The following is a 72,089-nucleotide window of genomic DNA, read 5'->3' as shown; positions in this document are numbered from 1 at the left end:
ACGTATTTAGCTTGAGTTATATGCGTTTTAGTGAGTATAGGTTAAGCTGTCTCGTTTCTCACGAACTGCTGTTAGTGTTAGATTTTTCCTGAATTTTGTACTTCGAATTTAGACTTGAAAATTTACATGGATTTACAAAACGTGTATAGGGAACCATGATAAAAATATTGGATGTTTCTGAGTGTATTTGAGGTATTTAAAAATTCGCCTAGGTTGTTGTACAGTTTATTACCGTTTTGAATAAAATGAGTCATTTTATGTGCAAATGTTGTATTCGAAAAAAAAAAATATGGTGCGCGCGCGTGGTGATGCGCAAGGCACGGTGGCTCGCGGCCATGGCGAGTGTTGCGCTCGAGGGAGGTGGCGCATGTAGGTAGTGGTGCGCGCGGTAGCGCGCACATGAGGGGGATGGTGCAGGGAGATGATGAGTTTTTGGGGAAAATTAGGAAGGATCCAGTTTTTGTATAATAGTTGCAGAACCTGTTATATAGGAATTATATTTAATTTACATCTGTTTAATAGTTCATTATATGATGTTATTTCTGAATTGATGTTATGTGTTAAGTTGTTAAGTTACTGTGATTGCAAGTTGTGTGATTGATAACATGTAAGTGTGTGTTTTGTGAAATTGGAGATGATTTGAATTGTTGAGCTGGTGATGAATATGCTAAAATAATTAAGACTTGGAGATGGTCTGAATATGCATATGTTAGTTGAGTTTTGCACAATACACTGCATAGTTTTCAAGAGACAATGTTTGCTAGTTCTCGTGGAGGCTAGTGACTTGTCCCAAAACTGGAGTGGTTTTAAAAGCCTAGAGAGAGGGCTTTATTGGTGGTTATTTGTCTGGAGTGGACGCAGTGATACCGCTAAGGATAACAACTTTGGTACCAATGGCATTTGCACGGGTCTCACTTGAGTCATATGTGTTAGGGAGTTGTTGATGCTAATTAATGATAATTGTGATATTTTTTGAGATTTGATGTTGTGGTAATTAGAGACAATAATATTTGCTTACTTGATGCTATGAATTATGGAGTATTGTCATAACTGTGAGATTGATTGATTATATTAAATTACATAATTTATTATTTGTTAGTGAAGTGTGAAGAATTTATGTGGAACATAGATAAGCTTTTACATTATTTATTATTATGCTTATCCATATGATATGAGTTCTCATCCTTCTGTTGGAATGATGTTCAATGCGACATCGCTCAGGTACTGAGGATAGTGGAGTTTCTCGCGAGTAGTCGGAGGAGCTAGTCTTTTAGATATGCTTTTAGTGATGGGAGTCATGCTCTATTATGTAATACCAGGGAAACGCTTAGTTTGTACCTTGATGTTAAGAGTTATTTTGTGAACTCTCTTATTTATTTTTGGATTATGTTTTATTTTGGAGTTGAAAAATAAATTCGCTGTGCTATGCATAAGATGTTATGACACTAAAGTTGAAAATTTATATATTTATTTTGAGCATGACAAGTGTTTTGATTTATGTTTCTGGAGAATAAGTGTGACACCCTCTGTGTTACGCATTTTACTCTGATTTAAGCTATAATATTTACGCGGGGTTTAGAGGGTGTTACAATTGGCCCTCAAGATCGATTTGGAAAAAGCTTATGACAAGCTGTCTTGGAAATTTATTGAGGCTACGCTTAAGGAGTTTGGATTCCCGGCTGCAACTATCAAATTGATTATGACGTGTGTCTCCTTTTTAAAGCATGCTGACCTTTGGAATGGTTCTCGCATGGATTGGTTTAGTCCAGGTCGTGGGCTTCGCCAAGGCGATCCCATGTCCCCATATTTATTTCTCTTATGCATGGAGAAATTGTCAGCTAGAATCCAACATGTTGTGAATAAGAATGTTTGGCTTCCCATACAGTTGTCTCGTGGGGGCCTCCGTTGTCCCATATTTTATTTGTTGACGATGTGCTCTTGTTCTGCAAGGCTAAGTGTTCGCAGGTTCAAGTGGTGTCAAATATTCTGGCAGAGTTTGGGAGGAGTTCTGGCATGATTGTGAATGCAGCTAAGTCGAAAGCTATTTGCTCTAAGGGTGTGTCGTTGGCTGAGCGGAGGAGTATTGCAACGGTGAGCCCTATTGCTATAGTAAGGGACCTCGGTAGATACTTAGGGTTCCCTTTTAAAGAAGGGAGGGTGGCCGAAGAGAAATTCAAGTATCTCCTTGATAAAATCCATAAGCGTTTGGCTACTTGGAAATCTAAGCTTCTGAATTCGGTGGGGCGTATTTGCTTAACTAAGGCTGTGCTCAATGCAATCCCAACCTACTCAATGCAGGCTATGTGGCTACCAAAGAAGGTTACGCAGCGTATTAACAAGTTGTCCATGGATTTCATCTGGGCTCCGCGGGGCGGAGGTCGTGGTTGGCACCGTGTCGGGTGGGAGAAACTTACCAGGAGCAAGAGCCAGGGTGGTTTAGGCGTTCGTGACGCAAGGATGGCTAATACAACATTAATGGGGAAGGTGGTGTGGAACCTAGCCCAAAATTCTCAGAAACTTTGGGCTCGAGTTCTCCGATCCCTGATTGCTTTGTGAAAGCCCTGCATTCTATTAGTCTCCGATTGGATGAGTGGCTGCAGGATTGCTGGACTTGGTTTTGTGAGCCTTCCGGGGTTTATTCTGTTGCAGCAGGCTATGCTTGGCTTCGTGATCATGGTGGTGGAAATCAGGTTGGAGGTGATTGGAAGTGGGTGTGAAAGTTATCAATTCCAAAGAAGGTGAGAGTGTTCCTCTGGTCTTTGTTGCAAAACGCGATCCAAACCAATGAGAGGAGGCACGCGTGCAACTCGGCTTCTTCTCCTGCGTGCCCTCGCTGCTCTCATCCAGTGGATAATATTCTACACTGCTTGAGGGATTGTCCGCATTCCCTGGAGATTTGGAGTCGTACCAATGTGTTGGCTTGGCCTAAGTTTGGTGTCCAGGATGTGCATGCATGGGTGCGCTCACAATCTAGAGGGATTCACTCGGTGCTTTTCTTGGATACCCTTTGGGGTTTGAGGCGTTGGCGTAATGACAAGGTGCTTGGGGATGGATCATAGACTGTGGATTTCGTGCTCAAGTGGATTTTAGGTGAAGAGCGTGATTACTTGAATCTATTGGGCGCTGCTGTCAGGACTAGCCATGACGAGTATTGTGATGTGCGGTGGAATCCTCCTCCTGATGGGTTTAGCTCCCTTTCTGTCGATGGAGCTTTTAGTCACACCCATAGTTGCATGGGCATGTGTGGCGTCGTGCGCGGGAGCGATGGAATTTGGAAGTTTGGGTTCTATGTCAGGGCGTTGGGAGGGGATCCTATGTTAGCAGAGATTAGAGCTATGAAGATGGGGCTACAATTAACTTGGAATAAGGGTATTCAGAAGCTTTATTGTGAGTCAGATTGCTTGGAGCTCGTTAAGGCTCTTCATCGACGGAACTGTTCTCATCATGTGTTTGCCACCGAGATCCAGGATATTCAACTTCTCTTGTGTCGTAGATGAGAGGTTCGTGTTCGCCACATCCCGAGAAAGGCTAATCATTTTGTGTCTTTAGTTTCTTTAGCCCTGTAGTCCTGTCTTTTAGTTTTCCCATGTACCAAAAAAATGATACTTCAAGTGGTAAGAGCTAGGGACATAAGGGTTGGGAGGGATGAAGGGTGAAGGGTTCAGGGTTCGAACCCTGAGGAGGACTAATTTACTAACATTACTAACAATTAACATTTGCCTATAAAAAAATATAAATGATAGTTCCCTTGGAAATAATTAATATTTTTGGAAAGTAGAGAAAGCTTTTAAATGCTATAAGAGAAAACATGGAAAAAGAAAATTAATGTTGCATAAATATTGTAAAGTGACTTATATTTTGAGGAAAAAAACAGCTTAGAAAAAATGACTTATAATAGGGGACGGAGGGAATAAAAAATTGAAAGTGAATTATTAGAAAAAACTACTTCAATAAACTTATTAAAAAAAGAAAATAAAGTGTTTTTAGTTAATGTAGTTAAACATAAATCAAATTATATTTTATTGAAAATCTTTAAAAGTAATCACTTTATTTAAACAACTAGACATTTTTTTATCTGAAATAAATGGACTCTTAATCAATTCCAGTCTGATTTAAAAATGAGTTAGTCCCATGTTGCTAAACTTCTAATCGGTTGGGCTACCTCATTAGCTGGACTTTTCTTAAAAAAAAAATATTGTTTTGTGTTATTGAATTGATTCAACCTGGTTAGTTGAATTCATCTGACCAAAAATAGTTATATGATGGATTCGAGCAAGTGCCATGGTTATTAAAAACGGATTGGCGGGCTTGACTAGTAGAACTAGGAATTGGATCCCTAGCTGGTCCGAAACAACCACAAAACCGTGTGTGGAGAAAATGAGAGATGAACCTATGAACCGATCTAAAACAGGTCAATCCAGGAAAACCAACCGATTGGCGATTTCAGGCAATTCAACGTCAAAAATGTTTTTTTGTGTTTTTTTACAAATTGGGCTCAAGAATGATGGGTTCAGCCCACAAACAAATTAAAGAAAAGTGTCCATACTAATTGTGATATTGATTGTTTATCATATGTGAGAGCGGATGACTAAACGTTAAGTCTTGCGGTACCTTACTATAATGGGTATGTTTTGGGGTAGCAACACAAGGTTTTCTGAGACACGGACCACGGTGCAGTAGTGGACGACTTTTGGACACCCACTTTTGTGGCGGAAATGGAGCAAAAGGCAATTTTACCATTTTTGTGGCGGTTTTAAACCGGCACAAAAAGGTTTTTCGAAAGTGGGCTGCACTATTTCGTTGGCTACAAATATTTATGGCTTAAATAACCTTTTGATCCTTGAAATTGTAAAGGGAATCAAATCTGGTCCCAGTAAAATTTTCACATCAAATCGGGTCCCTAAAATTATTCTTTTTATCTAATTAAGTCCTTTTGCTCAATTTTGACCGGTCAACGGTCCAGTGGCAAGCCTAGTCAGCTAAAGACGGCCACGTGAACTTTTTTACATCAATTTTAATCCCTTGAAAAATATTTTAATCAATTTTAGTCCCTATTCTTCCACCTTCATCTTCTTCCTCTTCCACTTTCTTCCTCTTCCTCCATAACTCAAATCTCATGAATTCAAAGGAAGAACAAGGTGAATATAATGAACACATAGTTTTTTTAGGGTTTTGAATTTCTGGGTTTAAAGATTTGAGTTATGGAGGAAGAGAAAGAAGGTGGAAGAACAGTGACTAAAATTGATTAAAATATTTTTCAAGGGACTAAAATTGATGTGAAGAAGTCCACGTGTCAGTCCTTAGCTGACTAGGTTTGCCACTGGACCATTGACTGGTCAAAATTGAGCAAAATGACTTAATTAGATTAAAAAAACAATTTTAGGGACCCAATTTGATGTGAAAATTTTACAGGGACCAGATTGGATTTCCTTTACAATTTCAAGGACCAAAAGAGTATTTAAGCCAATATTTATTGATGAAATATAGAGATGAGACTTTATTTAAAATCAATTAGTGTTTCGAAAGTTTATATTTTATGTAATTCAATAACTTTCCCCAAAATTTTGAAATTGAACAAAAATTTCTCAACAGTGTTTATTTCTTTTGTAAACAAGTCTCGATCCAAATAATTGAAATGCACACACTTTTACGAAATATAATAAATTGCATTTTCCTTATAACTTAAGCGTTTTTCTTTAAAAAGGATTATGTGAAGGTTTCTCAAAAAGGAAAGAGTTTCTATCTAACAAATCTAAGCTTGTTAGCTGAGGACTCGGGCTCGGTGGAAGCAAACGAAAGGGAATCAGCTGATGGTGTTACTGCCAGAGTTTTCAAAACCTTTTGGTGTAATGACTAGGGCAAGGAGTGCTCTTCTGAGTGGGAAGTATCTAGGGACGAGATATGATTGTGCCAATGAGACTGCTCTGCTCCAGCTAGCGGCCCAGATTCGTGCTCGTAGGGCGCTGTAGTAGTGATGATTTCTCTTTTTGCTGCTGATCCTGGTCCTTCCCGCAGAGGTTCTTTTGGGCTGCCACTTATTCTAGCTTTGGGTTGTTTGGTCGGTGTTCTTTGGGTTGTGTGACTGTTTTGTTTGTTGTGTTTGTTTTTATAGGCTAGGGCTATGGTTTTCTGGTGGTGGTTTTTTGGGCTTTTTATTGTGTTCTCTGTGGGTTTTGAGGGGTCGACTGTTGCTCTTTAGATTCGTGGCATTGTTTTGGGGTTTCTTTTTCCTTTAGAGGTGAATGATGTACTCTTATCTATTATTCATTCCATATATATAATTTCTTGTTTTCGAAAAAAAATGTTTATGAGCGAAGAGGTGGAACTCGTCATGGAGTGAGAGAGAGGGGTTGGAACTAAATATGACTATGTGAAGCAACAAAGCTATTTTTGTTTGTACTACTCACTGTGTATCAGCTATTTTTGGCAACCCGCCACAAGTTTCATGCTAAAGCTTAAAAATGATTGGAAGGCATTAAGTTCGCCAATTGCCTTCCAATAAGTTATTGTATATTGAGTAGTACCATGAGCAATCTTTCCAGCCTAGCGAGGTCATTTATCAACTCATCGACTTTCATATTTAAAAGCACGTTTTCATTTTGAAGATCAAAATGTTTCTAAAGTTGATAATGAGTTTCTGAGCTGCTACTTCAAAAGATTTTCCTATTTGATGAGTTGAATGAGTGTCATGAAGAAAATGTTTTGTCGGATATGATATGTTCCTTTATTTATTCATTTTTTTGAATAAAATTGAAGAATCAAAACTAATGGAGAATCAAACTAAATCTCTTTTCATGTCATGCAAAAGTAGTGGTTTCTGCTTTTTCTTAAGAGATGTTGAGTAATTTTTCATTCTTGTTTTTTGGTTGCTTTTTCATTCTAAATCAAAACTTATGTTTCTGCTTTTTCATAAATATTGTTTCATTGGTTGTGTGAAATTTTTAGTAACACTCTTCCCCTTGAGGAGGCCATATTCAGAAAACCCATTTTGGAAACATGCTATTCAGATCAACTCAAATAAAAGAAAAGTAGTTACCTGTGCATATTGTCAATAGCTTTTTCTAAATGTACTTTAATATTCTATTGTTATTGTCTTTTTTTTATTCTGGAATTTTTTCTAAATTTTTATTATGGATTTAAGTATCTAGTTTGCTTTTTATTTTTGTCCTCAACTTCTTAAATTAATCACAATAAAAAAGGGCTAAGACCCAACTTTTTAAATTGATCGCAATACTCATTGACTCGACTTTTGTAATATTTGGTACTCCATAATTTAGGCTTTTATCCCCTTATTGATTTAAAAAAAAAAACACATTAAATAATCTTTTAGATTTTAGTACCCAAAGTGTGAGAAAAGTGATGTGAATGCTTAGAGAGAGAAAGAATGACTGAATTTCGATCTTGTTATTTCATAAATGAGCTAAGAGTCCCTTACAATTGGTAACCGTTCCCTATTTATAGGTGTGGAGTTGGGCTTGACACCTTTTTTTTTTTGGTCAAAGCTTTAATGTACCTTAATGAGCCAATTGGGCCTCGGGGAGGGAGGCCCAAGTCTCTGGTGCGCTCCCCGCCTGAGGCCAGCGCTCCTGGGCTTGGCACCTCTAATGTACCTTAATGGGCCAATTGGGCCTCGGGGAGGGAGGCCCAAGTCTCTGGTGCGCTCCCCGCCTGAGGCCAGCGCTCCTGGGATAGGGACTCTGGGGTCTCGCCCAGTCCACAAGTCCACAAGACACCGAGCTCGAAGCATGAGCTAAGTGCGTCTTTAAGTAGAAAAACTAGGGCGAAAGCCATAAGAAACTATCCAACGCTAAAACCTAAAGTCTAAAAACGAAGATTAAAGGCCAACATGACTCGGTGAGTAAAGCTTTTAAAATCTACATCTCAAAATTTTGCTGTGCTCCTCTTCTCCAGGCGGTCTGAGTCCACAAGTGAGCTTGTGACAATGACATTTGGTCCGCTCGCCCCACCATAGCTATGCGCGTGCTCTGAATCGCGATATTTTGACATGCGTCGAGCCTTCGCCATGCGTCGTGCCCTGAAGTGGTGCTAGGGTCAGCGAATCCACCGAATCCCAACTGCTATCTTTGAAACGTCCTTTCGAATCACGGTAAAGCCTGACAATTTGAATTCAAACCAATCAGCTTCAACCGTTGTACTTTTTCATTTAATGCGTTGCCTTTGTTTCCTGAAATCCGCACCATGATTCCTTGAGTAATCATTCCACCTTTGTCGTGATAAGGCACGATTCCCCAACCGTTTCTTATATCAACTTTTAAATTCTCCTTCCTTCTCTCGATTACCACTTCTGGAATCCTAACACTTTGCTGAAGTTGACAACATTGCATCCCCTCCCCTCTCGTCCTTTCACTTTCTCTATTAGCGAAAAATGACTTCCCAACGCCGCACCAAAGGATCCTCCCGATCCTGTAGCACCGCTCAAGCGTCTCCTGCTCCGGTTAACCCTCCTCCCGCCGGGGGGCTTCCCCTCAGCGAAAATGAGAAGAACGCTTTCTGGCACTAAGTCTTCTCCACCCTTCCCAAGTCTACCACTCGGGAACCCACTCAGGAGGCCATCTGCCAACCTTCTGAGTTGTCCACCGACAAGTCCATCGCCGAGACGGCCAGCCAGGCCGGCGGGTTTTGCCACGAGAAGTCTCTTGAAGATGTCTTCATCACCGGCCGGGGTTTGGACATCTGTCGTCCCTGGAAGTGCCGCTCAATCGAGCAAGGCTCAGGACAACCCCACTTCTTTTATGTTTATGAGTACTTCTTCCTTGATCTGGGAATCAAACTATCCTTCTCTCCCTTCCTCTGTCAGGTTATGAGGGAGATCAACGTAGCCCCAAGCCAACTTCATTTGAACGCCTGGGCTTTCATTCGATGTTTCGAGATTCTCTGCAACATCGTCGCTCTTGAAGCGAAGACCTCCCATTTCTTCTATTTGTACGGCGTGGAGCCGAAATCCTTGAAGACCCCAACTCCTGGGTGGGTCTCTCTGAAATCCCGTATGAGCCGGCAGCGCCTCTACCCTTAGAAGAGCAACGTCAAGAAGTAGCCCGGGCGCCGATACTTCCGCATACTCGTGCATCCTACCTACCCTGAGGCTTTCACTCGCCGGGACGGGACTACTCTGTTCCCTTTTTACTGGACCGATAGCCCTCGCGACGTTCCACAACCGTCTGATGTGTCACTGAGCAACAAAGACAAAGCCATCCTTGGCTTTTTCGCTGGGTTCCCCATCCTTGAGTGCTCACAGTTGCTTGAAGCTGCTCGTGAAAACACCCTCCGCTCATTTTTAGAAGGGATAAACTTTACTGAAGTCGCGTTGCGGCGAGCCCTGGCCGCCGATTCTCCTGAGTTCCCTCTTGTTTTTAATACCACGGGAATTAAGAGGAAATGCGCCGTCGCCGATTCTGATGCCGAGGCTGCCGTTCCCCCTTCAAAGAAGGCCAAAGGATCTTCTTCGATTGACCCTGCCCTCTCTGACACGGTCGTGGCCTCCACAAATGCCGCTGGGTCTGGAGAGTCAATACCGGGCACCGCCCCATCGCCGGAAATTGACGATCTGGTCCCAAGGCCCAATGACGGTGCTGCTCAACCCTCCCAACCAAGAAAACCCCGGAAATCCAAAAGGGACAATTCTGGCGCAGATGGAAAATCTGGGGTCGAAGCTTCTTCGCCTCGGAAGTTGAAAAAGAAAAAGAAGAAAACCAAGAGATCCAAGGCTGGTGAAGCATCTGCCCCTCGCCAAGACCTAGGGGGCGAGAAAGAAACAGACTCCCTGGGCGGCGCGGGATCTTCGCCTCGCCCCGAGGGAGTTCCCGTTGATCAACAAGCTTCCGAAGGCATTCCTTCTAGTGTTCTCCGAGCAATCCCTTCTTTCGACTGCTCAAGTCATCAGGCCGAGGCGAACCCACCTGGGGTCTCCATCGTCCATCCAGTGAGTCCCAACGGCGGAGGTCCAACTCCCAGCTCCTACTCATCGCCACTCGTGGTTGTCTCGCCCTGATTAGCTGCCTGATTTGACCCTTTAGTGTGAAACAGTCAGTGGTGCTATGGCCTTCCAAGTTGTGGTACTCACACCACTTGGGTTGATCCTTCGCCGCGTACCCTGGATCCAGTCGGCACTCGCCTTCCCTGTCCATGTCCTCAATCCCTGCTTCCAAAAGTAATTTTGTCAACTCCTTACTTGAGCGCCCCTTCGGCCTCATTCGCCGGCTCGCTTCAGCTGTTCGCCGAGAACGCCGGTACCCTACGTTTTTTCTTCCCGAACTGGATAGCCCTCCCTTGTTTTTCTTAACAAATCGACCAGCTTCCTTGACCCTCTGCTCGTGACTCGCTTCCTCATCTTGTATCTGTTTCCTCGCCAGCGACACCTTCGCTGCCCTCTCGTGCTTCCTCTTGTGCGCCTCAATTTGCTCTTCTAGGATGTAGTCTTGTGCTCGGGCGCGGACTTCCGTCATTGAGCATGCTCGCTCCCTACCCAGTTCGCAGCTAAACTTTCCCCGGGACAGACCGCCTTTGAAAGCGCACACACACACACGTGGCTCCAATTATTCGAACCTCGAGGACGTGGCAATGTATCGCTTCATATACTTTTTCAAGGTTTCACGCTCCCCCTGCCGAATATCAAAGAGATCTTCGATCGCTCTCGCGGAGAAATGGTCGAGGAATTTTGATGAGAGGTCGCGGAACCTGACTAGGGATCCCTGAGGCAAAGCCATAAACCAAGCCATAGCTGCACCTCGGAATGTGGATGGAAGCATTCTACACTTTACCGCGTCGGAAACCGCGCCCATCGCCATCTTCGCATTGAAACGAAGCAGATGATCCTTCGGATCGGTTTTCCCGTCGTACGTTTTCAACACGAGGTTTGTCATACCGTCCGGTACGGTCACCTCTCGTACTGCCGCCAAGAAAGGTTTAACCTCGGCAGCAGCCTCAGCTTCCTCCTTCTCTTGATTCCACTGCCGAAGTTGATAGTACCTCAATTGCTCCTGCAGACACTCATTTTGCAATCTTAAGTCGCCACTCAGAGCACGGCGATGTCTATCTAACCTCGCGGTGCACGGGGAAGAAACGTAGCTTCATTCCGGTTCCTTGCTACGTCGTTGGCGAGGTGGCTCCATTAGGCTCCGTTGATGAACCGAGAATTCAACCAAAAGTCTTCGAATCGCGGAAAATATCACAGAAAATCGAACTTCTCGTAATCAAATTGCAACCACGCGGGAACTAAGTCACGATCCACAAAGAAAACTGAAGAAAAATCGCACAGAAAAACGAGCTTCACTCAACTGAATCACGATCCACGTAGTCCGGGAATCAAAAACTACCGATCCCCACAGACGGCGCCAAATGTTCTATCCAAGAACATAGAATAGGGGTATAGTACCCAAAGTGTGAGGAAAGTGATGTGAATGCTTAGAGAGAGAGATTCTAACCGCTAGAGAGAGAAAGAATGACTGAAATTTGATCTTGTTATTTCATAAATGAGCTAAGAGTCCCTTGCAATTGATAACTGTCCCCTATTTATAGGTGTGGAGTTGGGTTTGGCACCTTTAATGTACCTTAATGGGCCAATTGGGCCTCGGGGAGGGAAGCCCAAGTCTCTGGTGCGCTCCCCGCCTGAGGCCAGCGCTCCAGGGCGAGGGACCCTGGGGTCTCACCCAGTCCATTTTTCTTTAAAGGATATTTATCTACTATCTAAAGATCACGTACAAAGTACAAACAACTAGATAAAAACAAGATAAAGATGAGAAAAAAAATATTTAATTAATATTTGCACAAGTAGGTAAGCTATTTTTTTTAGACAAATGTTAGATGTTAGTAATGTTAATAAATTAGTTCATCTTGATTAGAAGAAGAGACGTTACAAAGGACTCGACATAAAGAAGAGACTTTAATGAGGCTTGTTTTGTTTAGTCTATATTTTCAAGGAGGTATTAGGTGGGATAGTTTCGCTTTCCTTAGGGCATTTGTTTTCTTGTACATGCCAGTTCTTAGCTCGTTTCTTTTCTATCATTCTTTCTCTTTGTATTGGATTGAAGTATCCCTTGTACTTTTATTCAATATAATTGTTATTCCCTATTGAAAAAAAAAAAGGACTCGACATAAAATCGGATAAATACCCACGTGATTCTCCTCTAAACAACCTTATTCTGATTAGAGTATGCTAACTTAGACATAAAATAACAATCACACCTCACGTGAGTCACAATACAATGAGAGAAAGATGTGGATAAGAACCTATTGCCGGTAAAGTTAAAATAATATACAATCTTATTTTATTGTTTATCTTTGCAACCTAATAAGTTAACTAATTAAGTAGTTAGCTAATAATAACTCATTTATTTTTTAATCTAGTTTATATTTGGACTCGTATGTTTTTTGTTCTTTTTTTTTTTTGTCAACATGTTTGTGCTTGTTGACATTTAATAATTCATCATATCATATTGCATGAAACAAACAAGGAGATCCTTTTCAAAAAAAAAAACAAGGAGATCTAGTAGGAGACATTCAAAGACCAACCTTAATAGGCTCAAAATGTGTTAAGCCCAACCCACATCATATAACTTTTCTATGATGGTCTCAACAAGAATATATCAAAATGGGTTCTAATTTTCATGGCCCAAAACTATAATCAGAAACTCTAAAAGATAGCCATTTATTGACCCAAAAACAAAGAGCCATTTATTTGTTTTAATTTTATAATGTCACAAAATCTAATGAAAGAAATTTACACCAACAGAGTCTATGGAGATACATTTTTTTTTAAATCGGAAAGATAAATTACACCCTCTAAGGATTGACCCCAGGACCTCCCTCACACGACCCATATGTCCCCTAACTCTTACGACTTGAGCTATCATTCAGAGACGTCTACGGAGACACATGACTCCGGAAAATTTTATTTCTTCTAAGTAGACCTAGAAGGTTCCTCCTACAATTTTTCTTTAAATGAACCTTCTAGGTCTGCTACAACATAAATTCAACATCCATTTGTTGAAGAGTAATATATTGTTGGTTAAAATATCCTTGTTGATACTCCCTCCGTTCCTATTTAACTTTTCACTTTGAAGAAATTTTTTTGTTCCTATTTAACTGTCCACTTAGTATTTCAAGAGAGCATTAAATGATGTTTTTACAACAAATGCCCTTGTCAGTACAATAAATGAGGAGAGATAACACATACTTTAAAAGGTAAAATAGAAAAATAATCCTCACATTTTCTAAAAATCAACAAAATTAGTTACACCCTTAATATGTGTGCCTCCAGTCAAAGTGGACAGTTAAATAGGAACAGAGGAAGTAGTATTTTTTTTTAAGTTAACATCCTTCATTAAAAAGAGAATGATTTGAATCTTAGTTACTTAGTTTTAATCTTGTGAGTTGTTCTATATAAACAAGCCTATGAGCCTATGACTATGTAGATGCATGAATGATTTGAATAATAGTCTTCTTTCTTTGATTTCTCACATTTCACCGTTTCTTCTTCAACTTCTCTCTATTTTCCTTTTCTTAACCTGTCAGTAAATATACAAAAGGAAGCAATAATGAGATTTTGTGAAATCTATGTTTTATCAGTGAATGTGTAATTAATTTTCTATCAAGAACAATCTCTTTAAAAAAGTACAATTTTCCTATCCGACAGCTATGGACCCCAAGAAAAGAAAACTAACTACATTAGGACAGAAATTTGTATATTGTCTTGTAATATCTGATTTGTTTCCTGGATCCTCCTAGGGGCCAAGTTTTGATCATCTAGTTTTCTGTTGTGCTTTTGCATATTTGTGTTCTGAAACCTGAATGGGTACTACAATTATTGGTGACCCAATGTGTCATGATTCATGACAGTCTACATTACACATTCATCTTTTAAATTCACTTAATCATAATGGCACAAACTATGGCACAAGCTGCCATAATTTTTGTTCCATTATATACAGCAAATGAATCCATTACACTTAACCAACCACACATTTGTCTCATACACACAAGGCTTTCCTTGAAGCCAAACCAATTGAAAGCTGCATTCACCACTTCTATACGACTTCTGGAGATGGGAAAACGCGTTTCGCTAGCCACTGGAATGGTCTCAACAGTTGAGCCCTTTTCTTGCGCCAGAACCAAATGGCGGCATTGTAATTTTCATTGCGAATCTTCTTCGTGGCGGCCCTCCAATCATACTTTTCCATCTCCAAACGCGCAGCTTCTCCCATGGTTTCTCTTAACTCCTTGTCTTGCAGCAGAGGCACTAACTTGCTCAAGCAGTCTTCAAGATCACCTGGAGTGTAGAGATAGCCGATTTTGCCATCTTGGTCTTCAGGGATGATGTCCGGGATTCCACCGGCGCGCGCTCCAACCACTGGAATTCCAGAAGACATGGCTTCCAAGACAACTAGCCCAAGTGTCTCTGACTCTGAAGGCATGACAAAGACATCTCCACTAGCATATGCCTGAGATAGCTCTTCACCTCCTAGCATTCCTGTGAATACTGCAGGCATGCCTTCAAACAATTTCTCCAGCTCCTCCCTGTGTCAGTTAATAAATTTTAATAAAAGGTGGCAGAAGGTAATCTGTGGATTAGGATCCTCTCATGTCATATAATGATATCATGTGAAACTCAGTCTATCTCTCTTTAAAAATATTCAGAGGATCCCACCTATTTAGTTGCTATTAAAAGAGAGATAGACACAGTTTCAACACAGCACTGTCATGTGAAATTTACACATGAGAGGATCCTGACCGCGGAGTAAGTCATTCTCACCTGTAGGGTCCATCTCCAATAAAAGCAATTCTTGCTTCAGGAAGCCTATCCATGAGACTGCCAAATCCAAATCATGTGTTTCAAATGTCAGGTTACAGACTTTCAAGTTTACATGCTAGATATACTATTATATGCTATGGTATGAAGCATTGAAGTAGTATCTGGAAGTTAGAGGTACTTCAAAATGAATTGCTAGAAACCATATCCCGAAAAAGTTTAACCATCTTTCAGCTATAATACATCAATATTCTCAACAAAGAACTTCTCAACACTCTTGCAGTTTATTTTCAAGATGGACTGTAAATCTTGCACGCAATACGTTCATGTTTTGAAAATTTTCAAGATGTTATCTACCTTTTGAGAAAATCTAAACTCTTCTCAACTCCAATCCGTCCAACATGAACTATCAATGGCTTCTCAGGTTCACCATTGCTGCATGACACAAGATCAAGAATAAGATAAAAAGACCTATGAAACTTGCAGACAATGAAATGACAGAACATCGGTATCCTTACCTCAATCTTGATCTCATTTCAGGAGACTTGAATCGGGGATGGAAACTTTCAGAATCAACCCCCTTGTTCCAAAGACGAATCTTGTTAGCTGGACATCATCAGGAAAAAACAAGTCAGACAAAAAATTGCTAGATTGACAAACAGGTATGTTTGGATACCGTTGACACCAGTGTAAAAGACGTTAGCATTTACTTCGAGACAAAAAGTGAACATAACTCTCTTTATGGATTGAGGAAAAACTACTTTGACTTTAGGTTTAACATGACAAAAAATGTGTTTATCGAAATGCTTATGTTAATCTGCTGTTATCAATTGAGCAAAGGTGAAAGGGCACTTGATAAGAGGAGTTTATGTTTACCCGCTGTAACTTTAGCAGCTTCAAGATCCCTTCCAATGGCAGCTGATGGCACCAGGGTTAGGTCAGCTGCTCTATGCAGAAACTCTATATAAAACAGCAAATTCATGTTATTTTCCCAAAAAAAAAATAGCATTCCAAGTTGGACAAAGACAGCTATATAGAGCATACATACTTATGACCAACCACATGGGTTGAACCAGCCAGCTAAAGGTGTATCTTGGGATGTATCTGAACCAAAAAAAAAAGAGATCAACCTTAAGCAATACTTGATTCAGTGCCCATTAGCGTTTGAGTGAACGCAAACAGGAAAAAACACATCGTAAAGTATCAGCAGAGAAGCAATATTTTGACACGTGATTGACTCAAAGGTGAATCAGTGATGGTTTCAATGGAGAAGCAATATTTTGACACGTTGAGTCAAACGTGAATCAGCGATGATTTCAACAGTAGTCCAAATATATACTTAATCTCAAGAAGCCCAGACATGACAGTTTTGCAAATGTGAAATACATTAAAAATTCTGGAATCTTAGTCAATAGTACTTACACTGGTACATGAGTATGGTAGGACATCACAATAGGAACAGACAGAAGCTTTGCAATGATAAGAGCACCAAAAACCTGAAATTTAGCCAGTGTTAGATATACAATCCAGGAGTTAATAGTATGGTTAGATTAACATTTCTTTCATCAGAATCAATTCTAGCCCCAGAAGCTACTGAAAGAAGGTTCTTCATAAAATTGATTTTGACTTTAAAATAAATTATAGAAAAATTTCTAAAGCATGCACTAAGAAGGAGATACAGGAATTGCAAACCAACCATTATGCCTGGCGATGATGCGTGTATTATGTCAGGCTTAAACTGGGCAACTGCTGAAATTATTCTTGGACTAAGTGCCAAAGAGAGGGGTACATTCTGATACCAGGGTAAAGGGAAGCTGCATTTTTCAATTTTTTTTTTGAAATGAAAATCATTAGTATGAAGCAATGACAGAGGCAGCAACTATAACTTTAAGGAACATATCAGCATCCAACTAGGACTGACTCTAACATCTAATTTGATATGAAGAAGTAAAAATTTATAAAATGATGAAAACCGAATATCATAAGTACCCTTTTGTTTGTGCTATTCTTAACAAAATGTGTTTCAAAACATATTTAAAAAATAATAAGATAATTAAGTAAGTTCTTTTAAGAAAGTTAAAAATCTTAAAAGGAGTTTTAGTACTCTTAAGTCTTAACAGAAGTAACTTATGATTTATGATCTCAAAAGTGTTTTTATTCTGAAGATGAAGTTCCAAGATGGCAAGTGTAAGGTTCACAAACAATTCCTTTAGAAAACAGCCAAGATGAAGAGAAAATGAGCGAACAAATTAAACAGAATACAGCTAGCAACCTGCGGGATCCAATTAATTTGGCTCCATAAAATTCTGCGGGCACTCCTTCATGTGTTGTCACAACCAATACCTATTACAAACACAAACAAAGCACAATGTTAAAGAGTAAACAAATATTTGTGTAATGAAGAACCTCACTGTTCCATCTTGCTTCTGAATTGATGGAGTTGATACCATATAAAAGCACCAAATATGTAGGAAAATAGACATGCATATAAATAGAAACAGAAGTATAAAAATGTTACCTCATCTCCCATTTCTCGAAGGTATTTAATGAAATTCTGAAAACGATTTTTGTATCCTGAGACATATCTGCAAAATAGATACAAACCAAATTGTCATTCTGTTTAAAATGAAGACACAATTTTTTTCCTTCCAGAGCTGAATAATGGCAAGTTTAATCACAGATAGAAAATAAAGAACATGGGATCTTAATTTCTCATCAATGTTTCCAAGAACACCCCACATATTCACTAGTCTAAGTCTGTAAAAAACAGCAGAACATAGCTGAGATACATGATATGAAACAGAAGAAGTAAAAGCTACCTCAATTACATTATAAATCAAGGGCAATAAAAAAAAAGACATGAATAACAAATTCAAAACCATCTGATCTATAAAATAGTATACTTCAAACTTCAAAGCCAAATTATGAGACACATAAAGTCAACGCTGAATCAGAACAAGTGAACAACCAACAAGGCAAGTCAACTGCAATCAAAATTGAAATTCAATGCTGTCCCATGTTTAAGCTTTGAAAAAAAATATAAAATTTGAAAAGAAAAAGGGTTTCAGTCTTCAAAACACTCTACTATATTTCATTGATCTGTGCACTCACGCAAAAGGAGAAGGCTCAACGAAGAGAGCGATTCTGCGAGGCTTGGAACAGTTCTCAAGGTCAAGCAAAACAGACTCTGGAGGATTCTCTTCATCCTCATTCGCATGTAGCAAGCTATCATCATCTATGGTCATTTTGGCAGCAGCTCCAACAACCAAACTTTTTCTGCTTCTCACACTCTCTGACCCTTGAAAAGGGTACAACAGACCTTTTCTGCAAAAAGGGGTGATGGGTTTTGCTCCAAACAGATGAAATCTAGCAGAAATCTGAGGAGGGTGTGAAGGGAAAGAAGCAGATGAAGAAGGGGTTGTTGATGATGATGATGTTGTTGTTGTGGTTGTGGCAGGTGAATGAAAAGGAGGAGAGAGAGAGGGATTTATAGAGAGAGACGTAGAGTTGATCATGATGATTGCAGTGGTGTGTGGAGGTGTATAATATAAAGTTACAGCATTTGAATTGGTAGATTAATAAACAATGTTGTGAGGTTGTGTGTTGCTGTACGAAAAGAAAGGAACAGAGAGAGCGTGAAAACAGAGGAATCTAAATCACATGCTACCAATGGATATTCTGTTTTTGATTGCGGGACATCAAGGAATCAAAAAGGAACTCATTAAGCATATGCTATTGGGTCACTCTCTCTTCCACACAAGCACAATTATTGTCCTTGTTTCACTTGTGGGTTGTGAGAAACTTTTGGACGGATCAAAATCTTCTCTGTTTGTGGTCTTTATCCCAGCTCTACTTAATATCATCATCACGTTTTTGTTTCTCAGGATTAGTTCAAGTAGTAAGAGTAAGGAAGAGAACATAAGGGTTGGGTGGAATGAAGGTTAAAGGGTCCAACGTTAAAATCCTGGAAAGAGACTAATTTATTAACAACTAACATTTAAAAAAAAAGGCTTAATTGCACTTTTGGTCCCCCAACTATGGCCTTCCTGCGAAAATCGTCCCTAAACTTCAAAATTAGCAAAACTCGTCCCTCAACTATACACACAGTTGCACTTTTGGTCTTCCGTTAGCATTCCGTCAGAAATCTAACAGATTGGGACTAGTGACGGAGATAATCCGTCACAATTCACAATCCAGTCACCAAATTTCTTCATCTTCCTCAATATAACCACCACTCATCCTCCCCCTCCTCATTCCTCACTTTCTCCATCTTCATCAACCTCAATCCCTCATCCTCCCCTCCCTTCTCCTTTCATTCCTCTTCACCACTACCTCCCTCAACCATCAACACAAACTCTCCATACTGAAATTGAATTGGAGCGGATTGCTAGAGAGAAAGGGGTTTTGGGTTTTTCTTCAACACTCTTTGCAGATCCCATTTTCTCATCTCCTCATGAAATTAGAAATCCATTTCACAACCCAAAAGAAGGAGTTGCAGACCTCTCCCTCCATATCTTCATCTCATCTTTCTCACTCGCACCTCTCCCTCCACCGAACCCACACCAGCAAACCACAACCCAGAACCACCTCTCCCTCCACCAACCCCACCCCTCCCCAGAAACCCAACCGGAACCCACCCCAAACCCCACCCAGTTTGTGTTGATGGTTGAGGGAGGTAGTGGTGAAGAGGAATGAAAGGAGAAGGGAGGGGAGGATGAGGGATTGAGGTTGATGAAGATGGAGAAAGTGAGGAATGAGGAGGGGGGGATGAGTGGTGGTTATATTGAGGAAGATGAAGAAATTTGGTGACTGGATTGTGAATTGTGACGGATTATCTCCGTCACTAGTCCCAATCTGTTAGTTTTCTGACGGAATGCTAACGGAAGACCAAAAGTGCAACTGTGTGTATAGTTGAGGGACGAGTTTTGCTAATTTTGAAGTTTAGGGACGATTTTCGCAGGAAGGCCATAGTTGGGGGACCAAAAGTGCAATTAAGCCAAAAAAAAAACTAATATCATCGTGCTTGGAAATCATAATCAATTCTATAAAATTAATTCAATTTGGTTAAAATGAATTTTATCAAATTGAAATGATGTTTGCGCGCACCAATAAAACATAATCGATTCTATTAACCACAAAAAATAGATACTTCCGCATTAAATATAATCAATTCTTATATTTTACAACTGAATTTTATAATTATATAAAACCAATTTTTAAAGATATTTAAAAATAATCACATTATTTTAACTCACTTATACAATACTCAATTATGTTATGATCACTTTCAAAAAAATTATGTTATGATCAATTCTACGGTAATGAATTTAATTCTACAAATAGTAATCTAGACACTCTATGATGTCATTCAAAAATTGCATATGTAAGTGATATATTGATGTGATTTTTTAAATGACATAGCATAATTTTATTCCTCTCGGAAAGAAGCTAGAAGAAGACAAAACACATACATGTGATTTCAATCTTTTTGTTTAGATATTGTTTGGTTTAAGAGAGAAAGATAGAAGGAAAAAAAAATTGGTCCAGAAAAAAGATAGAAGATGATAGAGAGAAAGAGGTAAGAATTAAAATAAATTTATACAACTTTTGATATGATAAAAATAGAAAAAAAATAAAATGGAGAGAAAATTATTTTTTGTGTTTGAAAAAATAAATTTATTCAATTTAATATAATTTTGTGGCGGTTGATAATCGATTTTGACAGTGTCAAACCATGAGTAATGTATAAATTGGAAGAAAAAAAAAATGAAAGCACTCTCCAATTTTGAGAGATCCAAAATAGTGATAGGAGGAACCACTCCCCCCTTCCTCTCCATCATCCCTCTCACCAAATTAGAATAAGTGTATATCTCTTCTCTATCTCTTTCATTTATTTCTCTCTTTTTTTTACGTTAAAAAAATAAATTATATCCTTTAAGGGTTGTTTCCGGGATTCTTTTTCTTCCCAACACATTTGTTACTTAACTCTTATCACTTGAGTTATCATTTGGAAATATTTCTCTCTTGTCTAATAAACAAAGCATTAAGAAAACTATGGTGATGGATTTTCTATTTATCAATTATAATATATCAACTACTTTCAAAAAAAAATATCAACTAAAAATCCAAACATAAAATAAATTAAATAGTAAACATCAAGTACCCTTTTTTAATTTAAGAGAACCATTCTTTCAAAAAAATATTAAGAAAACTATGGTCTTTTTCAAATTAAATTTGATACGTGTGAAAGATATTTAGAATGACTTTGATGTTTGAAAATTAAAAATATGAATGACATCTTGTTAGATTGGAATTAAAATCACGTTTTGGCCTATTTCAAGTCCCTTCCATTGTTTATAATATAATATTTTAAAGTTTTTAGGCCTGTTAGGGAAAACAGCTTAATTAAGCGTTTATGGTCATAAATAACTATAAGCACTTATCTATAAGCTATTTTAAAAAATTTATTAAAATAAATTAAAAATAAGTTATATAAAGCTTAAACTCTTTTTCATAAGTTATCTTGAATAGCTTATGAAAATAAGCTAAAAAACCATTAGTTATTTGCATAAGTTCTCCCAAACACTTACACAAGCCCTTATACTATTAGATAAGCTCAAATAAACTCTCTCAAAATGACCTTAATCATTTTAACAGTTAATGATAATAATAAAATCTATTGACTTTTTTTTGAACGAAAAATCTATTGACTTAAATTAATATATTTTGTGTAACAGAAAAATTATAATAGATTTTGTGTTTATGTTGATAGTGATATTTTGTTTTTACATTGGAAAGATAAATTACACCGTTAGCGATTGATTTATGGACTTTTCTCTCCTCAACTCATATGTCACCTAAGCCTGACCACCAGGGTCGTGTAGAAGGTGAGATAAAAAAAACAATTGCCTAAGGCCCCCAAATATATATAGGCCCCCAAAAATATTTAGTACATATGTGTATAAGATACTCCATATTATTGAGATTTGAGAAGGTAATGAAACAATGAAAAATTAGGTAAATTAATTACAACATAGACAATACAATGTGAGAATTTAGAAGTGCAATATGAGAAGTGCAACTTTAATAGTTATTAGTACTATTGTTTTGTATTAGCAAATTTACATTTTCCATAAAAACTAATAAATAAAATATATGTTCTTTATACATTTCCAAGACTCAAAAAATTAAATTGTGTTACTCATAACGGTAAGCTTTTTGATGATTTATATAAATAGTATTGTATAAGTTTACTCTTTACTCACTGTTTCTTCTCTAAAAAAAAGAAAATTTTCATTTTTCCTACGTTATAGTGAATTATCAAAGGAGATATTTGATATTATAAAGTGTTGCAAAATCTCTCATTGATTCATTCATTGTGTTTCATGTTCTATTGATCATAATTTTTCATTTATTTTGCAGTATAAAACTCTGATAAATGATTTCACAACTCAAAAATTGGTAGGTTAATATAAAAAATTAATAATTTATATAATATGTTAGGTCTCTTTAACATTCTTGTCAAAACAAAAACATATTCGCCTTAGGCCTCAAAATCTTTGTACACGGCCCTGCTGACCACTTTGAGCTATCATTCGAGGGCATAGTGATATAATTTGTTTCAATACATTATAATAAATATTTTGTGTTCCGATAAAGGAAAAAAATACATTATAAATATCTCCTATTTTTTAATTCTAATCCTAAAATTATTGGGTTAAGCGTTATATTGGTCCCTGTCTTTGTGTCGCCGTCTGATCTAGGTCCCTCGCCGGAAAATTTATTGTAAATGGTCCTCATCTTTGAAATATTTTTGGAGCAGATCCTCACCGGAGCTCGGAGCTCCGGCGAGTGCTGATTTGGAACGCTAACTAGGAGAAGTGAGGTTACATGGATTAAAAAAAAATAAAAAATAAAACAAAAATTACATATCAGATTAATTAACCAATTAATTAAAATTAACCAAAATTAATTAACTAACCCTAATCTAATTAACTAACCCTAATCTAATTAACAAATCCTAATCTAATTAACAAATCCTAATTACCCCAAATCACATGCCCTAAAATTCTCAATCAATAACCCAGAAACACAACCCCAGATCTTCTTCCTCCTTCATCCCCCAACTCAGCCTCTCCTTCGTCTTCTTCAGACTCAGAAATACAAGCCTCCTTCATTCTTCTTCAATGTCTCCATGTCCCAAAAGTGAAGTTAAGATCGAGAGAGAGGAAGAAAGATTAACCCGCGAGAGAGTAGAGGCAGAGTGCTGCGACTGCTAGCAGTGACGGCACGACGATGCGCCGATGGATCCGGGCTTCGCAAGAGGGAGCAGGGCTGGAACTGGCAAGGAAAGGTAGCGGTGGTGCTGGTCTCGGGAAAGGAGGAGGAGCATGGCAGTGCCTCGCCACATATCAGAAGGAGCGTGGCGGTGGCGCGCTGGAACCAGAGAAGCGTGGTGGTGGCGATTAGGAAGGAGAAAAGGTGGTGGTGCGGTCAGGAAGGGCAAGAAGGTGGAGGAGGCGGCGCAACCATGGGGTGGGGTTTCTGTTGAGGGTGGGGGTGGGTTTGTTTGCTCCGGTGGGTTTGGGGTTGGTTTTCTGTTGAGGGTGGGGATAGATGGGTTTGATTCTGGGTTAATGGGTTTTCAAATCAATCTGGATTATGGTCATGCTCTGCTCTTCCTTCTTCCTCTCCTGCAAGTTCTGGTTCTGGGGTTTCTGTTGGGGGTGGGGGTGCGGGTGAAGGTGAGGTTGCAGGTGGGTGGGTGTTGGGGTTGAGGAGTGCGGGTTGCAGCGGGTTGGTGTTTGTGGATGAGGGTGAGGTTGAAGGTGGTGGGTGTTAGGGTTGCAGGTGGAGGGTAGAAGATGATGATGATAATGCTTAGGAAGCTACCGATTCCATGTTCCTGCCCTGTTTCTGAACTATTCTTGTTGTTGGCCTGATGATGGTAGAAGATGATGATGATCCTTCATTTTTTTGTTGTTGTTTGGCCTGATGCACCTTGCTTCTGCCTTGTTTCTGTATTGGTTTTGCAGCGAATTAATGGAAGATTATGACTTTTTTTTAGGAGTTGAAGAGTTGTGCTGGAGAGAGAGAGAGGAAGCATGAAGATTTTTTATTAATTGATTCAGATGAGAGATGAACATGGGTTTGGTTTTTTTGAAGATGATTTGGGGTTAATTTGGGGAAGTTGATTTTGTTAATTAATTTTTGGGTTAGATTTGTTAATTAGTTTTATTTTTTAAATTAATTTAAATTTCTGATGTGTATTTTATTTTATTTTATTTTATTATTATTATTTTTAATTCCACATCACCTCGTTAAACACAGTCAACGTGCCATTTAAGCACTCGTCGGAGCTCCGCCCTCCGGCGAGGATCCGCTCCAAAAAAATTTCAAAGACGAGGACCAAATGCAATAAATTTTCCGGTGAGGGACCTAGATCAGACGGCGACATAAAGACAGGGACCAATATGACGCTTAACCCAAAATTATTTGAGCAATTTATTCATAGCTGACTACTACGAAAAGGAAAGAAAGGCGAGCAATCAATATACGTCTTGTGATGGGATTAGAAAATTAGTGAATGGAATGTCCTTATTAGGCTTAAGGTAAGGGCTCCGGCCGGTGACTATTGATACATGGTGCGGGAAGAATTGATAGGAAGCTATTGGTTTTTTTTTAAGGGTAAATAGTTAAGTTGGTCCATGAAAGTATCAAACGCTTTCAAATTGGTTTTTAAACTTTAAAAATCCATCATGTGGTCCTTGAATGTGGCAAACGTCTTGAAATTAGTCCCTGACATTAAAAAATGAAACGAACATTAACGGAAATAGTGACTTAGTAACGTTTCCAATTGTCCCGAGAGAGAGAAGAAACGATGTTGAGCATGAAAATGAAGGTCCATTAGAGGTTTTGGTGAAGCTTTTCAATGCATCGACGCAGTGGGTGAGGAGGGGTCGTTTGAGCTACCGATTAGAAGAAGAACGAAGGAGGTCTTCAGGCCTGTTGTCAGTAAAGTGTTTCGATAAGTACTTTCCTTGTAATATTGCAATCTGAAGTTGAAATCCCTAAAATAGTTGTATGAAAATCCTAAATTTGAAATTCCTAAACACGCATTTTTTGTTCTCTTGGTTTGGGGGTTTGGATGTTTTATGTGTTAACCTAGAGCTGGGTATGTGGTCTAGCCCGCCCCGCATAGGCCCGCACGTTAACGGGCTTGCCCGTGTAGACCCGCAAATAAATGAGCATGTATTTAAGTTAGCCCGCGTCCGCCCCGCTTAAACCGCGGAAAAACGAACTGGCTCGCGGGCCACTATTAGATTTTAAAATAAAACAAGCAAAAAAGACCTTCTCCAAATTCCATATTACATAATCAAACTCTAAAATGTTCCACAAATCCAAAGCAAGAATATTTTTAGATAGATTATCTATCTAGGTGGACATGAAATAGTTCACAGCAAAAATAAAATATCCTTAAGAAAATCATAGAAGTCTTGCAAATCCAAATGAAAATCAAAAACCATTATCAAATACAAATCATGTATCAAATGTCATAAAGACATTTGACTCTCGGTTGGATGTAGTTGGCTCCACACTTGGATTAAGCTCCCCATGATGGCGGTGGGAGACTTGAGAGAGACAGAAACCAGAAAAGAAAGAGAATAAGAGAAGAGAAGTAGGGTACGTAAGGTAACTTATTTAGTAAGTGATGAGTGTCTCACTTCACTTGGGTCTATCAAGATCAAGTAAAGTAGTTCATGGACTATGAAGATAATTTTTTTATGTAATTATATGGCCCGCGGACCATCCCTCAAAACCGCGAGTTCAACCCATTTAAACCGCGGGCTAAACGAGTCAGCTCAAATAGCCCGCATTTAAGCAAACCACCATACACCGGGCTGGTCATGCGAATCGAGAGTTACACGGGTTGGCCCGCGGACTTTGGCCCACTTACCCAGCTCTATGTTAACCTTTTCAAATGATTGTAAATTATTTATTTTTAGATGAATGATGACAGTATTTTTCTGAGTATGTGTATCATGGAGGAATGATAGAGGTAAGTAAGTATGACAGTGTGTCATACGCTAGGGTCAAATGTCTGTGTTGGAGGATATTAACTGTGACACACTAAACATATTTGATATTGATTGTGGAGGCTTTCGGAAAAACCCAATTTTGTGAAAAGCTTAAGAAGATATGGTGGCAACCCACAAGCTTTAGTGGAGATTGAGTTAAGGGAGCTTTGCAAGGATTCTGATATATTAGATATATGCATAGCATCTAAGTCCAACAATGGGGAGATTGAGATATACTTTGAACACCCTCTTGCAGAACCCTTATTTGTTATTCAACCCGCACCTGTGAATGAAGTCAATCTCTAAATTATACAAGTAGATGAAGTGGTCCGGGGGTGTGGTGCTGCATAACTGTAATGAAGCCACATTTGGTGGATTCAATAATGATGAACCAAATAACGGGAAGGGGAAGGAGACTGCTTCTGCGAATGGGAAGGAGAAGGCTTCATGGAAGGGGAAAGAGAAGGCATCTCGAAATGAGAATGAAGGTGGTTGTGAGCGGAAAAGGAAGCAACTCAGCTTGGTTGACATCAATGGGATTGAGTGAGACGATGACACCTTGTAACGATTGAGAAGGCTTTCGCGAAAGGGAAGAATAAGACATTTGGAAATGGGAAGGAAGGAGGCAGTGATAGGAAGTGAAGCAGTCCAGCTTGGTTGACAGCAGTGAGACTGACTCATATGATGACAGCTCGTATGAACCAGAGGGGATTGAAGAACATGATTGGTCTATGGATGATGACAACATCGGCTATCATAGTGAGGACCTTCATAGTCCTATAAGTTTAGGTGATGAGGGCACTTCTAAGATCAAAACAACTTTCCCCCAACATGATGAATATCCACGGTTTGACCAGGTCAATCTAGAACTTGGTATGGAGTTTGCAGACTTGGAATCTTTAAAGAATTTTTTTTAAAGATGACATAGTTAATTGAGGTTGGTAGACAGATAAGGTGGTTGAAAAATGATAAAGAAAGAGCCAAAGGTGCTTGCAAGGCAAATAACTGTGAGTGGAAGATTTATTGTGCATGGTTCAAAGCAAGAAAGAGCTTTCAAATTAAGACCTTTGATGATGAACACATCTACAACAGGACATTCAGAAACAAACAAGCAACCACCAAATGGACTGCTAAGAAGCTTGAAGAAAAAAACTCAGGGCTCAACTAAATATGACTCATACTAAGGTTTTTGACTACATGAGGACGAAGTTTGGAGTGTATTTGAATGAGACCAAGATATTTAGGTCATTCAAAAATGCAAGGAAAGATGATGGAAGGCAGGGAGGTAGAGAAGTATGCCAAGCTCTGGGATTATATATGCCCATGAAACTCTTTCGAGCAATCCTGGATCTACTACGAAGATGGACAATTAGGTTAATTGTCATCCTTACCTATTTGGTTATGTCATTGTAACTAGACTACAAATAATGAATACATGTAAAGTTGTCCAAGATAAACTGACCCAAACCGGACCCACCAAAATTGAGCCCATTTCTGAAAAACCGGGCCAGTCGGTCCGAAAAATAGGTTTTACGGTTGAAAAATCAATTTCGGGTGGTTTGGACCTGTGGATTTTGATTTGATGAGCTCCGATTGAACGAACCATTTTTTATTAAAAAAACAAAAGAAGCCCATGTCCATATCTGCATTCAAACCTAGCCTTATATTGTCATGGGTGTTTTGTCTTTGGGTTTTGGCAGGGCTCGGTGGTCTTCTTTTTGTTAATGTCGAGCTCGTTTGATCTGTAATCTTAAACCTTTTGCCAATATAATTTTAGCTTTCTAAAAAAAATATTGTTATTCTCGAGGATTTCTTTTAGTATAATTTAACTTGTATGCCTATAAATTTGATAATCTCTTTACAATAAATTTGATAGCAAACATAAAAATATCAATATGAAACAAGCTTTTGAGTAGATTATCAGGTCAGACTAAATTTTCAAGCTAGCTAGGTCAAACCTGGAAAATAAGCATATGATAGCTAGGTAATATACCAGACTTATGCCTTAAAATTTTTTAATATATTAAATTGATTTAAGCAAAGTCTCATTTAGCTCATTCTATTATTGTCCCTACAATTGTTAATTGAAAATTCAATGAGTAAGATTTGAACATCAAACTGATTATACATGAGCTGGGATCACTTACTCTTTCTGTTACCGGAATGCATTTTATCCCAATTAAAGTCTTTTAAAGCCATAAGCAAATGAACATTTCATTTTTGTACATTTGGACAATAACAGCTACCGAAAAAATTTGGAAAAAAAAATGAATAATGCGAAAAAAAATTAATTACAAAAAAGGGGTGAAAAAAATGATATTTACAGGAATGGTGTGTTTCAGGCCAGCTTGGAGCTTGCGTGGCAAAAGGGTAGGATACGTTACACCGCACGCGTATCCCAAGCACACAGCATTCGCCCCACCTCAACCGAATCCAATGCACCATCAATCCGTCAGAGATTCCCTTCATTCCCAAGGAGAATCTCTGAATCATGTCATGCGCATTTGACTCGATGCGTTTGGAAGCAAGCGAAGTCAAGGCACATACTCGATGCGTTTGGGACCAAGCGAAGTCAAGGCACATCTATCACGGCTGCCAGGTGACAGAGAGACAGGCATACGCGTGGACCTAGTCATATGCATGATACGCTTTGACTAAAGCGCATGATCAACCATTTCTGGCGGTTTAAACCCCTATAAAAGGACCGCCAGAAGTAAATTCGCCCCAACACCTTCATTCCACTCTCCTTCTTCTCCAAACCTACCTAATTTCACTTCAATTCTTCTCCAAACCTTCATAAATTCACTTCACTTATTCTCCATTCCCATTCCTTCTTAGTTTCTTCCATAGTTGCAAAGTTGTTAATCCCATTACAAGCTTCTGTAAAATTTCAATGGCAGAGGAATTGGCGATCAATCCTGGGCCCACAAACACTAGTTTGTTGTATCTTACTGGTGAAGGAGCACACATTTCAGATAAAGTCTGGAATGGACAAACAAATAAAATTCTCAAAGTTCGACGATCACGTGATTCACGAGTTGTGCGTGAGAGACTCATACGTAGCGTTCCCAATGCAATCAGAGGTCACCTTGAAGCTGCGGGTTTTTACCACTGTGCGCTAGTCTCAGATGTTTATCCAGACCCTCCCTTGATTTCAGCGTTCATTGAAAGGTGGTGTCCCGAGACGCACACTTTTCACCTCCCGTTTGGAGAATGCACCATAACTCTTCAAGATATTGCAGTTCAGTTGGGCTTGAAGATTGATGGTGACGTTGTCACAGGTCCCACCTCTTGTAATTGGCCTGTCATCGTTGAAGAATGTTTAGGAAAGAGACCCCCAGCAGAAGCTATTAGAGGAGGTGCGTTGAAAATGAAGTGGATAAATGAGAATTTTAACAATGTGCAAGACTTCATTGACAATCCTCAGGATTTGGCATATTTTGCACGGGCATACATCATGCGCATGCTTTGAGGTTTTCTCTTACCTGACCATAGCGGGTCGCATGTTCCTCTGAGATATCTTCCTCTTTTGAGAAATTTTCAGGAAGCTGAAAAATATAGTTGGGGTTCTGCGGTCCTTGCTCATCTATATAAGGAAATGTGTAATGCAAGCAAAATCTCACATGTGGAGATCGGTGGTTGTGTACAACTCATCCAGTTCTGGGTCTGGACGAGATTTCCTGATGTTGGCCCCCTCAAAGAACTCAACGTTATCAAAGAAGGTTGCCCTCTTGGAGCCAGGTATGCAACCAATTGTTACTTCAAATTTGAATAGTTGATCATCCTAACTTATACCAACCGAACTTATTTTTATTATATAGCTGGAAAGAAGATGCTGACTGGATAAAGTATCAGTTGCCGTACTGGAGGCATTACCTTGACACACTTAAAACTGAACAAGTGAGTACCTGTCATTAAAGATATATGACTGCGATATTATATTTGTCCAAGTCTAAACTCTTCCTTCTTGTGGATGTAGTTTGTGTGGATGCCTTATCCACATAGTCTCTTGCAGCAACTATCTCCAATATGTCGGGACAACATGCATTTATGGAGATGTATTGCACCCATGATATCATTTTTTATTGTTGAATGGCATCAGCCTGATCGGGTGATGCAATAATTTGGATTTCAGCAACATGTACCTAACAAACCTCTCCAAGACGATAAGGTGCATGACATGTCACTGTCGGGAAAACATGATTGGGATTGGGTTGATAAGTTGACACCTTTTATTGTAGCTTGGGAAAACAAACAACACCAATTGGCTGAAGGCCCTAGTTTAATAAGGCTTGCACAAGGCAGTGATCAATACATGAGGTGGTATTCACAACACTCTCGTCGCTGGCTAACACGTAAAGGAGCAGCATTAACATTGGGTCAATTGGTAATGTCTTGCTTACCTATTGAATTTATGTTAATCTATACATTTTTTTAATATAATTTATGCTTAATGCTTACCCTACCTTACATTTTATTTTGTTCTAATTGTAGGCTGCGAATATCCATCACATCTGGTATGGGCTGCCGCTGATCGGACAAGGGAGGTACACAATTGATAACCTTCAGAAGCGGGCCATGCATTGCCTTGCGTTATGCGAGGAGATGGGGCGGATCACTATTCCCCCGCTAGAAGCTCCGCCAATGGAGCCTGTTCAGATCCCTGAGGTAGCACAAAATTTTCACCCAAAGCTCGGAAGGCAAGAAGGAAGAGATTTCTCCCGGCGGGAAAAACATAAAGAAAAAGCTAAACCAGTTATAATTGATGTACCCCAACAGCTGCCTTCCGGGCAATTTTGGTTGGCTCCCACCCATACTGGTGATTCCTACACATCGTACCACTATAGTGGTGATGGGTCTTCGTATCAGGGACATGGTAATGCTTCAGGATTTCAGCAACATGAGGCATCATTCGCATTTCAGCAACCTTACCAACAAGAGCAACATTATAGTGGTAGTGGGTCCCATGAGTTTGAACAGTATTTTCAACCTGCGCCAGTTCCAGAGTCACAGCCTTACCACGGTTCAGCGCCGCTGGTGCAACAAGATGGATCCCAGCTTGACACGTGGTTCACCCCAGATGGGCAGTCGATACCCTCATCTTGGGGAACCCCACCTAGCCCCCAGCGTGGATGGGGGGCCTTACATGATTTGCTAGGTGCTTCACCGGAGATGCAGCATGCCCATCCACCAGATTCTGAGATTTGTGCTACACAGGCAGCCTTTGACTTCGATTTGAACCAGGCATCCCTCACAGGCTACCATATGTCGGGTTATGATCCTTCCATGAACCCAGACTAAAGTTGATGTGTTTTTTTTTTTGTATTTCCAATTAAGCTTTCTGGTTTTTTTTCTAATAAAATGTTTGTTGTTTGAAGGTTGTATGGCATCATCGTTTAGTTATGTGGTTTGCAATTAAAAAAATGTGTTCCCCCTTTAAATCAAGAATTCATAATGATGTTTCATTCTTATACAACTTTATTATACATCATGGGTTGTACAGTCAAAGATAATACATCAACTACAACAGGGTAAAAGAGTTCATCTCTGGAGTGCATTATTTCGCCGGCTCGGTTGAGGCTCTGTCAGGTCCATCTCATTTCTGATGCGAGTTGACTCTAACACGCACCATGGTGGGGTATGGAACAAGTCGAGGGCCATCACCTGCTGGAGGAATGTTCAAGTCATTTCCAAGGGCCCACCACTCAGCTTTATACGCATCCCTTACAGTCTCCAACTTATACACAGGGTCAACAAAATCATAATAGTTAATGGACTGTCGAGCGCATGCCGCGATCACGTGATCACATGGATACTTGAAGGCTTGGAAACGTCCACACTCGCATGTTCGCTCGTCTAGCCGAACACTCCACCTATAACCATTACGATGCGTACGCTGGTTGAATCCTTCCTCGACCTCAAACCTTGTTCGCTCCACGTTATACGTGCGCACCATATGAACACTTGCCTTTTCATGATTTTTGGCTAATGCGACCATGACCTTGTGGCAGTATACCTGGCGTGCCTGCAATTGATCTCTGGCAGCAATGCCTCTTTGAACAAAGTAATCTACAAGACGGGCATATGTGCATTTGACAAGTGCAGTGATCGGCATGTTCCTAGCGCCCTTGAACACTTTATTAACAGACTCTTGAAGGTTGGTTGTCATGTGGCCGAATCTACCACCATCGATGTCACAGACGAGGCTCCATTTCTCCCTACTGATTCCATCAATCCATGTCTGGATAGCAGGGCTAGTCTGTCGAAACTTGGCCAACCTCCGTTCAAAAAGGTACAAACATGGCTCTTAACCTGCACAAGTGACAAATGTTAGTCTTTTTGTTTATAAAAAAAACTCATATAATTGAGTTCAAACAAATACCCATCATAACCAGCTCTTGTTTAAGCTTTGCATTCTTAAACCTATGGTTGAAGTTGCTAGCAATGTGGCGGATGCAATACACATGATGCGCATTTGGAGGCTGCCACCCATTTCTCGCATCCCTTACCGCGGCCTTGATGCCTGCATGTCTGTCTGATATCAAACATATACCTTACTTCTGAGTAACATGTTGCCTTATCAAACGCAAAAACCAACCCCATGAACTCGTACTTTCACTCTCCACTATTGCAAAAGCTATCGGTAAAATGTTAGAGTTTCCGTCCTGAGTGGTGGAAATCAACAACGTTCCTTTATACTTTCCATGCATAAAAGTGCCATCTATCTGGATCATCGGCTTACAATAGTTGAAAGCTTCGCAACACTGTTTGAAAGTCCAGAACACTCGACGGAATTTGCGAACACTACCATCAACAAAACCATCCGCACCGATATAAGCATCTGTGTAAATATAGTAGTAGGATCCTGGGGAAAATGAACTCATATAACCAAGCCATCTTGGGAGCTCTGCGTAAGATTCTTCCCAATTGCCAAACACCTTCGCAAGTGCCCTTTGCTTCGCTAACCATGCTTTCATGTATGACACTTGGTAGTTAAGTTCCCCGCTGATTCTCTCCTGTATGGCTGCAATGGGGACAGATGGCCGACCACCTACCATGCCTGTAACATATTAACGATATTATAAGTTAATATTCCTTTTAAGAGAAAGGAAATTATATAGATGACAACAACCATACCCAATATGTAAGAGCATATGACATTGGAAGTCATCTTGGTGTGGTCCTGCGATCTCATCGGATTGACGCACGTATGAGGGCCGACCCACCTAGATATAACCCACTTATCGATATTTTTGTTCATGCGTGCTCTCATCCTCCAAAGGTATCCATCCAAATGATTGGGACAATTGGCAGTAAAATAAGTTGGTTTGGATTCGAGTATCTTATAGGTTTGATGACGTTTGAAACAATAATACTTAAGGCTCATCTTGGCATCTTCCTTGCTCTCAAAACGCAAACCAACATACAAATCATCACCTAACTCCCATGATCCACCCACATCGCTACCAGGAAAAAAATTTGTCTCCTCATCTGGGTGATCCCAATTGATATATGAGTAGTGTGGAGCAGAATTCCAAAATGGTGTGGTGTTTGGGATAGTTGGACATAAAACAAAAATTAGTACATGCATAATTAAATTATTCAGTAATTTATAGGATAAGTTGGTTGAATATACCGTGGACTTGAGAATTAACAGGGAGATCAGGTGTTGTATGTTGTCCACCCTCTTGGTCTGAGTCCGATGAGTCTCCATCGGAATCTTGAAGCCTCCTTTCATCTTCGCTTCCCTCTGGTTCTGAATATATGATGTCAGGATTGTCAATAAGGTGATGGTGGAGATCATCATGATCATCATCCAAATTAACTGTAGGAACATTCTCTGGTTCAGCTTCATGGATCTCCACTTGTGTGACGCCCTCGTCTGTCAACGTCGGATGAGTGGTTGTAGGATTCGTTGAAACAGGTACTGATGAACTTCCTGTCTCATCAATTTGAACATAAAGCTCCAACATGGTTACCACTGACTGGTGGCCACACTGCTGAGTAAATATATCCATCATGATCCCCACATCATCAGTATCCACTATCACGAGACCTGTATACTGAACTGGGTCAGATGAGGACAAATACCTAAAGCCCACGGAGGAAATAACTTGGTTACTTCCAAGCTTCAACTTCTCATGAATTAACTTTTTCAAGTTGTTGAATGTGATGTTGCGTTTCAAACGCATCATCTTCTTCAAACCTTCAAATGTCATACCTTCACTGCCCTCATAATATCTACCATTGTAATACACACAAGCAATTACTTGGTTCATCTTTTGGAATTCAAAATGAGCTCAACAATTTTTTTTTTTTCGATTGTAACTTTGTTTTTTTAAGTGTGAGCATAATGACTTCGCAGTGTGAGCAATATAGTGTTTTTTTATTACTTTTTTAATCATTCGCCTCATATGACTCGCAAGATACAATTTCTGTTCCCCCGTGCAGGTCATGTCACTTCTGTTCCCCACTCAAAGCATGCGCTTTAGGTCAAGAGGGAACAAAGCATACGCTTAAGACCCCGCGGATTCCTTACAACAGCCAACGCCTCGTATCACGCGTATCCAGTGACACGACTGCTTCCTGTCTCCGGTCAGCCATCATGTTTCACCTGACATGAATGCGCTTGCTTTGGGGCTGTGGAAATTTTTGCCTGAGTACATAATTCTAATTAATAATTATTACTGCTTGTCCTTAATTCACTGGGATTGTGGAAATTTTTGCCAGCAGACCAACTGGTTGCACCAGTTGCCATACTCCAATAGCATTATAAGCCACAAAATAACCTTTGCTGTCACCCTTCTTTTGTATTGGTAGCATAGGCCATATGGTGGGGCCTCTAACTTCCTCATCTTTGTCTTGTATGTTAGTTTTGTTTCTTTCTTTAATTCATATCATTGTCAAGAGGCCCTGTCTCTATTTTTAACTATATATTCAAATTGCACACTTGATTCATGAATTTCCAGTTATATATTTTATTTATAACTTATAAGGCACATGCATGTGCATGCTAATGGGAGCAATGTTATGTAGGTTATTCCCACTTCTTTAATGGGGGCAACATATATAAGTATGAAGTAGGTATAGATTATGTGAAAATTAGGCATCAATTTGACATACCATATCTCATCTTTTTATTTACGATAATGATTTTTCTTACATAAAATAAAAGGATGACCACCAAAACACATACATACGCATTGTGACAGCTTTTAACCGCATATAATATGTAAAGAAAGGACATTTTTCTGGCGGTTTAGGAAATCCACAAAATTGTATATTTTTGTTAGAATTTTAAAATCTATGCTAAACATTTTTTTTTAAGTTTCCTAGCGGTTTAAACGTTGCCAAGACTGTCATAAAATTGTGTCTTTATTTTGCCCCTAAAGTACACTTATGACTGGTTTGGTACGTCGTATTAGGCATTATAATATAAGCTTATACAATACATTATGGACTTATCTATTATTTGGTGCTCACATTATATTGTATAAACTTATACATCAACCATCTCTTATACATTAAAATGATGGATTATTTAATCCACCCTATAGATGATGTATAAGACATGATAAGAATGTGATGTTTAAACTACTTGAATATATTTAATCAATAACCACCACCACCACTGTTGCCACCATTACCATGCTCCACCACTACCGCCAGCACTATCGCCGCCGCCACCACTACCACGCTCCACCACTACTATCATCGTTGATATTGTCATCGTTATTGCCACTACTACCACCATTGCCGCCACCACCCTCCACCTCCACCGCCGCCACCACTACCCCCACTACCACTGCCGCCACCACCTCCAGCACTACTGCCACTACCGTCACCGCTGCCGCCATCATCACCATCGCAGCTGCCACCATCATGGTCGCCACCACCACCACGCTCCACCACTTCCACCGTCATTGATACTGTCATCGCTATCGCCACAACCACCGTCGTCGCCACCATCACCACCTTCCACCACCACCACCACCACCCTCGTTGCTACCACTACTACCAGTACCACCACCTCCGCGACCACTATCACCACTACCATCACCACCCTCCACCGCCATCACCACCACTACTACCTATAACCACAACCCACCACTTTTGTCATCACCACCTCTACCGCCGCCACCACTCTCTCCAGTGCCACAACCTACCAAACGTTGTATAATATTAAAATTTTATCATGTCTTATTCTATTAGGTCTATTACTATCGGACCTTATACCATACAACATACCAAACAGACTCTTAGTTTTTTATTTGCCGCTAAACATGTATGTACCATTACTCTTTTATTGCATTTTTTAATGATATAAGTTTTGTTGGGTTCGTCTACAGTCACGACCAAATATCAGGTTTAGGTTGCTTACGAACCCCGAATAACATAGATCTCACATTGATAATGAGAATTGAATACACATTAATCTTCTGAAAGAAAGTGAAAGTGATATATCCTTATCAACTTAATTAAGACTACTCTTTTATTTAATTATTGATTTTGCTTATGTCATTTTATTGTCTCTTTGTGGTTAGCATGAACAAGACTAAGACTACTGATTGAAATATACCTGTGATATTTCTACATTTAGATCATTTACGAAAAAAGTTAGCACTTGAAAGATTCTCCTAAAGTAATTGTGTCACGAAGACAAAAAATGGCAGAGGAGAGCATATTCTACTGGATATCCGGTTCCCATATTATTTACCATATATATTATTAGTGTATTGATTGTAAGATATGGGCCATAGGAACAATAATTCAATACTTATAAGACGTAAACATATATTTAGTGTGATTTATCTTAAATATCATTAATTCACATAGAATTATATAATGTGATTTAACTCAAACATTACATATACTCATTTAGATACTTCTATTTAGTGTAATGTGAGCGAAAAATCTGAAATTGGCAATTTTTTAAAAAGTTTCATTGTCTTGTCAGCTCTGAACAAGATCCCTTATATCTAGTCTCTCATGTGTTTCGATGTGGATGATGCAGACTTCAAGATCCAGATGTTGTCTATGGATTCGTCAGCTCCTTGCTTTTTCTTCCCGAGTTGTGTGCGTGACCATCTGCTGGGTTTGGAGGACATAAACTTGTAGTGTTTCGAGAATCTACAGCTCTCTAATTAGTCGGTAGCTGTTAGCATCGCCTACATTTTTTTTGATATTAGGCGCACTTTCACCAATGGGGATTCTTTGTTGGGGCAACAAAAGAGGGTGCATTGGTGTCCTCGCTCCTGAATAGCGACAAGGTTAACGTTGATAGGAATGTGATGGGCTCACCGGGGGGGGGGGGGGGGTTGGATGGTTAAATCTGTAGCTTCGTTGGGGAATGGATCTTGAATATCTTCGGTTACTTAGCAGAGCATGATGTTCTCCACTTGGATCTATTGGGTAATTTATCATGGTTTGACTATAGTTTGGGACTTTGGTTATAGAATTGTGGAGTGCCAATCCAATTCTCCGCATGCTGTGGAGTTGGTCTTGATTTTTTCGTCTTGCAGTCCTGTGTATGCGCTACTCATTTGGGACATAAATAATTTGTAGAAGGTGGGCTCATTCAAAGGAACGCCAATGCAGATTTTTTGACTAGCAGATCATCACTTTTCTGAGTTCGATCTTATGGTCTCACCCTTATGGGGATCTAACTTATCTAATTGGACTCTGGTTGATAAAGTAATTACTTCATAAATAAATGACAGTGTAAAACTTTTTTATAGTGTAAAACTTTTTACACCATCCGTGCATATAAATTAATCTCAAAAAACATATTTCCTTTGCCAACCTGTGGTGCGACATTCATGGATTTCATTTTTTCCATGACAACATGGCTTTCCTTGCCAATCTTATGTTGCGGCTCACTAGTTAATTTTTTTCGAGAAGGTGCTGTTGTTACTTGGAAAATATGAAATCGATGCAAGGAAGAGAGAGAGGCATTATGGCCTCACGGGAATGAGATGAGGCTTTTATTTTAACAACAGTATCGAATCGGGCTTCGCTGTATGCATTGAGTCCTTCTAAGCCCATTTGCTAATCAAAATTCAAAATAGCCGAAAAGAACAAAAATATTCATTGACAAAAAAAAAACCAAAATATTCCGTGCATTGAGTCCTTCGAAGCCCATTTTCTTATCAAAAAATAAAAAAAATCCGAAATGGCATTTTTCTGTTTATATTTTTTAATGGTAATTTCTATAGTACCCATTTAAAAGTGTAGGGTTTCAAATTTTTTTTCATATTTTTTCTATAATAAATTTTTTCAAATTTACAATTTAATTATGGTAAAAAATGAACTAAGAGATTACAATACTCCTTTATTTTTCAATGAATACTGAAGCAATGCATGAAGTTTTTTAATTTGATTCCAATTGCTTTTGGGTTAATTCCTTGAGTTAGAAATTGTTAGCCAATATAGTTAGGATTAGTGATGTTTTTTTTGTCAATGTGTTGAGTTTTTTTTTTTACATCAGAAAGATAAAATTGCATCTTTCAGGGAACGATCATTGGACCCTCATCTCCAACCCATATGTCCCTAACTCTTACCACTTGAGCTATCATTTGGGGACTGTTAATGTGATGGGTTAAATGATGGATGTGGCATTAAAAATTTAACATTTAAATATCATTGGACTATTGATCTACCCAATATTTGCTATATTATTTTAAATCGCAAATATTCAAAAGAATATTGAAAGTTTGTGATCTCCACGCTTTAGATGTCGAGTCGTAGGCTTGAGAGGATGTTAAGTCTAACTATAAAGCACATATAAATGTTTGAACAATTGACATCTCTAAACTAGTTTTTAGCATATAATTAGGTCCAACCTGAATTCTGTTAAACACAAACAACAAGAAAGCAAGAGGAGGTTTGGACAATTGACATCTCTAAATGGTGTTGGAAACTAACAAAGCAAGCAAGGGACTATTTAGATTAAGGGCAATAAATATGCAATAATAATAGGTACATCACATATGTTTCTCACAACATTTTTAGCAATCACTAGCAAGACCTCGTTAGGGTTCTTAGCGGTGGAGGCAAGGCAAGGTATGAATTGTTGGTCGAATAGGGCAGAGTCAGAAGTCGTCAGAAGTTTGATTTCTGACATGGGCTTTAGAATTGAGGGATCCACCTAAGAAACTAGTACGCGTCAAGGTAGAGGCTACCCTAGGAATGAGCTGGATGTTGACTTCGAGGGGATGGTAGAGCGTAGATCGAGTTGGCATTGAAGCAGACGACGAAAGGGACATAAGGGTTCCAACTGAGGCAAGGGTCCAATAAAAAGTATTTAAGAGCAATTTGAGTTAATTTGACCTAAGTGAATATTAATGACTAAATTCACGTTTATTAGTTTGAGAGAGTACCAAGGGCAGAGCATCATTGGTAGGGGGAGCCATGGCCACACAAAAAATCTTATAGTTCAAAGTATTTGGGACTGAGTCTATGAATAACACACAAACTAGTGGCTTGACCTGACACAATTCACTTCGATACTTTTTATTGATTATCTACTTTCAAAACTTAATAAAATTGCTCCATCATTAGTTGTGATGACTTATTTTAATTTCTTAAACGAGTCTTTCATTTTTGGGGATCCCAAGCGAACTAATTATCTCTCCAAAATAAAACAATACAATTAAATAATAATAATCGAATGCAAATTGGCATTTATTAGCCTCCAAAAATGTTGGGTTTGAGATTATAACTAACCAATGGCTATTCAAGGTGCAGCATCCAAGTTGGGAAAATATTAAACAAGAATTTCGAATCCTTCTTTGGAAAGGTACCCGAACCAGACACGAAGTAAACTTGCTGAGATCAGAATCTGACATTTCCACGTGCCCACTGCATAATCTCTCATACACAAATAAATGGCCCCTATGGTCCCAAATCCTCCAGTGTGTTGAAGGACCACATACTGGCCTTATTTAATTTAGTCCAACATCATCTCATCCATAAATGGCACCCCTCCAAGTTAGGTTCACCTTGTTGGCTATAATACCATAGCTATTGCAATTTTTGTAACACCACACTTTTCGTTATTAAGTTATTTATTATTTTATTTTAATTATTATTATGCTATATGGTAATTTGATAATTTATGTGATTTAATTACATGATAAGGTCATTAAGTGATTTAATTAGATAATTAAGTGATTATGTGATATAGATAAATAAGGGTTTTAGATTTTATAGTGAGTAGTTGGGAGTGGGACCCATTATAAGACTATTTAAGGGTTAGGAGTGAATTAGAATGAGATAAATCAGAATTAGAGAATTGGAGAAGTTAGCAGATAACACGTGAAAAGCAAGGAGAGGAGAAAAGAGAAGAAAACCTAGAATTTGATCTTCAAGAAGAAAAGGGTCTAGGAGGCTTTGTGCCGGTGTGTAAGGGTTTGAATTTACCTTGTATGATTGTAGTATGACAGAGGTTGAGTTTAACATGAAGGAACCCCCCAAATTCTTTGAAAATTCAGAACTGAGAGACTGTGTTGAGTGTTAACATGTGGTGAGCAAAATTGATTTTGAGCGAAATTGAGGTTCTGGGAAAAATTGGGTTATGTTCTGCCCGTAGATACCCTAACCGTCTGTGCTGTAGAGAGCATAACTCTCTCTACAGAATTCCGAATTGAGTGAAACCAATTTTGCATGAAAGATAACTCATAAGGTTATGTTGGGTAATATTTTCATAATTTTTGGATTTCTGGTTCAGTACCAGAATTATCTGCAAGTTCATTCTGTTTCTGCCCGCAGACACCCTAGCAGCCTGTGTTGTAGAGAGCATAACTCTCTCTATAGAATTTCGAATTGAGTGAAACCAATTTTGTAGGAAATCTAACTCATAGGGTTATATTGGGTAATATTTTCATAATTTTTGGATTGCTGGTTCAATACCAGAATTATCTGCAAGTTCACTCTGTTTCTGCTCGCAGACACCCTAACAGCCTGTGTTGTAGAGTACATAACTCTCTCTATGGAATTCCAAATTGGGTGAAATCAATTTTATATGAAAGCTAACGTATAAGGATATGTTTGGTAAAAGTATCATAATTTTTGGACTTCTCGTTTAGTACCAAAATTATCTGCAAGTTTGCTATGTTTCTGCGTATTTCTGGGATTGATTCTGGAATTGGTTCTGGTAATTGATGTGAGACATTTGATGATTTTGTGTTGCTAGTTTGTCGGTGGAATAGTGAATGATTTGATAATTATATTAAAGAGTTATTTTGTGCAATTTTGGTGTGATTTCCGTTATGGAATCTAGTGAGAAAATATGTTATATATTTGGGGCTGGAGTGGTCTCAAATTGCATGTTTTAATTTATGAGTTTTTGCACGAAATACACTTCATTTAGTCAAGAGGCAACGTGTCGGTTTTCATCGGAAAACTGAGGTTTGTCCCAGAACTGGAGTGGTTCTGGAAGTCTGGAGTGGACTTCATTGGTGGTTAACTGTCTGGAGTGGACGCGGTGATACCGCTAAGGTTAACAATTGGTACCACATGCATACATTAGAGTCTCACACACTAAGTTTCACGTTTTAAGTGGTTTTATGTATTTGGTGATTTGTTGGTGAATTGTTTTGTTGTTATGGTAAAGTCGAATTATTATTCTTCTTAAAGCTTATAATTTTCTGAAACATTAATAAGAATTGTGAAACTGTCTTGAGAGCAAATATTATAATCACTAAGATTTTAAAGAAAAGTTCAAGAGTTTATAAAGCAGAATCTGAATTGTTTACTTGCTCTTTGTTATGCTATATATTATACAATGTAAGTTCTTACCCTTCTGTTGGAATGATGTTCTATGCGACATCACTCAGGTACTGGAGGTAGAGATGTGGCTCATGAGGAGTAACTTCGGAGAGTCTTAGCTTATGTTATTATTATTATTATTATTATTATTATTATTATTATTATAAAAAAGTGTCTTGCTCTGGGTAGATATTTTACGTTACTTTTACACTTCTGTTGAGAGGATTTTATAACCTCTCCTTATGGAAGTTGTTGAATAATTTTCTAAATTACGGCGATGTCGTACTGTTGATGGCCGAAGTGCCTATGAAATTCGGTTTTGAGTATGATGAATTTTATTGGAATATCATGGAAGATAAACCTATTTAAATAAGTGATTTTATGCATCTTAGGATTATCTGGCTGGTTTAGAAATTTTATTGGCAGAAATAATTCATTCTTTGGAAAGCATATGAACTTATAAATTTTCAAACACAATCAGTGTTAATTTTAATGAGTTTTCATGAAGAAGTGTAATACTCCCTTGATATGTTTTTAAACTCTGATAAACGTTTTAAAATAAAACAATGGGAAAAAGGGGGTGTTACAATTTCACTCATGTTTACACTCTTTTTCTAATATTCTTTTTTTAATTGGTCAAAATTTATGTTGGTGTACTAAATTATATATGTTATATTCCTTTTTTTTATGGCATATATATATGTTATATTCCTAATTTAGTGAAAACTACATAAATTCAAACCAATCAAATATAAAACCTTAGAATAAGAGTACCAAAAATAGAATTGCTAGCATTCATCATCACTCAATATCCATGGTATGAATTTTGAGAAGTGAGCAGCTGCACCTTTCTTTTATCAAGTCTTAGGCTTACACGAGTCTAAATCTCTTCCGCTATCGATATTGAATCTGAGTCTTTGGCGGTTTCTAATTTCCATAAAAGTGTTTTTGAGAGTAGTTAGAAAGTTGTTTGTTGGATAGTATGATCTTTTATCACAAAATGTATAACTTTATCTTTTCATTCTTTCTCTATTTTCTTCTATCATACTCAATAACCTACAAAATTTACCATATTTCTCATTTCTTTCTCTTGACTCATATTCTCTCTTCTCACTTTACCAAACAAAACATTAAGACTAAAAGTTATAAGCTCAATCCACTATAAGAAGAAAATAAATTATTTAGAGAAAAATCTACTACCTCTATTCCTTATTAACTATCCACATATAAGAAAAAATATTGTTCATATATTCACTTAGCATTTCAAAAGACCATTAAATGATATTTTTTCAAGTAATTCCCTTGTGGAAACAATAAATGAAGAAAGATAAAATACATCCTAGAAACTAAAATAGGAAAGGAAATAATATTATTTTGAAATTTAACAAAATTAATTGCACTCATTTATATGTGTGTTGTTGGGAAATCCGCAAGTGTACATAATTAACCGGTTTTTATTATCGAACCACAGGGATTGTGAGTGAACAAATTCAGCTTAAGCCTTGAGTTTGAAGGTTTGTTTTATTGAGACAATGATACGTTGAAGTAGTAATGAGGAAAAAGGAAAATAAATTCAGAAATGAAACAAAGATTGAAAACAGAGATTGAAATACTTTGGGTTCTTGCTCAACTAATCAATTTAAGTACATCATCCTATGCACATGAACTCATGAATTCCTCCTTGATGCTATAGCCTAATCAACTACCTATCGATGCCTCGCATAGATAATTTTATCGAAACAAAAGATAAGCCTAATTCCTTGTGTACTTAATCATTTGTATGAAGCATAAAGCATACAATGTTCATGCCAACAAACTCCAACCCTTCTTCTATTCCTAGTAGCAAGCATAGAAGGGGTAATCCCAAATTACTTCCCTAATCTATAACAAACTTTCGTTCAGATTATAGAAAAGCATAAAGCAAGCATGCATTCAAGCTTAGATTGAAATTCAGAAAATGAGATTCAAGGATAGAAGAAGAACATGTGAAATAGAAATTAAGATTATAACTTAAATATGAAAGGTCTTACAAAGAACACAAAAGCAATAGAAGAGATTAGCCAAGGCTAAGAACCTGGATTACAAGCTTGAAAGTTCTCTCACACTCTCCTAGATGTTCCTCTCTTTCTGAGTTTTTCAAAGTATCAAGAGATTACTAAAGATATGAAACAAAAAAACTAAACAACTATTAATAGAGCTTTCAGACGTGTATGGGCGCTCAAGCACTGGGAAAGCATGCTTGTGCGCAAATTACATGAAAAGTTTATGTTGGCTTCAGAGTGCTGATCGCTCAAGCGCTAGTGCTGGGCGCTCGAGCGCCAGCCTTAGATTTTTCTGCTTCATGGCTTCTGTTGAATTGGCGGTCTGGCACCTGAGCGCCACATGCACGCATGGAAACCTCTTGAACTTCAACTTAACTCCACTTCAATGCCTCCTTTAAGCCTTCAAGCCTCAAAACCTTCAATCTTCAGCTGAATTAACCTGAAACCTTGATGCGCAAGCTAAGAAAATATCTAGAAACTCAAATGTTAGTTTTGCACAAAGGCTCCCAAAACAAGTGAAAATTACATAAGACTCCTAAACTTAACTAAAATGCAATAAAAGTCCTCATAAAACTATGAAATTACCAAAACAAAGCAAACACACAAATAAAGATAAAAATGCATGAAACACTACATGGGGCTAAGAAAAAAACTAGCAAAGGAAATACCCTAAAAACTAAGACAAAATCTGGGTCATCATGTGTTTCTTCTCTTTTTTAGACTGTTAATAAGGAACGGTGAAAATAATTTCACCATTATAACTTACTGTTACATTTTTAATGTTAGAGTAAACATTTTAAATTTTTTATTTTGAATAATTGGAAAACTATTTCATAATAAATTACATTATTACGTAATTTGAATTTTATTATATATTTAGAATTCGTTTGGCTAAATAATTTAATTAATTACTTACGACAATAACCGTTTGGATAAAACTTGTATTCAGTTTGTTACATCATTTACAATCAGTTTTCGAATTAATTGTTGCCATATGGATATCACATAATTATGATTAACAGAATTGTTAAACACTGTTATCTTTTAGAAACAACATGTTACGACATCGTTTTTATAGTCATTTGCTCTCTTCACACTGAAACCACTATGAATCCCACCCATCGTCTTCAACCTGTGTCAAACCATACCTTGGTTGACAGTTGCCACTCCCACTATCCTATTTCTGGTGACCACCACTCACAATCACGCATAGTTGAATTGCTATCCTCCATCCGTAGAACCTATACCTTTAACGCGTGAGGAGGTTCTTAAAGGCGCAAAGACAATGGAGACAAACCGAAATGAGGCTCATGGTAGTGATAGGTGGAGCGACATGCAAGAGCATGGAAGTATGAATGGTGGAGAATAGATAATAGAAAAGGTGGCCGGAGCACTATGGACGGAACCATGGTGTGATGGTGAGAAACATTAGGGATCCCAAGACAAGAAACAATGAGCCCAATGGACGAAATTCAAAGGAGAAAGGAACCAAAAATGTCACTTCGTTAAGTAGTAATTTAAAAAATAGTATATGTGTCTATGTTTTATTTGATGACTGGATGTATTGGATATAAGCAACTAGACTTAAGTTTTATCATATAAATATTTATCCATAAGCTAATATGAGAAATTTATTAACTTTAGCTCAAAATATGTTATGGGTAAGCATAAACTCTAATTAACAAGCTAATTTGAATAATGACTTAGTATGAAAGTAATCTCAAAACTGCTGGATGTCAGTGAGTAATTTTTTTTTTCATTTTCAAATGAAATTTTTTCTTCAACATGCAATGCATAAGACTTAACATACTATGAACATTAGCTCAAAGGAAAGAGTTTACAAGTCCTCAGAAACATCAGTAGTTCAAATATATTACAATGATGAAAGGAAATAATCAGCCCAAAATGACCTCCTCTAGACCCATATGTCCGACTACTCCTTGCGTTTCCCATCCACGGAGAACCACACAAAAAGTTATGTGTCGAGGACCTACCTACCCCAAAATACAAACACAGCTGGTCCGACAACTAACACCTTACAACAGTGGGCTTTACCCTCCTATGTACATACTAACACTGCCTACCACCCTATCTGCTTGTCATCGCTCATAAAGTCTGGAACCTCGTGAGAGTCCTCGATGGTGAACACCTTTGTGTCTACGTCAACGATTTCATGTCGTTCAATCATGTCTTGTATCCTAACCACGCCTGTCTCCACATCGATAATATCCATTTCCATAACCCTTTCCTCTACTCGTACCAATGGGTCCACACGGTAGCGACTAGAGGAGGAAGGTGTGAAGAATGGTGAAAGAGATGAGGATGAAGGCTCCCTCTTGAGAACTAGGTGTCTTGAGGAGGAAGGAATAGAGGTCTGGTCGCCGCATGACCCAGCAGCTGGCTCCTGAGGTGTTGTAGGAAATGTAGAGAGTGCCTCAGAAGGATCCTCCTCATAAGAAGTAGGCAGTGTGGGTGGGGGTCTGCCTCTCCTCGGTCCCATGAAAGTAGGTGGACGATTGAAGCTTACTATCATCCGGCGTAGTCTCCCTTGGACCAGGTGTCATTACTCATTGTTCACATCCTCGACCACACGTCTTGTCTAGGTAGCCCCCCTAGAGGCGTAGTCAACCTCCCAGGTCTCAGGCTCATCCCTATCTATCATCTCGTATTAAATTCACCCTGAATGGCAAACTCCCTGAAACTCGTTCTCCAGTATGTTGCAGTTTGTCGAACGTCCGAACACAAACATACAAACAAGGCATGGGAGGGTCAACTTACTAGAATAATGTATAATACATAACAATATGTAATATCGTAACAATAAGTAGCATTACTAAATATGATCAGCATTAACATATATAGGAGCATGTGGTTCAACTAAAACATGTTGTCACACCACAATCTTAGTCTACATAGCAGCACGATAAGTTAGTCGATTGGTATGCTAGTAAGGTAGACGGGGCAAGACAGCGGAATTTGAGATAATCAGAAGTAGCACAAGAAAATGAGGGTTTGAATTGTGTCATCCAAAATATTGGATTTCCAAACAATTAAAGACTTTGTTGATTAAGTTGGTGTCGTTTGGTGCAGCGTAAAAGTGTGAATAAGAGAGGAATCAATGAATATCATCATTTTTATCCTAGTTCACCCCTAGAATGATAAGGCTACGTCCAATCCTTGGCTATACCAAGATTTCACTATACCAGTATCAAGGACTTCTTCATACAAGTATTATTGTCCATGCCTCCTTAGGCATTGTTGAATATTCTTTCACCATTGCCTCTCAGGGCAAATCAAGCATTCTTTTTCCACTGCCTCTTTAGGCATTAACAAGTGTTCTTATGACTTCTCCTTACAAGTATTAGTAGAAATTCTCCTTACAAAGTATGTAGGACTTCTCTTTAAACAATATTTCACAAGATCGTTTACTTCTACATATTTCTCTTCTTCTAAGAGTGATGGTAGATACAATTCAGCCCTTGAATCATAACGTATTTGGAAATGAGGTTTGACTCTAAGACTATACTTTATGTTCTATTACATGAGAGATTTAAATGAAATATTTGACTCTTAGGAAATCTTCTCTTCATGTTGAAGAAGACAATGGTGATGGTATTTTTTGAATTGTGAGCCGAAAGCTTCTCTCTTGTGAGCACTCAAGCTAAGTTGCAAGTCTTCATATCTTCCCTTTATACTTCTGAATCTTCAGAGAGGGAAAGATAACTGTTGGAGCGTGTTCTTCACAAAGCTTCTAGTCGTTGGATCAAACAGTGCTTTTGTGTACTTGATGTTAGTTGCATTAAATGCATTACATTGTTTGATGAATACCTTTTGCTTAAAGGATGTGGTCTGTCAGCTAGTTGGTAGCATAGGTCTAACTTTCTATCTGTGGGTGTGAGGAAATAGCAATTTGATAGTGACACTAAAGTACATTCACATTGTGCATTATACTTTTGTCAGAACATGTGGTCTTGTTTGTGAAGGCTTCTTTAAGAAGCTATTCTGAACTCTTTTCCAACTTGAGCGTAGTATTCAATATTTAGAAACTTCAACTTTCTTTCATGATAAACGTTATTCTTTTCAGACGGTCTGCTTCCATCATTCTTCTGCTTCAATTGTCCTTCATTCCTTCAAACAATCTATCTGCTTCACTCATTCTTCTTTTATTCTTTCTATCGATCATTTAGATCTATATGATAACCTTTGACCTATCGCTTGCAGCTTCTTTCGTATGAAAATGATTTGTCCAGATGAAGCAAAGCTTGACTAAGGTAGAACACAATAGGCTTAGAAGACAAACTTTAATCCATTCCTTGTATCAGAGAAAAAGAGAGAAAACTTTGATAGTGACAATGTTGTACTTGCTTCCTTGATCAACGTGCTTTGTAGAGTATCACGTGATTCTTTGCACTTGACTTTATCCTCAAGAATGTTAGAGAGATATCTTCAATTTCAACATAGTGCCCTTTCTCAAGACATTGTCTTCATTGGTCAGCTTTAAGATAGACGATGCATATCTTCACTGAGTATAGTCTTCTTTTCAGGGAGGCGATATTTGACATTTCTTTGCAAGTGCAGACCTTTCTTCTCTTGAATGGAACGTCTTCTTGCATTGTATTGCACTTTGGACATCAGACGATGAGGGATGTGAGTCATAAGGGTTGTTTCTTGAAAATATAATTCATGTGAAATTTCTTAGTCATTACACTTATACTCTTAAAAATTGTTATCATTCAAAATATGATAAACGATGTATCCAACGTTTGAACTTAACATAATTGTCACTTACTAGGTTGGGCACCTCGTAATGGATTTAACCCACTCTAGTTGACCATACTAACTCGGGTGTCATTTACAACCTAAGCATCGTCAAGTTGATCCAACACACTCTAGTTGAACAAACTGACTTGCGCGTGTCAAAATATCATTGTCGAGTCGATTCAGCCCACTCTAGTTGAACATACTAACTCGCGCGTGCAACTGTATGAATGCATGGTGCATCGTAGTTTGTCAGAAAACGTGACGTCCCCACCGGTTATGCGCCTCGGGCTAACAATCTCATCCTCTACTGTACCCGCAGGTAAAAGTTGGTCATCCGACCGAATTGCTTCAATAAGCAAGGAGTGCCATCTGCACCCTAATGACTTATTTTGTCACAAATTCTCATCCTCTTGATGCCCGCAACTCAGGTTCTCTTCTTTCCTCAAAACTTTGATCGTCGACCTTTCCCGTTTTCAAAGCTCAATTTTAGATCTAAGTCTTCTTCCAAAAGATTCTCTTTATAATTTAAAACGTTATATCTTGGATTAGTTTCATTTCATTATGGAATTTTAATCTCAAAGCTTGAAGTCTTATCTCCTTTTTGTTTCAAAACCTACCATTTCAAAAGATCTCGTCCCTCCCCCCAAGGTATTCTTCCCGAGAAAGTCTCGATCCCCAACGTCAGTAGTAGGTCAGACCTCCCTTCGGATCATACTCGCTATCACTTATAAACACTATGTGTTTACAATCTTTATAATCATAAGATCTCAACATAATTCAACAATTATGGAAGCATACAACATAATCTTAAAACAGTCATACAAGATGACAACCAACAACCCAAAATATGCTTCAACAATATCATCAATCCACATAAGCATGCATCATTTTAGAATCATTAAACAATTACCGATACTTCGACATCTAATCATATTAGCTAGTAAGGTAAGTGGGCCTCACCTTTGTCGATTCTTCTTATTTCTTTGTCCTTACTCGGTTGCTCAAACTCATTGAGTTCCAAACTTGAACGTTTCAACCCTTACACAAAAGCACGATTACTTAGTCACTAAGTAATTGCTCGACTTAAAGCCACTAATTAATACCAAAATTTCTCTAAGCTATAGGAGTGCAACACTTAAACAAATACAAGAAGATTACCTCGAATCGGTAACTTGTTCCAAAACTTATGTTTCAAGTAATCATGTAACAACTAAGCTAATAAAGTTTCACCTTCACACACAAATGCACCAAACATGCTTATGTCCACAAGTGATTATCCTTGTCATGTTCCTAGTGATTTCCAACATTTTCTCCTCTTCTTTTTCTCTATGCGGCCTACATCCTCATGTGTCTAATTGGCACAAAATTCGTTTTTCATTTCATTTCCCACATAAAACACCAATTTAATCCCATGTGAGGTTTATCCATGTATTTTCACATAGCATGTTATCACTTACTTAAAAAACAAGTAACACATAGCATATTCAACATTTCATTGCTAATTTCGACCCAACACTTTCTCGAAATCAACCTAAACATCATGCATCAGTTCTAAGCTTCAAAAACATATTTTTCCTCCCCAAATACAGTCGCACACTCTCGACTACTACAAGGTTTAAGGGTGAGATGACATTTTCTTTCACAAAAAGTTAATTCCGAAGTATCATGCATCACTACCAGTGTCTCAGAAGAGTTTAAAACATGCATATCCTCCTCCTAAGGTTGTTGGATCAAAAAGCCCCAAATTGAAAAGCCCTAATACTCAAAATTGTGATTTTTCCAAAAATTGATTCCACACAACTCAAACTAAAGGTCATATAAGCAATAAGCGTGGATATACTTAGCATTCATTAAGCTCTAAAACACTTTAAAACCCAAAAGTAGCTAACTTTGAGTATTTTACACTTTCATGCATCAACAACCAAATTTCATGAATCTAAGACATAGAAGAGCATTTTGACCTTAGAAATATACTCCCAAGCCTATCAACTCAAAGCTTGAGGCCAATACTAACTTTTTGCTCACAAAGCTTCAAGAAATAGATGAAAAAGAGGATGGGCTATCAACTGAAGAAGATGATGAAGATCCAACCTCCTCAAGCAAACCCGCTCCACAAGCTCTAGAAATCACTCAAAATAACTCAAAGAACTAAGAAGAATCAAGCTTTTTCTTCCTTTATATCGTGTTCTCTCTTCTCGTGGGTTCCTCTCTCTCTTTTTGTGATGAATAATGTTTTTGTTCTTTAAATAGACAAGGAGGGAAAAGATGAGTGGAGGAGAATGCTATTACATTTTTGTCCACTCATTTGGGCCAAGTGTCCCTCCATAAGAGGTTGATACTTGTCCCAGATCCACTTAAATAAGAAAATATCTTGAAGCAACTTGATCCAAGATCTCTCGATACGTTTGACCCATAAAACTTTCTTGCATGAAAAATTTTTCGTTTTCGAAACAAATTCATTGTGAAAAAAGAATCATAATACACAAAACTAAAACTCGAAATGCAGTCCCGAATATTTTTATTTGTGACTCGGAAGTTATCTAAAAAGCCTCCGCGGAGGTTAAGGAAAACTTCCCCGAGTTCCGAAAATAAACTCTATCGATATTACAGTAAAAAATTATGAAATCGAACACCCATTCACAATCAGACCCCTGCCAGGTCTTATTCCCACTTCGATTTAGAATCAGGCTTATTTAGTGTTCTTGCGACGAGAAATCGCCTTTCGAATATTCCGTCTCGTAGTCAGGTTGTGAATGTGATTTGGACATAGCATTTAAAGTGGATATGACTCCATATATACACATGTGTATAAAATATTTTATATCATTTCAGTTGTTAGTTTTAACATACACTTTTCACAACATCCATGCACCAGCACAAAACCCTAGGCGTAAGTCGGAATTTAACTAGTAATAATAACAGTAAAAACCTAGGTCTTACAATCAGCAAGGGAAATGTTGGGGAATGGATACCTCCTTAGGAGACCTTTGAATCTCTCCCACTATCATATAAGTTGTCACAATCCAGTCCCCTGTTTCAGCTTCCTCACTCAGTTGTAAGGGAAGAACTTGACTAAAAATTTCTCAACCAAGTCATCCCAAGAAGTGATACTCCATAGTTCTTGTGATCTCATCTAATCTTGAGTTACATCCCTGAGAGAAAAAGGAAACAACATTAACCTGATAGTGTCTAGGTTCATGTTTTTCCTCAATGTGGAGCAATGTTTGGTTAATTGTTCCAAGTGTGCATGAACTTCTTCATTAGCACTTCAACCATATTGGTTCTAACTAACCAAAGTAGTGAAGTGTGGTGGTATCGGGAAATCAAGAGGAGCATCCTGAGGTACAACAATGCTTCCCTCAAAGTTATAGTCCACACAGGAGCAGTGATGTCCCTCACAGACCTTTGAGCATCTTGCTCCTCCTTGAGTTTTTGTTGTCGTTGCATCAGAGCAGCAACTTAAGCCTCATACTGAGCATCAAACTCAGCACAGAGCCTTGCTTCAATCTATGATGGGATCTCTCCAGCAGCCATGTTTATGGCTTGGATTAATGCTCTTCTCTGTTGGGCTTGTCTACGGTGATATGTGCGATCAATCTCTTCATCATAATGATTTAGGATCAAATGAACCTTGCATATAGCAGCAAAAAGTTAAGAGCACCTATTCCACATATAAAAACTTCAGCAAGAAATTAGCACAACCTAAACAAACAAAACAACCAATAAGAAATTGATTAAACAAACACAATTCCCGAAAACGACATCAAAAACTTGATATGTGTTCCACAAGTGCACGGATTGTTCTAGGTAATATAAAATATGGTTGAACCACAGGGATTGTGTGCATGAACAATTTACAAAAGATTATTGTTGTTAAGTTCAACAAAAATGATTTTATTTTGTGTAAAGACTTGGTAACAAAAACTGATTATAAAAGAGAAACTTGGTTATGATTAAAACTAGCATTCAGGTTTTGCTTCATCAATTCAGGTTATGTTCAAGCTAAGCATGTATCAAACTTATGAAGTTCCATCTATGATGATCTAGCCTTAATCCGTACTTGTTAATGGGCTTACACAAGAAAGCTTTTCGGTTAATTTTAAAGGTCTAATCTCTTAGCACCTATAATAACTAAACTGAAGATAAAGTTCTTATAATCAGGTCACCAGTATAAGTTTCCACCCTTATTTATAGGCAATGGATAAACAAATCAATCTTACCTCATGTCTCTTAATCTATCCCAACTTCCGTCCGTAAATAGAATACGCAATAAACTTGTGTGCACTAAAGCTTGAATAAAAACAGAGAAAAGATTCATAGATTTGAAACCATGTTCATACATAACTTAGAGCCTTAAAAAATAATTAGCAAAATGTCAACATTTCAAGTGCTAAAAGGAATTTAGCCAAGCATAGCAAAGACAAACATAATCTAACCTGAAATAAGCCTTTAAGAAAGATCTAAGAACAACACTTCAAGAATTTGTTCATAAAATCTAAGATAAAAATAAAAGAAACTAAGTTTACTATATATAGAAGAAATTTAATTGACAGGCCACACACTCATGCGTGCCTAGACACTTCAGAAGCCCAACTCACTAACCCTTGCCACCATGAGCATGCGTGAGTGCTTCTTCAACAAGCACTCCTCGCCACTGACCAAGAGCCACGCATGAGTGTGGCTATGCATGGTCATGCGTGTAGAGTATCAGATTTTGCCCTTGTTCAACTTCTTTCAGCTCAACTTCTGGCCTTCAATTCTATCAATGGTCTTCATGGGCTTTCAATCACTTCACTGCAAATTTTTGAAACCTCCCCTTTAGTCTTAACCTTCATCAACCTTTTCTCTTCTTCCATCAAAAGATTCCAACACTTTATTATGAGCATTAAGAAAGGTTGCACACTAAATGCACTCATCAAACACATTTGTAACTTGCAAACATCCAATTAAGCCCAATCAACCAAGAGTTCATATTATAATTCAGCGTATGGGAATGTTGCCACATTTGTTCTCAATTCCTCTAACACACTAGACCATGAATTAAAAGCCAAATAAACAAAATTAAGGACTAAAAAGGAAATAAAGACACTAAATATGATTAAAATGCAAAATCGTGATCAACCAAGAGTTCATATTATAATTCAGCGTATGGGAATGTTGCCACATTTGTTCTCAATTCCTCTAACACACTAGACCATGAATTAAAAGCCAAATAAACAAAATTAAGGACTAAAAAGGAAATAAAGACACTAAATATGATTAAAATGCAAAATCGTGCTGAAAGTGTAGCAATACACAACTAAGCCAAAAAATACTAAATGATACTACAAAAGAAAAAAAACAAGGAATAAAAAGGAAAATTAAACAAGGTAAAAAGACCTTAATATCCATGGTCATCATCTACAGCGACAAATAAAATTATCGTACTCCACCATAAAGAGTACACTTCACTTGGAACTAAACCATCTCAAGAATTTCATTTCTGTTGAAACTAAACCATTTCAAGAGTTTTTTCATGTCAAAACCATACATAAATTTTTTGGTGAAACTTATGTGTTGCCTTTCTCCAGAACTTTATCAGTCATCGACATAACCACGCACCTTGCATCAATGTCAACCAATACACGCTCACTATCATCACATTGCACCAATGTCAACCATGCCCCATGCTTTCACCACACCCCTTGCATCCATGTCGACCAATGTCTCAGTGTCACCTGAGAAATTTTTCTTTACATGCCCACAATACCTTGTGTAATCTTGATTGCATCAGCTAATTCATGACTTATCGCAAGCTTAAATCTCAACTATAAACCATGCACTGGAAGATTCCTAGGAAAGAGAGGATGGTCACAATGGACATGCTTAAATACTAAGTTTTCTTAGCCTGAGCCTTCCAAAAACAACTCTTTCACAGTATAACTCTACTTAAGCACTTTCACAATATCAAACTTCTATTTTATGTGGAAGATCTGACTCTAATGCAACCACAAACCATATTAAGAATGTGATATCCTCCGAACTGAAAGCTCTAATATCACTATTAGAAAATAACATAGCTGAAGAAATAAAACATGCAGAACCGCAATCTACAATAATATTACATGTGAAACTCCAAAACAAGAGAAAAACCACGGGCGTTGTCAAAACTGACAATACGAGAATAAACACTGTTTAAAAATTATTACAACATATAGACTTCACTATCAACCACCTCATGATCCCAGTACACCCACACTTCCTAAAGAAAATATTTAAACAACATTCTCTTACAATACTCTAAAACAAGAGTATAAGAAAAAAATAAAACCAAATATAAACTTAAAGTGTTTCCTGGTGTTTGTACTTGTGTGTTGAAACAAGGAACTTGAGACCTCTTGATATAGTCTTGGACTCTCCCATCCTTCACTATGTTAGGCAATGTGGCCAATTCGTTTTCTTTGACCTTTTTCTTCCTTCATTAACATGAGCAATGCGAGACTTACATCAACACTATGGTAGTAGGGACTAACATGTCTAACGTATTAAAATCTTATAGATTCGAATTTGTAAAAATTTTAGGTTACAGACTGCAAAATGGTTCACTCTTAATTTTGTGATGAATTCATGTGTTTTCCTCTCTTTGAATATCTATATATTTATTTCTTTGTTATAAGTTAAGTACATATAAAGACATCACGACATCACAGTGAGTATAAGACTTTCTGCTCGGATCCAAGCCATTATTGGTGATTTTATCACAAATTTTGTATGTCCTTTTTCTAGGGTGATTTATGTTGCCTCAGATCATATAGTTCCACATACTTTTCTAGCCAAACCATGCCTCGCTGTAACGTACGATCACATTAACTAGTGAAGTGTATTTCATTAACTTTAAGTTACATATATTTAGACACCATTGAAAGCCTCCTAACTAGATTTGTCTGCAAATAAATGGCACTGAAGCAATGCTTTTACTTCTTGTACCTTAGGATCATACACATGGCATTGCAACATCTCAATCAGTACTATATTTTGTCATAAGCTATTAATACATTGTTGCAAAAAACGGTTGAAAATAGATTGCATGACTTACTGTAATTTGTATTTATCAGAATAACAATATACATAAAGTGTTATTTTTATGAGCATAAACACAATCCTTTTTTTATTACTCTGATAATTCTTACCATTTTGAAAACACCTGGTGGAAACCAAAGGGATTTACTTTGTCCCTCTCTATTTCAAGCCTTCTTTTGTGGAACTGTTCCATCTGTTCCTGCAAGCATAGCATACTTGTCCTTCCTTGTCAAATTGGTGCACTCAAACCCAAGAGCACCCGAGAGAACCCTTTGAATGTAATTCGCGACTTCAATTGCGGATTTCCCTCCCTTGCAGGTGAGCTCAGTGGGCAACTGGTTCAAGAAAGTGATCTCATATGTTGGCATGGGATTCATGAACACGAAATAAGGGTCCAGTAGTTTGTAGCCGCGAACTGAGGTCCCATAAAACACACTTTGCTTTGTATTGATGGCGACAGGGACAATTCTGTCTGTTAACTCAGCAAAGAGAGCACTGAACCTCAGAAGAAATGGCTCCCTGCAAGTGGTGCCTTCAGGGCAAATCACCAAGTCCCCTTCCTCGAGTAATCGCTTGATGTTGGCTGCATCTTTCTCTCTTTCCCTCGAGAGCGCCACAGCTTTGATTGGTGAGATTATCTCAGTGAATTTGCTTATGCTGTATGTGACACAGCTGATTTTTCTTCCTAGTGCAACTGCTGTGACCACAGGGTCTAAAACTGTGCGGTGATTGCAAATAAATAGCACTCCACTTTGTCCATTCTTTGGTGGTGGTGGAGGGGTACCTTTCCTTATGACCCTGATTCCAAGAAGCTTGTAGTTGTACCAAGCAAGTCTTTCAGGTAAAGGGATGTTGAGGTAGACCCTTAGGATGGAGAGCACAATGCCAATTGGGATCCATAGGAAGGTTAAGAGGGAAACTAGAGGGGTTGGTCTCTGAACTAATCGACCCTCATGGAAAATAATTGGACTTAGAAGCTTGTTTCTTGGTAGTGGCTCACACTTGTTCCGTGGCACCATGTATCCTTCCTGCAGGGGAAAACAGAGTTAAAAATGATTTCATAAGAAAATTATGGTTAACAAGTTAAAAGGGTTTCCCTCAAAATTAATTCTAACACATAAGTAGCATGTGGTAAATAAAAATATTGAGTATTAGTAATAAAAACATATTTAACGGGTGAATTAATTTTTAACATAGTCCACCATAAAGTTTTCATATTACGAAAAGTGAAATTAATCATGAGTAGTGGGCAGTGGCACTCTCATTGAATTCATAGCTTCTCTTTCACAGTCATGTAACTTTTTAGACCCGGGAAAGCCTCACTAAAAGATGAGCAGTGAAGTTATATTGGGGGTTTGCTGGATGTGGAAAGTTATCATTGCATAGAACTTGGATGTTGTACTGAAATAATTATAATGATCATTTCATGTCATTTGGGAATGTGAAATTGTATTTATCACTTCTTTTATAAATATTTAGAAAGCTCCCCATATTAAATGGTATAGAAAAAAAATACAAATATAAAATTTTAGTGTGATACTGTTATGTATTTATATGAGAGAATTTTCATGTCATATCAAAATTTTCTGTTCTATAGTGTCTCATTATCTATCTTACCAATATTATTATGTCATGTAAATTAAAAAAAACATTAATGTAAGGTTATAAATGTTATATTTACATATTTTATTAATTTACACTTGACAGGACTATACCATTTTGATAATGCATGATCTAGATTCCTTGATGCCATGCATGTTAGTTGTCTATAACATAACTCAGCTCAACAAAAATGTGAGTAAATCAGTGTGTGTTTGGATTTCAGTTTGCAAAATAGAGTTTGAGTGAATGTGGGTTTGCAAAACAAAGTTTGGATCAAAGTGAGTTGGTTGTAATGTGATTTATGTTTAGATATTTTTATTTCAAAATAAAGTTTGAGGTTGAAAGTATGTTAGATGAATGTAGAAGTGACAATTTGTGGAGAGTTGAGATGAAAGTTGGTTTGAGGCTAAAAAGGAGTTGGGTGAATGTGATTTTTAATTTACCAAATATAGTAGCACAAAGTTACATAAGACCCGAAAGTACATTTGGATGCTCCAACCGTAAAACAAACACACTCTTAGTAATATAACAAAAACTGATCAATGATAAACAGAGTAAGGTAAATTAGGGGATGTCATCATAAGGAATGTGCTTTCTATTTTCATGATGAGAAACATATCAGGGAAATGGTAAACTACACTTTTTCATGCATTTTAGATGAGGTACGATTAGTGAGGCTTAGATTGAGTAATAGAAATTGGTTGGACATGAGGAACTGATGGGAACGTGTCAGAGGTTCTGAAACTGAATTGAATTTCGTTTACTTGAAAGAGGAACCAATTGGGGATGTTATAACCTCTACTAATTATTAGTTGTATTTAAAGCCACAAAGTTAGGATCATGACTCAATATTACAAGAGAACTGAAAAAATGGGCCATTAATGAACAAGTGGGGACCACTACAAAAGTTGAGGCTAGTAAATATCGAAAAAGACGGGTATGGCAACAAACTACGAATCAAAATCTTTTGTTCCAAAATAGTAGTAGTGTTTTATTTGTTCTCGCACGAATGAAATTGCACTATATCAATTAAAAATCAGTAAGATTATTAATGTTTGAGTTATGTAAATGATAGGAGTGGTCTAAATGACCCATGATAAAGTATTATCCAATCACATTAGAGATAAATAAGTTAGAAATAAATTAATAAATAAAATATAGAAATTCCAACTCACTTATCTTTAATGTGATTGAATGATGAGCTATTTAAGTCAAACTTTATGATGGGTCATTTAGACAACCCAAATGATAGTAGAAAAATTTGGATTAAATCACTTAAATTGTAGATGAATCAACGATATTTAGATAAGTGAATTGGAAATTTTATTTCCCTTGAATATTATTGGACTACTTAAGACTAAGGTAATTTAATTTTTTTCAAAAATTGTCTATATAAATCCATAAATATTATATTTATATATTTTATAATTGATATGTTACGATTTCATGAGTTAAGACAAGAAATAAGAGAAATTTGCGGATAGAGGATTTAAATCCACAAACAACAAGGGTGGAGTTATGTACCAAATTCCATGAGAGAAAAATATACACGAAAAGTCCAAAAGAGACCCAAGCCTAGGAAGTGAGGTGCATGATAAATGGATGAAAACAATGTTTCTCATGATCATTAAGGCTCCCACCAAACGTGAACGGATTAGGGGCAATATAGTAACTAATCTCAACGATCTCTACTGTAGGTGGGCTCTATGGAGCAAAGAAACAGCTCACAGAACTTAATCACCGCCCCCCTTCTACCAAAATAGAAAGGTGAAAAAGTATGATTGAAAACAACACGAGTTTGTGCATATAGTGAGTTAGGTGAGAACCCTAAAAAAAGTTAAATTTGATCATTTGATCATCACATCAATATTGATTGAACATGCGAAAATTAACCATTTTGATCTTTGACACTCTAACACACACATTTAAGTCATTCCCAATATACCAACACAGTGTAATTCATAATCAAACACCTCAATTTTATAACATTTTTTTTACTACCAATCCATTTTTTAGAGTAAAAAAATATCATAAAAGTGAGTGCAAAAAATACTATTTTCCAATTAGCGTACGTATATGAGATGTGTCCGTTATCTACTAGTGAGAATTTTCTTTTTCCTATAAGATTAAAACAGCTAAATTACTATGAAGGGTCAACAGATTAAAAATTATTTTATAGTATTATTTAAAATTATCATGTAACTTTAGACATAACTCCATATTTTATTTTAATTTTGACAATATTCCTCTCATTGTCACATTTCATAATCTTCACAAATACTCTTCTTAATCTTAGATAAGGAAGTATATCCTTATACAGTATATATCTATATAGCAAATAGTAGTTTAATGTAAGATTAATGCTATGTTTTGATACTTTGGTAAGAGTACAAATAAACGTAACACTCATATTAATCAATAGATTGAATTAAAAATCTATTTATGTAACACTTCACTAGTATTCAAAACATATTAAATTGTATATACGAACCTTGCAAAGTGACATGAAGTCATGGTCACTAAGACTGTCTCCCAGTCCCAAATCAGGCAAGTCAGGACCAAATTCCTTGACAAGTGCTGCTTTCTTGTGCTCACCAACAAGCACTCCACGCGCCGTAACGAACCCGGTCGCCCTCCCGGATTTCGTCGTCTCGAGCTCGGTCCCGATCACCGTATCCGCCCCAAGAAACGTCTTCACGAACGGCTCCACCATCAACCTTGGGCTGGCCGTGACAATGTACCGCTTCCCACACGAGCTGAACACCCGCCACGCCTCCGGGTGCACGTCGTCAGCGTAGAACCGCGGCAGCACGGACCTGGACACGATCTCGATGTCCTTAACCTTCAGCCCGGCGAAGGCGATGAAGATCAGCGTCTTGATGGCGATGGTTTCAGAGACAAAGAGGTACGTGAAGTAGACAAAAGGGACGGAGGTGAGGAGGATCAGCGCTCGCAGAATTGAACCGGCTTCGAGGGCTATGAGCATGTAGTAAGGGAAAGCGCTTCGCGACACGAGAAGCGTGCCGTCTAAGTCTGAGGCAACGGTTTGGTTTGATCTGTCTTTGGCGCTGCTGCATTTTGTGATTGGTTCGAAACAAGGAAATGCTCCCATGACTATAAGAGAAAAGAGAGAGAAAGAGAGGGAGAGAGAGATTTGATTTTGGTGAGAAATGTTATGAAGAGAGAGAGGGTGAAGGGGGGTTTATAAAAGGATGAAGGAGGGTGGGGTGATGTTGGTGAACTATTTTGAGAAAGAAATATGATTAATATTTAAAAATATATGAGTGGCACACAGGAATCATCATATATATGTTTACTATTTTATTTCTTTTCATTTCAGAATGATGAGTTTGGAATTTGGAAGAGTGAGTTGGACATGAAGTGTTTGTGCAATTGTGTGTATGTGTGTGTGTTTTTGGCGTGTATGATCGGGCAGTTGTGAGGGGTTTATGGGTGGTTGAAGGTGGATACCAACAGCTGCGTTTCATTCAATTCGAGCCTACTTTTTAGTTTGTTTCTTGACGCCGGCCTTTGCTGCCTAATAAAGCCAAGACTCAGTCTGTGTTGTTCATTTCACTAACCTCTTGGGTTAAATAATATTGTAAGTGGATAACTTTATTAGTGTAAACCTGTGACTGAGAACACATGTGATCACGTCAATGTTACTCATGTTACATTAGTTGTAAACTTTTTATTATAAATTCTAATTTATAAATCTATCAATTTTTATTACACTTGAATAAGAGATATAAGACTGCCTAATTAAGCAAGACTTAACAAAACTGTTTGCAACAACTATTTTAAAATTTACTTTTTATTAAATTCTAATTTATAAATATATTAATTTTTATTACACTATTGATTATTAGAAATAGTCCATGAATGATAGTTTAAGTGGTAAGAGTTTGATGACATATAGGTTGGAGAAGGAAAAGTCCAAGGATCAATTATTAGAGGGTGCAATTTATCTTTCCGATATATCAGAAGAATGAACGTAATACTCCCTCTATTCCAAAATGGTTGTTGTTTAAGGAAAGACACGCAGTTTAAGAGTTCATTACTCGATATAAAATTTGGTTAAAACACCCCTATTTAAAGTTGAATTTTATTAAAGAGAGAGAATGATGGTCATTGGTTAAGTGATTGGTGAGAATTGTCATTGGTAAGAATTAGAGATGATAGGTGAGAGATACAATATATATTAAATGATAGTATATGTGGAAGAAGACATGTGATAAATAGTCTTAAAATCTTAAAATAATAATAATTTTACAAAATACTAGTGTTTCTTTACCCATGAGTTGCACGGGGAATACATGTATTGTACGTATTTGATACATCAATTAATACCTTGATTATTAAAAATATATTAAACAACAGATGAAATAGAAGAGTCTGAAATCGTAAGTAAAGTGGACAAAAAGACTTCTCTTCTGAGCCTGATTGAGATCAACAGAAACTCGTTTGATCTCGAGAAATGAATTTGGACTACACCTTAATCTAAATTCATTCCTCGGTTTCTGTGTTTTCTTTCCTCCCACTTTCCCCTCTCCAACCGAACAAACCCTTAGTGTACTCATCGTTGCTGAGGGCACCAACTTCACAAATAGAGTCTATTGGTGGACTATCGGGTTGTATATTTTCCATGTTCTGGTTTTCCCTATGCTCTCTGTTGCGCTTCAAAATCGGCTTACTATTCGCTCGAGCTTGTGCAAATTTTCTTTGTTTATCTGATGGTTGGCTCGACATATTTTTCAAGGGATTTTGGACATTTTCGTCTTCTATTACAAACGGCCTAACATAAATATTAATTGAAGATTTGACTGAAGATCTTTTCTGTTTCATAATGGATTTTCTTTTCAGCCGTGCTTCGGTCGAGCTATTTGGAGTACTATGATCTGAAGTGAGGTTAGATGGAGGACTTGTAAATAACTGGGAACCAACGGGACTATTTGGGAAGGTTGGTTGACTAATCTTAAATCTGGAAAATCCTAGATTGAGCACGACATCTTTTATTTTTATATTGTAGATCATGAGAAAGAATAAAATGATAAATCAGGGGATTCCTGTAAATATGCAGTAAATTAGGCTTGAGACTTTTCTTAATTTGAAGAGATGATGAAAACGATTTCAAGATTTAAAAATATCAAATTAGCCAAGATTGTCTCTGGCTCTGCAATAAAAGTCGGGTCAATTTAGTAAGGAGTAATCTCGGTAAATCTTAGATAATTAGGGATAATCTTTTAAAATTTTAATGTTAAAAGTTTCTCAGATTTAAAAATTTTAAATTTGTCAAGATTGTCTCTGCAATAAAAGTCAGGTCAATTTAGTAAGGAGTAATCTAGGTAAATCTAAGATAATTAGGGATAATCTTTTAAAATTTTAATGTTAAAAGTTTCTCTAATTTAAAATTTTCAAATTAGCCAAGATTGCCTCTGCAATAAAAGTCTGGAAATTTTAGTAAAGAGTAATCTAGGTAAATCTTAGATAATTATGGCAAAGTTTTTCCACAGGATTCGATGGTATTCTTAAATAAATAGAAAATCTTGTTGCTTACAACTTTATAAAAGAACATGTAAACTTATAAAGATCTAACCAAAATTTACATTCACATAACAGAAGTTTAATGTGTAAGATCAAGGTTTGATCAGTGGTTGCATCTCTATGTTTTGATGATTACAATTAAGGTTTGTGATGATGAACAATTGTGGTACCCTAACGTTTGTCTTTTTAAGTTGTGACAAACAGGTTCTGAATCTGACCCAAGCCTATTCGTTCAGAAGAAGAAGAACCAAGGGTTACTAAAAAGAGAGCTATTTAATCTATCATGTTCGTTCTGAACAGTGGAAAATACTTCAGAAGCTCTGAAGATGGAAGCTCTCAAGAAGTTCTGAAGAACTCAAGTCAGAAGTTCTGAAGACCAGATGTTCCAGTGGAACGGTCCAGAAGCAGAAGACTCAAGTTCTGAAGACTTACAAGAAGTTGGTTCTGAAGACCCAAGCTATTCTAGCTCTGACGATCAGAAGTTCTGAGGAACTCGTTCAGTAGCAGAAGTTGCATGGTCAGAAGAATCCAAGCTTCAATCTGACGATGATCAGAAGCTTCATCAACGTTCATCTGAAGCTCCTTCATCACAAGTCAACTGGTGAAAGGACAGGTCGCTATCACAGTACAACGTCGTACAAGTCTCAGTCTGTCCGCCACCTACCTTGTACAGCCTAGCAGTATGATATTACAGAATTGCCACTCCAACGGATAAAACCCTAGCAACGGCTACATCACAAGTCTTGGAGTATATAAAGGCTGAAGAAAGAAGAAAGAGGCCAAGAAACTTTGCTGAAAATATTCAACACAAACGAACCATTCTCTTAGCATTATTTCTTCACTATTCTTAAACTTCTGAGTTTACTATTCGCTTGTTAGAAGCACTCTTTGTAAACCCGAAACCTTTTACATCATATTGTAAAGTTCTTCAAGAGACCAAGGTTGGTCGGATCTTGAGAGGACTGAATCAAGGCTGATTCAGTATTTAGCTAGTCTTAAGAGGATCGGTAGATCAGCTTCTTAAGAGGATACTAGTGAGAAAATCAGTGTATTGTTAGTCACTTAGCAGGTTGCAAAGTGCAGTTGTAACACTCATTGATTTTAGTGGATTGCCTTCATCAGAAGAAGGAAGAAATCACCTTCACAGGTGGACTGGATTAGCTTGAGCTTTTATCTCAAGTGAACCAGGATAAAATACTCGTGTTCTCTACTTCCTATTATTCAGCACTTAGTTTTTATCTTTGAGTTTTGAAAAAGCTAAAAAGTATACCCGAGATACAAAAACTCTATTCAAACCCCCCTTTCTAGTGTTTTTCGCACCTTCAATTGGCATCAGAGCTCCGGTTCTGATTTCAACACCTAACAGTGTTCAGTGATCCAGAACCTTGTGTGAAAAACAAACAATGGCCCAAGCCAATACTTCCGCTGACAACAACAACAACAACAATCAACTCAGAGCACCAATCTTTGATGGTGAAAAGTTTGAGTACTGGAAAGATAGAATAGAATGTTATTTCCTTGGCACTGACCCAGATCTCTGGGATATGGTCATTGAAGGCTATACTGATCCAGTAGATGCTTCAGGAGTGAAGATCTCTCGTTCTGAAATGACTGACGCTCAGAAGAAGCGTTTCAAGGATCATCACAAGGCGAAGTCCATGCTATTCAGCTCAATATCATATATTGAGTATGAGAAGATCTCTGACAAAGAAACTGCTAAATCCATCTTTGACTCCTTGGTCATGACGCATGAAGGAAATGAAGAGGTCAAGGAAACCAAGGCTCTTGCTCTCATACAACAATATGAGCAGTTTAAGATGGAATCTGGTGAAACCATTGAGGAGATGTACTCAAGGTTTCAAACTCTGGTTGCTGGAATCAGAGTGCTAAACAAGGGCTACTCTACTGGTGATCATGTCAAGAAGATTATCAAAAGTTTGCCTAAGGAGTGGAGAGCTTTTGTCACTGCCCTGAAACTCTCCAGAAATTTGAACTCTTTGAAGTTAGAAGAGCTCGTGAGTCATCTCAGAAGCCATGAGATTGAACTCAAAGGAGACAAGCCTCAGAAGAAAGACAAGTCTATTGCTCTTAAGTCAAAGTCTAACAAAGCAAAAGCCTATCAGGCAGAAGAAGAAAATTCATCTGAAGAGCTATCAGATGCATCTGATGATGAAGAACTGTCTCTTTTCACAAAGAGGTTAAGCAAACTCTGGAAGAACAGACATAGCAAAGGCAAAGGACCAAAGAAAAGTTCAGGAAGATATGAATCTTCATCTGGTCAGAAGAAGTCATCTGGAAAGGAAGTCACTTGCTTCGAGTGCAAGGAATCTGGGTATTACAGGAGTGACTGTCCCAAGCTTAAGAAGGATAAGAGACCAAGAAAAGTCTTCAAGAAGAAAGCTCTCATAACCTTTGATGCAACTGATTCTGATGAAGCTGAGTCAGAAGAAGATGAAGCTGTGGAGGCTCTAATGGCTACCACTAGCAAAGGTGCTGGAGCTTCAGAAGATGATTCAGACTCTGAGAATGATGATGAGGTATTCTCTAACTTTTCTCTATCTGAGCTAAGAACTGCTTTATCTGAAATAATGAAGAAACATGATATTCTGCTAAATAAGCATAAAGAGCTCAAAAAGAAATATGCTGCTAAAACCAGTTCTATAGAAGTTCATGAGAAGTCAGTCTCTGAACTCATGGATGAAAACTATATTCTTGTTAATGACAATGCTGTTCTTCGTGCTAAAAATGATGTGCTAGAAGATCAACTTGCATCATCTGATGTTAAGTATGAGACAAAATATGAGAAAGCGTTTCAAAAGTTCCTTGCAAAGGGCATAGACAGAAGTCTTATGGCTTCAATGATCTATGGCATGAGCAGAAATAGGAACAGTGGTCTTGGCTACTTTCAATCCATGAAAGATAAGTCATCTGAGCCCAAACGCGAACCATTGCATAAGCATTTCATTCCCACTGGCACGGTCATTCCAGAGAAGGTTAAACCAAAGGTGGTGAAACCAAAGGGAAAGTTCAAACTTGACATGTCTAGATACTATACTCAGGTTCCTATGCATTATCCTCCTGTTGTACCCAAAGTTCCAAGAACTTCTGGGAAAACTAACAAGAAAGGACCCAAGATATGGGTACCTAAAACAAAAATTATTCCTGTTGCAGACATCTTATGCAGCTCAGTTAAGACACCTGTCATGGTACCTGGACAGTGGATGCTCGCGACACATGACGGGCACAAGGTCTATATTCCAAGAACGGACACCGCTTAAGTCAGGAGGAGACGTTGGCTTTGGAGGAAACCAGAAGGGAAAAATTATTGGAAAAGGTTCCATAGGAGATGGAAAAATTCCAGTTATCAATGATGTACTTCTGGTGGAAGGATTATTTCACAACTTGCTCTCCATAAGCCAAATTGCTGACAAAGGTTACGATGTGATCTTCAATCAAACCGGATGCAAAGCTGTTAGTCAAACAGATGGATCTGTTTTATTTTCTGGGAAGAGAAAAAATGATATTTACAAAATCAGATCCTCTGAACTGCTATCTCAGAAGGTCAAGTGTCTCATGTCAGTTAATGATGAGCAATGGATATGGCACAGACGTCTAGGACATGCAAGTCTCAGAAAAATCTCTCAACTAAGCAAGCTAAATCTCGTCAGAGGATTGCCTCATCTGAAGTACTCATCAGAGACTCTGTGTGAAGCTTGTCAGAAGGGAAAATTCACCAAGAAGCCTTTTAAAGCAAAGAATGTGGTATCTACAACAAGGCCCCTTGAGCTACTTCACATTGATCTTTTTGGACCAGTGAAAACTGAATCCATTGGAGGAAAGAAGTATGGGTTAGTTATTGTAGATGACTATAGCAGGTGGACATGGGTAAAGTTCCTTAAGCACAAAGATGAAACACATACTGTGTTTACCAACTTCATTACCCAAGTTCAGAAGGAGTTTCAGTCTTCTGTGATTACTGTCAGAAGTGACCATGGTGGAGAATTTGAGAACAAAGCTTTTGAAGAATTATTCAACTCTCAAGGAATCTCTCACAACTTCTCCTGCCCTCGCACTCCTCAACAAAATGGAGTAGTTGAAATAAAGAATATAACTCTTCAGGAAATGGCTCGAACCATGATGCAAGAATCAAGTATGGCCAAGCACTTCTGGGCAGAAGCAATCAACACTGCATGCTACATCCAGAACAGAATTTCCATTAGACCAATCTTGGAGAAAACGCCCTATGAGCTATGCAAAGGAAGACAACCTGATATCTCTTATTTCCATCCTTTTGGAAGCTGTTGCTACATGCTCAACACCAAGGAACATTTGGGTAAATTCGATTCTAAAGCTTTAAAATGTTATTTTCTTGGTTATTCTAAAAGATCTAAAGGTTTTAGAATTTATAATATTATTCATCAAACTGTTGAGGAATCTATCCAGATTAGATTTGATGATAAGCTTGGCTCAGAAAAGTTAAAGATGTTTGAAAGATTTGCAGATTTAAGCATTGATTGTTCAGAAGCAAATCAACCAATGAAAAGACCAGAGGATGTTGCTTCAGAGGCAGAAGCATCTGAAGACATTCCAACAACTTCTGATCAACTTCAGAAGAAGAAAAGAATAGTTGCTTCTCATCCAGAAGAACTGATCATTGGCAACAAAGATGCTCCCGTCAGAACCAGGTCTATGCTCAAACCTTCGGAAGAGACTCTTCTGAGTCTGAAGGGATTTGTGTCTCTCATTGAGCCGAAATCAGTTGATGAAGCTCTTGAAGACAAAGGCTGGATTCAAGCAATGCAAGAAGAGCTAGATAAGTTCACCAAGAATGATGTATGGACCTTAATGCCTAAACCCAAAGGTTTCCATGTCATAGGAACCAAGTGGGTGTTCAGAAACAAGCTAAATGAAAGAGGAGAAGTAACAAGAAACAAGGCAAGACTGGTGGCTCAAGGCTACAGTCAACAAGAGAGAATTGATTACACTGAGACCTTTGCTCCATTAGCAAGGCTTGAAGCTATAAGGCTATTGATTTCCTTCTCAGTAAATCACAACATCATTCTCCATCAGATGGACGTCAAAAGTGCCTTCCTCAATGGCTACATTTCAGAAGAAGTGTATGTCAAGCAACCTCCAGGCTTTGAAGACAACAAACATCCAGAGCATGTATACAAGCTCAAGAAGTCACTCTATGGATTGAAACAAGCTCCCAGAGCATGGTATGAAAGGCTCAGCTCCTTTCTTCTACAGAATGAGTTTGTAAGGGGTAAAAGTGACAATACTCTTTTCTGCAGAACCTATAAGAATGACATTCTTATAGTTCAGATTTATGTTGATGATATCATTTTTGGTTCTGCTAATCCCTCCTTGTGCAAGGAATTCTCTAAGTTAATGCAGGCTGAATTTGAAATGAGCATGATGGGAGAACTTAAATACTTCCTGGGAATTCAAATAGATCAACGACCAGGAGTCACCTACATCCATCAGAAGAAGTACACCCTGGAACTTCTGAAGAAGTTCAACATGAGTGACTGCAACATCTCAAAGACTCCAATGCATCCAACATGCATTCTTGAGAAAGAGGAAGTTTCCTCTAAGGTTTGTCAGAAGCTCTATCGTGGAATGATAGGCTCTCTTCTTTACTTAACTGCATCTAGACCTGATATATTGTTTAGTGTGCATCTCTGTGCTAGATTCCAATCAGATCCTAGAGAGACTCACTTAACTGCTGTTAAGAGGATCCTCAAATATCTGAAAGGAACCACTAACCTTGGCTTGATGTATAGAAAAACATCAGAGTATACACTTTCAGGTTTTTGTGATGCTGACTTTGCTGGAGATAGAGTGGAAAGGAAAAGCACTTCTGGAAGCTGTCATTTCCTTGGATCTAATCTTGTCACGTGGTCAAGCAAAAGACAGAACACAATTGCTCTATCAACTGCTGAAGCAGAATATGTCTCAGCTGCCACATGCTGTACACAAACCATATGGATGAAGAATCATCTAGAAGATTATGGGTTGTCTCTGAAGAAGGTTCCTATTTATTGTGACAACACGGCTGCTATCTCACTCAGCAAGAACCCCATTCTACACTCAAGAGCAAAGCATATAGAGGTAAAGTATCATTATATTCGTGATCATGTTCAGAAGGGCACTCTATCATTAGAGTATGTTGATACTGACCATCAGTGGGCAGATATTTTTACTAAGCCCTTAGCAGAAGATAGGTTTTTATTTATTCTTGAAAACCTGAACATGGACTTTTGTCCAGAGTAAGGTTTTCTTCAGAACTTCTGTCCATGGTACCTCTGAAGTCATCAGATGTTACCCCCTTCAGAAGCTACTCGATCAGAAGCACTTAACCCACCGGTTAAACTTCTATGGTAGACAATAATACACGTGTCACTTCATTTGTGACATAGTTCCTTGAGTCGCGTGGTATATCTGCTATAATGATGATGTCTACTCTCCTCTACTATGCTATTTTCAGACTAAATATTTTATAACCGTTGATTTTGCCTTTAATGTCTTAGAAAAACTGTCAACGGTTACCATTAAACCCACTATATGCACTGTCACACACGATCTCCCACTCACTTACACTTACGATTTTAAAACTATTTGTGTGCATTGCATTCATTCATACTTCTCCCTCCAACATTTTCCCTTTCTCTCTGAACCCTAAACCTCATTCTCCGAAAATAATGGGCAAATCGAGGAAACCTAAGGCGAATGTTTCTGCTTCTACCACACAAACTGCCAAAGATCAAGAGAAGCAAAGATTCGAGGAAGCACAGAAGATTCTGAATGGACCAAATGTAGTCACTTGTGCAAAGAAAGTGGAAGAACTAAGTGTGTGCTGCGAAGCAAGAGCTGATTTTGATAATCTTGCTAAACATGGGTTTGATATTAGGGACCAAGTCAATTTGCAAGGATGGTCCGGGTACTTCAACAGGCTCTGTGGTCCGATCTATCACAAGTTGGTTGTCGAGTTCTGGAAGAACGCAATCTGCAACGACTACTACGTCGTCTCCCATGTACTGGACAAGAAAATTGTGATCTCTGAAGAATCTATTGCAAAGCTGCTGGGTATGAAGTTCCAGGAGGGAAAAAAGATTAAAAATGTTGAAGCAAATGTTGCTGGGATGAGGACCGTGGTCAACAAGGCGCTCTATGATAACTGGTCTTACGAGAAAACCAAGTACAGCATTAAGGACTTGAAGTCTGAGATGAAGATTTGGCAGAAGATCTTCATGCACTGCATTCACCCCCGAACTGGAGGAACTGATTACCTGAATGCAACTCAAAGGTAATCATGTACTACATTTCAACTGGTGAGCTTATATGTCTGCCATTCCTACTTTTCAATTATCTGAAGGAGTGTGTTGAGAAATCAAGGACCACAACTGGTTCTGAGAACAAGAGGTTCATCTACTACATTCCGTATGGAAGGCTGCTGTCAGACATCTTCGTCCAAAACAAGCTTGTCAAGACTCTATCAGATCTTGGACTCCACGAAGATCTGGCCATGACAGTTGGTGATGCTCTCAATGGCACAAAGTTGAAGAAGATGCAGATCATTGAGAAAATTAAAGTTGCTCCCAAAGAAAACACTTCTGATGAAGTTCGTCAGAGGGATTATCCCATTGATGACTTTCCTATTTGGTCCAAGAAGGACAATCCAGCATGCATTCTGGAATATGTCAGGATGCTCAGAAGTCAAGGTGATCCAATCACCCTTACAGAATTTGTTAACACTCTTCCTGAAAGTCCCCCTAAGCTGGCTACCAGGAAATCCAGGAGAGCAACAAGCAGCAAGCCCTCAGATCCTAAGGGCAAAGGGATTCTGATAGAGGAACCTGCAAAGAAGAAGGCTGCTTCCAAGACTGTGATCATCAGGGAACCATCTCCTGAAAGGCCTCTGAAGAGAACCTCAACTCAACAACAACAAATGTCTGACTCTGAAAGCTCAGAAGACACATGGGAAGACCCCTCAAGTGAGGAGACTGAAGATGATGACATGCCTCGGGCTAAGAGACGCAAAATTATTCTTGAGGAAGAGGAAGATGAGCAGGATGACCATGAGATCATCCAGAATGTGATTCAGGGTATAAGGGAAGCTTCAGATGCTGAAGAATCCACTGATTCTAATGTTATTCCCCTAGTGAAGAGAAGGAAGCTTCCTCTGAGGGGACCACTTCAGCAGAAGGAAACAACGGCAGAACAAGCATCTGAACCAACTTCGGAAGTACAGAGGGAAAGAAGATCTAAACGCACTTCTGATCCAGCAAGGGCTGCAAGTCTCACCAGAACCTCACCCATCAGAAGCCCCAGTAAGGTAATTACTGAAAGCATTAATTCTGATTCTGCTTTAGTAGTTATACCTGAGCAACCTCTGCCTATATCTACCTCTCTGCCTACCACAAACCAAACCAAACCTCTTCAAACTGAACCTCACCCTGAAACACAACCTCAAACACAAGCTGCACCTCAAGCTCCTACATCCACCATCCAAACAGCTACCACAGTCATCTCTTCTACTCCAATTTACACCTCTTCCACATCCATCCCAACTGAACCAGTACCTCCTTTCAATTCCTTCATTCAAGGCATTATTCAAAGTGAGGCAACTCTACAAACCTTAGTTCAGCAATTCACTCCCAAGCCTGCATCCACTCCACACACCTTTCTCATAACCCAGACTGGTGAGATCCCTGCTGAGAAAGAAAAGGAAGATGATGATGTCCAGATCCTTGAGCCGCCTTTCAATGTGAAGCCCCTTCAACAAATTGCTTCCAATTTTGAAGATCGGATTCCAGATGCTGCTGAGACCTCTTATGTATCCTTGTCCAATTACTCAGCAGTCAACTCACAGGATCTGAGCTTCACTTCACCTGAGAAGACTGTCAATTCAAGGCCAGATACTATCTCTGAAGCTGAGCACATGGCTGAATCAGATCACTCAGGCTTCGAGAAGGACCATGAGATTGATTTCACTTCTTCTGAGAACATGGATGAATCAAATGCTTCAAGCTCCAATGCTGCCAGAACTCCTCAGCCTGTTCTGACCCTGGCCACCTCTTTCTTTCCTCAGAGTCTTCCTCAACTCATTCAGGAGTTTTCTGAAGATGCCACCAGAAGGCTGAACTGGTTGTATCAGGTAACTGATAATCAGTTTGATGCTTCTCTTGTTGATGGTCTATGGTCTGCCTTTGAAAGATGGTCAGAAGGCAAGGTTCATGAACTTCAGACGCAGCTTAGCAGGGAGAAAAGACTAAGAGTTCATGATGCATCTGAGAGGGCCTATGAGCAGAGGTAGAGAGTGCTGCACAAGGTTTGTGAACCCTTGAGAAGAGCTATGGCTGAAAGACCGTGTGTTGTCTCTGAATGTACCTCAGAAGATGTTGTGATGCTCTCAGTAGAGGAAGAAGAAGAAAGCTCTGACGGCATAGTCATTCTGGACGATGCAGA

At 38.2% G+C, this 72,089-nt stretch overlaps 3 protein-coding genes across 3 annotated transcripts; all 3 read right to left on the bottom strand.

Moving 5' to 3' along the window:
* Positions 1-13,819: 13,819 nt before the first annotated feature.
* On the bottom strand, positions 13,820-18,585 carry LOC130749316 (sulfoquinovosyl transferase SQD2). Its single transcript, XM_057602653.1, has 11 exons — positions 17,876-18,585; positions 17,283-17,349; positions 17,037-17,107; positions 16,461-16,578; positions 16,187-16,260; positions 15,813-15,868; positions 15,641-15,724; positions 15,283-15,370; positions 15,122-15,199; positions 14,768-14,824; positions 13,820-14,532 (listed from the first exon to the last, which is right to left on the bottom strand). Exons 1-11 carry the CDS (start codon positions 18,277-18,279, stop codon positions 14,043-14,045), a joined length of 1,587 nt encoding a protein of 528 aa, XP_057458636.1. The 5' UTR covers positions 18,280-18,585; the 3' UTR covers positions 13,820-14,042.
* A 12,853-nt stretch (positions 18,586-31,438) lies between these two features.
* On the bottom strand, positions 31,439-34,121 carry LOC130743956 (uncharacterized). Its single transcript, XM_057596166.1, has 5 exons — positions 33,479-34,121; positions 32,980-33,333; positions 32,441-32,902; positions 32,235-32,377; positions 31,439-32,101 (listed from the first exon to the last, which is right to left on the bottom strand). The coding sequence occupies exons 1-5, from the start codon at positions 34,119-34,121 to the stop codon at positions 31,439-31,441; spliced, it is 2,265 nt and encodes a 754-aa protein (XP_057452149.1).
* Positions 34,122-55,464: 21,343 nt separating this feature from the next.
* On the bottom strand, positions 55,465-60,270 carry LOC130749306 (glycerol-3-phosphate 2-O-acyltransferase 6). Its single transcript, XM_057602641.1, has 2 exons — positions 59,566-60,270; positions 55,465-56,500 (listed from the first exon to the last, which is right to left on the bottom strand). Exons 1-2 carry the CDS (start codon positions 60,184-60,186, stop codon positions 55,637-55,639), a joined length of 1,485 nt encoding a protein of 494 aa, XP_057458624.1. The 5' UTR covers positions 60,187-60,270; the 3' UTR covers positions 55,465-55,636.
* Between the last annotated feature and the right edge of the window lie 11,819 nt (positions 60,271-72,089).

The sequence above is a fragment of the Lotus japonicus genome, chromosome 3, assembly GCF_012489685.1.
Source record: "Lotus japonicus ecotype B-129 chromosome 3, LjGifu_v1.2".
In the NCBI taxonomy this organism is placed as follows: Eukaryota; Viridiplantae; Streptophyta; class Magnoliopsida; order Fabales; family Fabaceae; genus Lotus; species Lotus japonicus.
The sequence above is the reverse complement of the archived record's forward strand: the minus strand, read 5'-3'. Positions and strand labels throughout refer to the sequence as shown.

Coding starts and splice junctions, on each gene's coding strand:
- LOC130749316 (XM_057602653.1), bottom strand. CDS start 18,279: ATGATCAACTCTACGTCTCTCTCTATAAATCCCTCTCTCTCTCCTCCT. Junction 17,350..17,875: donor GTTGAGCCTTCTCCTTTTGC/GTGAGTGCACAG, acceptor TCTATTTTGCAG/ATATGTCTCAGGATACAAAA. Junction 15,725..15,812: donor ACCCATGTGGTTGGTCATAA/GTATGTATGCTC, acceptor TGTTTTATATAG/AGTTTCTGCATAGAGCAGCT.
- LOC130743956 (XM_057596166.1), bottom strand. CDS start 34,121: ATGAACCAAGTAATTGCTTGTGTGTATTACAATGGTAGATATTATGAG. Junction 32,903..32,979: donor CATATGCTCTTACATATTGG/GTATGGTTGTTG, acceptor AATATGTTACAG/GCATGGTAGGTGGTCGGCCA. Junction 32,102..32,234: donor CAAAGCTTAAACAAGAGCTG/GTTATGATGGGT, acceptor AAGTTTCGACAG/ACTAGCCCTGCTATCCAGAC.
- LOC130749306 (XM_057602641.1), bottom strand. CDS start 60,186: ATGGGAGCATTTCCTTGTTTCGAACCAATCACAAAATGCAGCAGCGCC. Junction 56,501..59,565: donor ACTTCATGTCACTTTGCAAG/GTTCGTATATAC, acceptor TTTCCCCTGCAG/GAAGGATACATGGTGCCACG.